The sequence below is a fragment of the Aythya marila genome, assembly GCF_965140915.1.
Source record: "Aythya marila genome assembly, chromosome: 3".
Classification (NCBI taxonomy): Eukaryota; Metazoa; Chordata; class Aves; order Anseriformes; family Anatidae; genus Aythya; species Aythya marila.
Window position 1 is genome coordinate 51,571,808 of NC_139044.1, and position 59,912 is coordinate 51,631,719.

Consider the following 59,912-nt stretch of genomic DNA (forward strand, 5'->3'; position numbering starts at 1 on the left):
AGAAATAATGATGTGAACTTCATCCCAGTCACTGGGGTAATTAATGTAAAAGCAGCAAGGAGGTTGTGCTTGTGTGGAGGATTAGGGTCGGCATGTGGTAGGCAATACAGATCCTTAGGTTCTTTAAAAATAGGAAATGAAAAAAAAAATAAAAAATGAATGTTTAGTTAGTCCTAAGTGAAAGTTGCTTTTGACAAAGCCACCTGCTGTAGTAACGTTCTCCTTTTTCTGTGGGCACCCAGGAAGAAATCTGGGTTTTTAGGGAGCGAACTCTTTATTGTTATACAATGAAAATGTGACACATTCAGGAGGAGTAACATCTCCTGATAGAGATGCAATTGTTCCATTTTCATATAGAAGAATAGTTGGAAGGCTATAAACTTTTTTTTTTTTTTTTGCCCCACGTTTTCTGTTTGGGTATGGTAAAATGACAGCAGGCAAATGCAAAGCAGTACAGTAAATTGAGCTGCTTTGGGAAAGTGGGGAAGTGTGTCTGAGCCTTCTTGCTCGGATCTGCACAACCAGAAAATAAGGTAAACAGCATGTTCTTGTTCTTTTTTAATGATAAAAAGGATTATAAAATAAAATAACTATATAAAAGCAACCTGTAGTGATCACTGCAAAACGCATTTGGCTGTTCATGGTGGAACAGCAATATCTTTGTGACAGGTTGAATCACTGAAAGGTTAAAATTCAAAGGCCTCTGAATACGGAAGAGGTAACATCTTAAATAAAACATCTCAAATAACCTTCCTTCGAAGGTCAGCTCAATCCCATTCCTCTGGGAACGCTAGGTATCGAGTCACGTAGATGTGTGGAAGTTACCGTACCACCTCCTGACCTGCGTGCAGCCTGGAAGCACACACACAAGGATTAATCTGACAAAGGAATTAATACAGCCTGTATTCTAGGAAATACAATTCAGAAAAAAATACTTGCGTCTGACAAATTTGTACTAACCCACAATCAACTGTGAATCTAGTTCTTGGTGTTGAAGTGAAATATCTTAAACGATGCATGCTAATGTTCAGCCTTTGGTCACTGTTTCATTCAATTTGAGTTCAGCTTTACTTACATCTTCTCACTAAGTTGATCAGTTAAACGAGAGATTAAGAGCTCAACTGTATCCAAATTCTCGTCTCTGGGCACAGCGTGACAAGCTAGCCTAGCTTGGAAGAGGTGACAAAGCTGAGACCTGGCAACAGCTTTTTGGGGAGAACCACTTCAGGAGGTGCAAGGCTGCGGGGACCAAGGCGGCCGGGAGCGGGGCGCCCGTTCCACGGGAGGGGTTGCGGTGGTCGAGGTGCTCGGGCAGAGGAGCACCCAGGAGCAGCGTTTAGGCATCGGGGAACCAAGACCCCTCCGTGACGGAGCAGTGGTTCTGAAGGGAAGCTTCTTGGAGGACAAGTGGACATGCGGAAGATTTGAAGAGCTTGAATAAATGCTGTGTGAACTGTCTGAATTGCTACTTTGCCAAATAAAACAAATTGAGAGGAAGCTGTATTTAGGTGTCTGAATATTTATTACTATTTTTTTTTGCCTTTACAGATCTTAACATGTCCGAAAAGCAAGCAAGCATGTATAAAAAAAAAAAAATCTGAATGACCAGAAACGTTTGTCCATTTTCTGTTAATTAACGTACTGCAGGATATTACAGCAATTACCAAGCCTGGTAATGCTGTTTGGGATGTAAGTGGAATTTCACCGTGATCTTTAGAATTTCCTCTGGTGGATGTTGGCGTGTTTTGGGGAGTGGCCTGAATGAGTCCTGTGTGTGTGTGGTGTTAGTTCTGCCTGTCCTCGGGGCCTCAGTACAGCTAGCTGGGCCTGCCGGTTGTAGGGGTAAAGGCCTTTTTTTTTTCCTTTTTCCTTTTCCAGACCTTCCAGAGATGCAGGGATGCCTCACTAGATTGGTTTTGGTTACAGGTGGTTTTAAGGACTGGGGAGGGAGAACAGTTTGGCTGGGGTGCTGGCAGTGCCGGATCCAGGTATTACCAGTGGAAAGCCTCCAGAGGCCGAGCAGGGAAACCAAGGGCCATATGGTTTCCAGTCAAACCAGCTGGCTAACTAGGGAACAGAAACCACTGCATGATTTTTGGAGGGAAGCTAATGCATGCAGGGTGCAGGTTGGCCCTGCTGGCAGAGGCCCCCTGGGTGGTTCCTGAGGCGTTTTGTGGTCAGCGAGCTCCAAGCAGGCAATAACGCGATGGTCGACAGCCACGGGCTCCCTGTGGCAGGCCCTGGAGCAAGCTGGCGGCAGTTCCTGTGACAGGGTGGCAAGCTCCAGGGGTTTTGACGCCTGTAAGGCCCTCTCACACCCTTTGCCTTTTCTGTCACTGAGATGTACTTGTGTGCCCTGAGTGCTTCCAGAAAGTTCTGGGCTTTTGTGCCTCAGCTGGCTCTGAGGAAATCAGCTTGGGGTAAAACTTGGCCCTACACAGCTGGAAATGCTATAAACTTTCCTCCCTGCCCTGTTTGCCTCCTGTACTTCATCCCTGCCAGGTGGAAGCTGTGTGTGCAGCACCACGGCCTAACGCTGCAGCTCCTGTGCTCCTGCCCTCTTGGCAGGGTGTTACTGAGGCTGCTGAGACACCCCTCAGACCATGCTCAGGAGTTACAAACCCCATTTCTTTAAGTTAATGAAATTAAAGGACATGGCTACTGCTGAAATGTGGGTGTAGGACCTCCAGCTACCCATTGAAAACTGCCTGAAAGCTTCTGTGGCGGGCAATGGAGGGAGCTCCCTTGTCTCATCGCACCAAACGTGGAAACGTGAATGCCTTAATCCCCTGCCTTTTAAACAGCTCTGTGGTGGGAACAGATTAGTTTCATGAAGATTGTTGGCTGTTTCTCTGAGATCTCACTTTCATCTTTTAATGTGTCTTTGTAGTCCAGCCATGTTCACCCCGCGCTTCCGAGGAACTGACCTGCTGCCTGTTCTTGAAAGCATTCCCTGAAGTTTCCGAGAAGCTGAAGTCCCATTTTCAGCCGTGTTTAGGCATATGTTTGCATCTTACTTCTTTATTATGAACAGATTAAGTGTCTTGTGTAGTGTGTTCTGCCAAATCCACTTTTTTTTTTTTTTCTCTGTAGTGAAGGAAGGACATCTGAGGTGAATCAGTAACTTTTGTTTCAGATGCCTTTTGGACCAAAAGGGCGGTCTCAAAGGCCTCTGTTTAGGGAAATGTGTGGTACATGAAGCATCTGCTTCATGACTGTAATTCCCTGATAGAGCTCAGGAGAAACTCATCACCCTAGCCATGGCATCACCCAAAGGACAGTAGTTTCTTGGGCATGAAATTAGCCTTTAGGGATGTTTTCCTCACGGTCCCTACCTCTCACTGTACTGCTTACTTCCCAGTTCTTTCCAGTCCTATGCAGAGTCAAGTCTCCTGCTCCCCCTTTATATCTCTGTTGTTCAGTCATTTGTTTTGAATTTAAATACCATAAATGTATCTTTTTTTGTGTGTTAGGGAAGGGTAGTTGTGAAGAACTATGGTAAAAGTTCTTGTTCTGTCATCTTTAGGATAGGATTGTATGTTTTAAACCATATAAAAGCTCATTTCTGCTTTTTTTTCTGTAGATTCAGTTCAGTGCTCCCAGTGTTTGTGTTTCAGGGGTCCAGCATTCAGTGCTCTGCAAGTGGTTCTGTTGTATTGCACGTGTGCTTGTAGCCTTGCATTCTTGCTTCCCAATTTAAGTAACTACTAGTTGAAAAATATTTAGCAAAGGTACTTCTACACATTACATATTCCCCCACCTCAGTTAAGCTAATTGCTTTGTGACTTTTTTTTTGGTCCGTATGTCCATCAGCTCTTTGAATCCTTTTTTTTTTTTTTTTTCCCCTGTGCTTTTACTCTTTTAGCTTTTGCCAGCAGAGACTGAAAAATCGTGTTCCTGATGCTCGTGACAGCAGCAGCAAGCTCAGACCTTTGTGCTGTGTGGCTGTCAGCCCGCTGAGCCTGCTGGAAAGGCTCCGCTTTGTTCGGGCAGCATGTTTGTGCTGCTGCTGGTCGCTGCCTCTGACTCGCTCTGCAGTTTGGGACTGGAGCCTTTATGCTTTATTTAGGATTTAAAACAGTAAATGGAGCATCACGTTGACCTATCTCAGCCTTTCTGTTTTCCAAATGTGCTTCTGGAACTGCCGTGATCCTGCAGGGCTATGGAAAGGCAACGGGGGTGTTCAGGCTAAGACCCCTGCAAAATCGGGCAGGTGCCTTATGGAAAAAAAGCATTTGAACTGAAGTACCTACCTTGATCAACATGAAAACACACTGACTAAACAGTCTGTAATGGGCTCTCCTAATACACAGAGTGATGCCCACAGGTGTGTGCTATCAAAGCAACCGGTATTGTCCTCTGGCTAAGGACACTGGTAATTAAAAACAAGTGGATGGAGCACGTTACAGACTCAGCCCTGGGAGCTGCTGGGGAAGGGCTACGGAGTGGTGCTGGCAGCAGGCAAGGGCTGGGAGCAGCCCCAGGAGAGGGGCAGCACCCCCAGCACCTTGGCAGTGGTGTCGTGGCACGGCTTTTTCTGCTGGTGCTTGGGCGTGCTCCAGCCCAGGAGTTCAGCATTACTCATTTGAAGTCTCACAGCTTGTAGAAAGTGAAATGTTATTGAGATGCTAGCAGCTGCTGAGGCAATCTCATACTCTGCCAACTTTGTCTTGCTCTGAATCGAGCTGTGGATGCCCACGCTTCCTGGTGAGGTGCGACCCTTTTGTAAACTTCAGTCTAGCTGCGGAGTTTCCAGTTGCTTTAGCGTGGTGGTCTGCATGGCAGCAAATGTCACCACATAGAAAGAAAGGTCTCTGGGAAGACTGGCACCTGCAGCATACTGGTAGCTTTGTCCTGTGCTATGCTTGCTGTCAGGGATTTTGGTAATAGGAGCGGTACGTGCACGGTGAGAAAAAAAGCTGCTATGGGGAGATGGTGAAGGATTAGCTGCTTAAACCCAAATAAAGCAAAAGCAATGATTTTTCAATATAATAGGGGATATATCCCTAGCAGATGGGCAGCGCATCTTTCCTAGAAGGCTGGATTTATCAAGTAGCCTTTTGGGGCTTGTGCTACGCGCCACGCCTGCTGTAGGCTGTGCCCCCAAGTTGGAAGCGGAGAGCACCAGCAGAAAGGCCCTGGCAAGCAGCACTGCCAACCCAATTCACTCCTGCTTGATGCACAGCTTGAGTCCTGCTCTTGAGACAGGTGATGATGGGTGAAGATGGGAGATATGGCCCTCTTCTCGGTCCTCCTGCAACAAAACGTCTCTACACCTCCCCCCACCGTGCACATCCCACCTTCTTCTAAGGCCCTTCTGTGGTGCCTATTTTATATGCTCCTATCTATCTGTTGGGAGGAATGTTACCCAGAATTTATCTGGTAGCTGAAGATAAATGCAATGCAGGAGATGTAAGAATAAAACAGGTTTATTAGAGCTATTTTACATAAATTAAACGAGACCAAGCAACTCAAAGAGCTATCTGTTTATCATGGCAAGGTTCTTGTAGACTTGGAGTTACTGAAGTACAAAAGACAACATACAAAAAGATGCATGCCTCACCTGCCTCTGCTTTTATTGGGACCCATGATGAATGCGACATCCTCGGACGGTCAAACGAGATAGACGGCATGGTGTCGGTACGTAGGTATATATAACATGTACTGTACATGATTTACTGTTAACACACCTGAAGTTCACTCACACATATCAATTACTTGCTCTAATTCTAGGAGAATTTTGCTGGGGTGGGGACACGTCGCTGAAGCTTTCAAGCTTAGCAGGGAGCTAGGAGTTCACCAGCACAGCCCCCAGGCTCCGGGGAAGAAGGGGTGGGGTTCAGCCGCTCTGCTGGAGGCGGCAGTCACGCTGACCGTGCCTGGTTGGCTACCACTAACTTTGGTTTTCACCCCGAAGGAACTCCCAACACCACAAACCCGGCTACTGCTAGCAAAGCTGGGGCTGGTGTCAGAGCAGAGCTGCAGCCCGCTGCTCTTTTGCAAGGTGGAGTGCGTGGAGCTGGGGTGGAGAAGGCTCAACAAGCCACGAGCTCCGGGGAGATGCAGCTCCGGGATCGCACCCAACAGCTGTTGGACACTGCCAAGTCCAAACTGCTTCTCTACTCATGTTTTCACTTTAGTGAGCGTGGCTCTGTTAGCTGCAGAGAGGTTTAAACTACGAATGAAAAATACAATCTGTTCCTTAAATCCCAAATTTCGTTACAAAAGCTGGTGCTTAGATGGCGATTGCTTTTAATTAACAAAGCAAAACAAAATTCTTTCATGAAACCGCTCCCTGTGAGTCAGGTAAGCGCGTCCCCGTACCCAGTGTGGAGCAGCAGGGCAGGGACGAGCTGCCCTCTACGCCCCGGGCAGCGCCACGGGGACCTGCTGCCTTGGCTGCCCCAGCACAGGGCCCTGGGGCCCGGCTGCTGCGGGGAGGGTGAGGGCACCCCCATGGCCCCGGGGGGGTCTCCACCTGGCGGCGTCTTCTACAGAGTCTGCCGGAGCCTGAAGGCTTCTGAGCTTCTGACCGTGGGCATCCACCCACATCTTTACTTCTTCAAAGGGGGAGAACGCGTTCCTCACCTTGGAGGCTTCTACATTTGAAACTTAACTAAAGACTTTGGTCCTTTTTTAGAGGCAGAGGTACATGGACACAGGAGAAAGGGGAGAAAACGACAGACCTAGATCTGATTTTCAGAGATACATCCCGTTGATGAGGTAATCAGACTCTTCAGATGTAATGGGTCGAGCTTTTTTAAGCTTCTGTCTCACTAAACGCAGTCTGCAAGCAACCATAAGCAGCAGTAACGCCGTGATGGCCAAGCCTAAGGCCAAAGGCAGTACAGCACCTGCAGAGAGATTAAGACAGATTATGCTTTATTTAATGCAGTGGGAAAACAGTAGAGAAAACCTCAAAATTCTCTTTAAAAACACAGCTGCTCTATCAGCTGGGTGCTAATATTTGGAGAAACTCACACTGAGAAATTAAACTGTGTGATCACGTGCTGAGAGTGGGTCAGAACATGGAAGCACGCTGCTCAGTCCCTGACAGCAGCATCTGGGTCTGTGTCACCTGACTGAAAAACTCCAACGTAACTCAAAATGAATTCACGCAGTCAGTCTTACCTGTTTCTGGGACTGGGTGACCACCTCCAAGCTGATCTCTCTTTGGCACAGTTATGCCATTTTCATCTTTATCATCTGTTTTTTTCCCTGAGGAACTGTTATCTGCAGAAAACGAAGCAAGACAAATGAATATTGCAGTTGAGCAACTCAGGAAGTCTTATCCACAGGATACTAAAATCAAATAACATGAAAGCATTTGAATTTAGAAAAAAAAAAAAAGAAAAAAAAACAGTTTAAAAACTGCTGATTCTTATCATGTAATTTATTTATTTTTTTTAAATAATGTGAAACTCATACTAAAATATAAATTCATTTTTTTCATCACAAACCGCAGTGCATCTCAACCAAACCCATGTGGGGTCACTTTCCACTGAAAAAAAAAGATATAATTTCTCTCTTAAAGCTTTCCTAACAGGCTATACACCAATATGAGCTAAAGCATTACTGAAGCAGTTACATATAGCTGAAAATGAGGCCATTTCAAGTCATGTTATCTCCATCCTTATGGTTTGTAAAGCAGGAGGTGCATGGTTTGACTGCTCAAGCTCCCTTAATTTTGCCTAATATCTGACACATACAAAAGCAGAACCTAGTACTTGGAAGACATGAAAATACGTGGGGAAAATGTTTGAAAAACGGTAACTTAGGCACTTCAGCTGTGTGTGGTAGAGGAGGAGCAACAGAGCACTGTTTGTAACGACACAAGAGGAGAGCGCACACGCTTTGCTGTCCAGAAGTGTTCACCCTGGGAGTGCAGACCACTGCAGTTTTACTTCACAAGAGCAAAGAGTAATGCAGCTGGGACTCCTTCCTCCTGCCCTCACACCGGAGTCCTGCACTGATAGCTATGGGACCACTTAATGCAAGACTGACAGCTAAATGCAATGCCTTCACGATAATCAGTTCACCCCACTGGTGCTGCTTTGACTCGGAGTACTAAGCTCGCCGGCGAGATTTTGTCAGGTAACTCTAGAGAGGTGGAGAAAAGAGATTTTTTTTCCCTGAGGTGATGTAACTTTGATAAATTTGGGCTTCTTGCCTGCCTAGTAATAATTTTAACAATATTAGACTAAAGCGTGTTATGTGGGCTTGGTTTTATTTTGACTCTCTCTTCATTTTCTATTCTGTGCCTAGGAATTGGAATTTATAGCCCTTTCTGGTTACCCTACATCTCAGCTCTGAGCAGTAGCTACTGCTGGGGATGCCTCCACAGTGAGAACATGACTAAGGCTTGGGCACTCAGTCAAACGTTGTAATCCCATCCCCGAGCAGTGCTGCCGAACAGCTGGTGCGGCACAGACCCTGTGCCAGGGCAATGCAAAGCTGTTACGGTGATTTGTCCGTTCCAGTTTGCTGCGCCGGGAGGTGAAAGCCTTCTGACTGCTTAGGAATGCCACCTGGCTACAGCACTGTGGCTCCTCAGATGGCTACTGGTGCTTAGGAACTAGCCCATCGCTCACCCCGGTGTGCTCTGCTGCCACTGTGTTTTTGTTGTATTCATCCGCAAGTGCAGCAGTGCCAGAGTATGCATTTTGGCTGGAGAACACCCCTGGAAATGATGCCAGGGCATACTGGAGGCAGGCAGGCAGAAGTGCTGCGCTGGCCTTTGCAGGAGATGCAGTCTGGGTTACCTCGCTCTGCCGTTATGTCTGCAAGGGGAAAGGACTCCTTCACTGACACTGAGTTCCTCCTCCTGCACCCACTCCCAGCTACAGAAGAAAACATTTCATCTTCTAGCTTGGACAGAAGGAAATCACGAGGCTGTTACAAAAGACTCCGTGCACTGAGCCCCCAGGGTGGTCTGTAAGCCGGACCTGGTGCTCCCCTTGGGTCACGCTGCTGTAGAGAAACCCCACTGCAAAGGCAGAACAAAGCTCACCCACTGTCCACAATTACTTTTTTATTTTATTTTACTGTTAACAGATTCCCTGTTAGGCCAGGTAGAAGTTTCCAACAGCCTGCACCTTGAATGAGCACATTTTCACATTTTTATATTTAAGCATAAATCCGTAAAAAGCCTGTATCAAATCAAAGCCAAATTCGAGAGGCTACTGGAGTAAAGAAACAGGCTCAGGGAAATTGGGAACAGATAATTATTATAATTATTAGGAGAATATGGGGTTCTGGGATAGATTTCCCTTGGTATTACCCTCACAGATGTATTGTAGCCCTGCTGCAAAGAGCTATCCAACAGCCCGAATGCCACAGCCCATCCCAGCTCGTTTTACAAATGAGAAAAGACAAACATGGCATGCCTTGACACAGAGATCCGTTTACTGGGTATCTTCATTCTTACAGACAAAAGGTGGAAGGGTCTTTACTGGTGTTGTAACCAGCACTGTAATTCAAACAGATGTAGGAAAAGAAGCAAATGCCAACGAAGTAAGAGAGATGTAGGCCTGAAATGAGCTCCCCCCAGTGGAGGGAGTGCTGGAACCTGTGCTGGCCCTGCAAAGCCACATCCCTTAACATGCATCTTAACTAGACAGCTTCTCACCTCTGACATTACAAGCACTAAAGCTCATTTATGAGTCTGATTTACAACAGTCTATCATCAGCCTAGATGCTTGTAAAGTCAGCTCTAAGCCAACAAGCAATACGACTGTCCTGTCCACCAAGACCTTTACAACGTGACTTGGAGGCTCAGGATCTGCCTCGGTACCAGCGCAGGGTCTGGCATCTGTCTCAGGAAAGCACAGATCCCGGGACAGGATTTCAGCCACTGCAATGGCTGAATCTCTGAGGCTGCTGCTGTCATTTCTGTTCAGTGCTGCTTACCTCCCCTCGGCATTTGCGCAGCAGTCCCTGCTCTCCTGAACACTTTTCCAGGTGTGCTGCTCAGAGCTGCTCGTTTCTGTCTCCCCTAACAAAGTCATTCTCTTTCCAGCAGTGGGTCTGGCAACGCTACCAAGTGAGGCAGGGGAACCTAAGAGTGTGTGTGAGCACAGTGACTGCCTTACTGGATTGTCGTACTGGAACTGGAGGAAGGACCAGCAGTCAGGATGCCCAGGGGAGTGCTCTCACCCCTAAGAAAGGATTTTGTCCTCTTCTTTCTCCTCGCATTGCTCTAAACCAAGTCAATCATCCTAGCAGGGAGCTGGCAAGTCCCATCTACTTCTCCCTTTGTCTGGAGCAGTTATCCAAGATAAAGCACGTGCACACAGAGTAAAAGTCATCGCATTTTTGTAGCACCTAATTATTAAATTTGGTCTGTGATCTCCTTGAGATGACAGTGATGGACAGAAACTTAATTCACTGCATCAGGGTGCATTTTTAGGAATGGGTTAGATGTCTGCCAGCTCAGGTCCCTAGTGGCTGTGATGCCTGCCAGTGGGGCAGGACTTGAACTTCTTTGGATCTCTGTGTATCATTAATGTACCTCCATGGATTTTAAATCTCTCCATAAGGAAACAGAAACTCATGCAGATTTGGGCAGCTGCCCTTCAGGCCCAGGTACCTAGTGCCTCTGATGTCCCACCACATGCACCCTCTTTGGAACTGATCCGTAGGCTATTTAAAAACTTGCTGAACTGTTTGCTGCTTTTCTGGTTAAAACTATTGCGTTACTGGCTCCTTCTTTTCTACAAGTAAATCCTTACGTATCATTCAACTGAAATTAAATTCAGGCTGAGCCTTGTCAAAAGCATTAAAGACAGACACGGTCAGCTGGAAATCTTGCTTGTTTAAAACAACAGATTTTGGTATTTTGGTTCTGGTACTATACTTATCACCGAAGCCCCATCATTTTTTTAAAGTTTCATAATATTTTTTTCTTTTGCTGTTTACCTGCTGGGTAAAAGCCTACTTTAAGAGCAAAAACTGTGCAAGCAAGTCACCATGCAGGAGGGTAAACACTGAAAGTAACTACACAGAGGAGCCACTCTTCCACACACTTCCAATTATAATTGATTATAGGTGGCCAAGCTTGGTGACCTCAATTCTGGTTTTACTTCTGGATTCACAAGCCCAATGGCTTTTAAGACACAGCAGCTGACTTTCCACTGGAGTTTGCAATGGCCTTTGGCAACCTGATCTGTAGTTTGGGTAGCCCTGTATCAGGTGTTGCTCAGAACTATGATGCCAAATGGGTTTGGGGCAGACTGCAGAGTTTTAACTCATTCCGATAAGGAGCACCGAGTTCTTTTACACTGACAGAAAAGGGGGAAACATGTGAGACAAGATTTTGCTGCAAGTTTCTACTTATTCACCGAGGGAGTGAAATTCTTGAAGATCATTGTTTCACTCCCTTTGCGGCCTCCACAATTGAAATACAAGAATCTGAAGTGTGAACTAGGGAAGTATTCTTTACGAGAGTCAATAGCAGAGGGCACTGAGCACAGCTTTGTTGTAAGAAGAAAACAAAACTGTGTTTATAATTAGCTGCATCCTGGGGAGCAAGAATCAGTCTGAACTCTTAAGAAACAGAAGTGGGAGGTCTTGCACTCATTTTAGGCTCTGTGACGTTTTGCTTTCATTCAGCTGCCATTTGCCATTTCAGGTCATTTTAATTCAGCAGCAGGAACCACCTTTGGCTGCCTTAAAAGGCACACCAATTTCACTGCAGCTTCTGGAGTTCTACCAAGGCAATGTTTGGTGACTGCTGCCTGTAACATCCCTACACACTGACTCACAACAGGCTTGCAGCCAGTACAGAGAATACGACAGGGACTTGGGATTGTTTGTTACTAAAGACTGAGCCTACTCTATAGCAATGAAAGACTTCTCCTGCTCTGAATATACAAGTCAGAAAAAAGTGCCCATAATAACCAAGATACTACTTCAGGGAAGAAAAAAAGTCATCAATTAGCACTAGAAGATATGCAATTGGTTTCAGTCAATTTGAACAGCACGTTATGTTCTACTGAAGGTAAAACCCTGCAAATCTAAAGATTCCCATCTATCAGCTTACACAGATGAACCTGTTTCTATTTAGCTCACTGCATGCTTTGTTCCTTAGACTGCATTTTTTTCCTAGTGCTTCTACATGTTAACTTTCTCTTTGCAGCTGCTACAAACCAGACTTGACAATTACTAATTGTAACTTACCTATTGCAGGCTTCTTTTGCATTTTTCTTACATTTGCAAAAGTTTACTTTTAGCCAGGCACCAAAAGACAGTTTAAGGTGAAAGACCTGTCTTCCTCGAGACAGGATGATTTATTGAAACTGATGCTTTTCAGCTCTTACCTGGCACAAATCCACTGTTTTGTTTCTTTGGTCCCTGAGAAAGCGATTGGTTAGACATGTCTGCATCCAGTGGAAGGAGCGGCTGATTTCTGGCAGTGGCTTTCAGGGTGTTTTCTGCAGAGCTTTCATCTGTATTTTCAGTCAGTCCTACAGTCCTTTGCTGGGTAGTGCCAAAGGCTGCATGAGTCACTGTCTTCCGGCCTTGGCTGACTATGTTAACAGAAACAAAAATCAATTTTTATATAGGAAAGGAACGGGAATATTCTGATAGAAAACCCTGCAACATGAGCCTTCAGGTAGACTAACCAAGTTTGCCTGACTCAGACATACGATGAAATGTGAGTTCCACATACATTGCAAGCTACCGATCGCCCACTGCTCAGCTGCTGAGCTAGAGCATACCTAAAGTGAAACCCAGCAACTGAAATGTTAATGGGAGAGTGATTAGCCACTATGCCAATTCACCCTCTGATCATTTTTGTACACTTTGCTGAGTGTGGGCATATGTTGAGGGTAAATAATGAAAACTAAGAGTGCACTGGTGAATCAGCTGGTTGCTCTATACATCCAGATTTCCAGTGTTTCAGATTCAGGTAAGGTGCAGAGCTGCACTTTGAAGTGCACCTCTGAGCTGCCCTTTTAGATAAATACAGGAGTTCTTGTCTCCAGAATCACTACACAGGTAAAGAACTGATCTCGTAAATGTTGAGATCTGTAACTCAAAATCTGCTATTCAGGGACTTTTGATAGTTTTGATACACTTTGAAAAAAATTGAATAGATTTCTGAGCATCTCCTCAATGCTGATATGAAACATTCCCACATACCAACTAATGGTTCTACGCTGGGAGCAAGCTGCTTGTTGGCAGGAGAAGCCACAGAGGGGGGCATCATTTCCCTCTGGCTGCACAGTCTGCAGTTACTGTCACAATCTATGCTGTCCCACGGGGCACTTACGGTTCTGGCAGAAAGTCTCGTCGGAGCCGTCAGGGCACTGCTTCACGCCATCGCAAGCAAATGTGATGTCGATGCAGCAGCCGTCATCACAGATGAACTGGTAGCGAGAGCAAACCCCGACACAGGCTATAGAGAAACAATTCCCGAATTACCAAAAAAGAAATAGGAACAGTAAATACTGAGTCAATGACTAAAATCTGCAGCAGCCAGGAAAATGCCAAACCACACTATGACAAGAAGGACCATGGACAAAGCTGAAGAAAGGCCAGGCCCAGCTACATGACATTATGTTGACAGAGAAGCTAATACAGCTAATCATTGTTCCTTGCACCCTTATTGCTCTTCTGGAAACCTCTTTACTTCAAAACCACTCAACCTGGAAGCCCTACAGGCCATGCAGCACCCCTATAGTGCTTTAATCTCCACCAGCCTATGCTGAAAAGAGATCTTTGCAGGGTTAGAAGACCTAGGACAATCCTGAAGAATATTTACATGAGATCTCTGTAGTTAGAGCTGTCTTTCTCCAGCATGTAATTCCTACTACATACTCATTCCGTGTTTCTGACAGTAAGTTATCTTACAGACACACCTATGGACTACATGGAATCTCTTATGGCATGTTTTCTGTAACCAAATTAAAATACTAAAAGAGTACTTGCCATTTATCCGCATGAACAACCCATCCATCCTGCCAGAGCAGGGCTGAGCACAAGGTCTTACAAGTGACCTTCACCAGAGAGAACTGCCTGCTGCCTGCTTTAGTACTGAGATTCCTCTGGAAATGGAGGATATCCCTGGATGTTTCACAACTGCAATTATATTCTAAAAGCTTTCCTGAAACCCATTCTGACCTTGTAATTACCAAGTGTTTACATACGTGCTTTCCTCCTCCCACCAGCAGTGTATTTCACTGCTTGTAAAGCGCTATCAAATTCGCTGTTTGGGCACAGTTGTAAAAGCAAATCAATTTGCATAAGCAAATCACAGCCTTTGGTTGTCACCCTGTGAAGCACCAGAACAACAGTTTTTAAAGCTGAACAACACTAATGAAAGTATGGCAGGAACACAAGCGTATGCTTAAGCCCCCCAAAACTGTAGTTTGAAAATATATCTCATTAACTTCAGTCCTACTAATAGCACAGGTGCTGCAAGCATTAAGGCTCTGTGCTCTCGTTTAACCATGGCAGTAGCACTCGAACTGCAAACATACTTGGGGAGTGAGAAGAAGAAAAAAGGCAGCAAATCCTCTGCATGCTCCACCCAAGAGATACCACAGATGCCCACAGCAACAAATAAACAAACCTCTCTGTCTGCTTTAGCTGAATTAAACACTAATGAATACAATTCTACCATCTATTACTAGAACACAGCTATTATTAACAGACTCGTAAGTGGATTTATATAATGTCCATTTACTGCCACTGGGACAAACCTTTCACGTAGTGATATTGGACTGCTGCAGAGCAAGTTTTCACTGGGTCTGCTGAACACAGTAATTATGCCAGTTTACCCTTAACTTTGTGCCAAAACAGCAGATCTACATTAGCAGCTTGCTAATTACAGCATAATTACAGCCACAGACTTCTATCTTCCTTCCTACCTTTTATGCTTTTTCCGTGTTTCTTAAGCTCAGAGTTAAAAAATGATGGGTCAATTCCAGTTTTGGTTGCTACAGTAACGTAAGGTTTCACTGGTTAACAAACATTACACAGAAAGGCTTAAATGCATGAAAACCAGAAACCTTGCAGACTACAGATGCAGGCAATAATTTTATTAGTCTGTGAGTCATACATACTATTTACTGCTTTTACTTGGGTCTTCCCTGTACCACAATCTCTGTCCTGTTCCATGAGCCACCTGGCTACACAATGAACAATAATGGTGTCTGATACATACGGCAGTATTTTATTTCTCCAACCTTGCCTGCTTATTCACCACATGGGGATGAACATTTAAAAACTTTAGGTATTATTGCTCTAACAAATGTGGTATTTGCTTCCTCAAATTGGAACAGCAACTCAAAACTGAACGAGATTTTGTTATACAATGAAGATGGGAGAGATAATATGATGGAAACGGGAGTAAGACTTCTCTCTCCATCAAGCCCCTTGCTCTGAGCAGCGTACCCTGGGCATGACATGGCCACCGACTGCACTCAGCTTCTCACCTACTGCAGAATGAGCCATAGGGAGAACGGTCACAGAGACGTTATCCGAGCTCCGCTGACCAGCAGTGTCTGTCACGGTTAGCTGGAAAATATACGTGCCTTCCTGGAAGTGAGACAGCTTCAGTGTTCCTGGCTGTGGTACCTGATAGAAGACAAACAGAGAAAAAAGTCAGGCTGGTATAAAGGATCTGTCCGTAATGTCTAGGACTAAGTAGATCATTTCTGCACGATGCCTTTCATACAGATTAGATGCTTCTCTTAAGAGAACTGGAATTTTCAATAAATATGTCAGTAGAGTCCTAGACCTAGCTTTATTACTAAATGTATTGATAAATTAATTTTTTCCTAACCTGAAATTTCTTTCCTTTTGTATTCTTCTTCCCGTGCATTTATCCAAATGCAGTGTTACCTAATCATTCTGTTGATTACCTCCTGATGATGAATGTGACACTTCAGAATTTTATTCTTTATTGTATCGCAGAACTAAATATGATCTCAGAAACATCTGCTGTTCTTCACCATGGCTACTGGGAGAGCAAATATGTAATTTAGAACTCATGAACCACAGAGTCCAACTCTCTTCTCAGTGCACATCCAGAGAAGCACCGCTGACTTCAGAATACACTGCTCTTCCTGACAACCTCTGTGTTTTTCTCTTTCTCTCTCTTCTGCCCTTAAGGATCCCTTAGTGTGCCTCCTTTGTTCCAAACTTTGGCTCGGACTAGACAGTAACTTTCCAGATAATCAACATTAAAAAAACAAACAAACAAACCAGACCAACAATTGCCTACAACTGCCAGAGCTTTGCAGCTACAGCATGTGGATAGAAATCTGAGAAGCAAATTATCCTTAAGCTAATCAGTCACAATAGAAAAAAAAATTTCCACTGGCTTCCCTCTATGATATGATAAGACATCTTTATAGCAGTCTCTGCCCTCCTGTGCCTTCTGTTTATTTTTGATACGTACGTGCAATGCAACAGCTGCCTTTTATCTTAAATAAACACCATCTCATTTTCCCTTGCAGCTAAGGACTCATGTACAGTTTATTAAGAATAGATTACAAGAAATCCACTAACTTCAGGATAGCAACAAAAGCACTAAGGATAGCAAGTGCAGACTGTACAAATAATCACAATTATTAACTCTACTAAAAGTTAAACTACCATGGAAAACCATCAGTGTACATATCTGTGGGAGAAATCCCTGCTCATCTGAACACAATAAAAAGCATGAACCTGTGTCAGAATTGTTTTCATTTATCAAATATAAAGAAATCACCAACACAAATGTGAATTTTGCAGGTTTAAATAAAGAACTGGTCTCAAACTTATCGAGTGAATCTGAGTGAAAATAAACATCTGAACTTTAACAGTATCTAGCAACCACTCTTAAAGCACCACTCAAGACATTTCTATGCATTACACTGTCTGGACTCCTTATGTACTCCTGTACTCCCTTGACCTTTTAATTTTCAAGCGGATAAAATACTAAATGAACAAACTCACAGTGGTCTTTGATATAACAGTGTCAAATTGCAATGCAACCTCAAGTAATTCAGAGTTGGCTGACTGTAGTTTGAGTCCCCAGTGTTCCCGTAATACCATGGACTATGAACAGACTGTCAGTAGACTCTATGGGTTTGAGACATTCTTCCTTTCCATTTCTGCTGCTCTTACAGCAGTCACAAAGAAGGGTATGATGGAGAATCCCTCTTTTGATGGTCAATTTTAAATCACAGAATCACAGAATTGTAGGGGTTGGAAGGGAACTCGAAAGATCATCGGGTCCAACCTCCCTGCCAAAGCAGGTTCCTTAGAGCACGCTGCCCAGGGAGGCATCCAGACAGGTCTTAAATATCTCCAGTTCGAAGTACCTTCATTTCAACAGCTGAGTCGCCTTGGAGCAACGTCCATTCATACTGCACAATTCCATGGTCATCCGAACTTTCTCTACCATCCAAAAGCACCCAGTCGACAGGTGACTGCAGCACAACATCCTGTCCTGCCTTGCACAGGGGAGGCTCATCATATTCTTCTTCTTCAATAAAAAAAAAAAAAGAGAGGCTCAGTTATTTATCAGGGGGAATTGGGTGGTTATTTATATCAAGCAGATTTTTCTTGGTTAAGTTATTGATTCACAGCCGTGCGACTTCCTGAAAAAGAGAACAAACACTACTCAGCACTCAGTAGCTATATTCTTCAGTCTCAGGTAGGGACCATTCAGTTAACCACTTTAGCATGTCTGTAGCTGTTAGCTGAATGGGCTGTCAGATGCTGCTGGGATGCTGCTGCAGCCCAAACTCACACCATGTGATGAAAAACAAAAGCTCCTCAAAACTTAAGCTTCCACTAGGCAAAAGAACTTGTGTTACAAACTACAAGATTAATGGAGATAAGAATATATTATTTCTGTTTGTTTGAAGGCTTAAAAATGCCAGAAGCACCATGTTCAATAGTGCATGATTTAAATGAAGTAATATCTATCTACCTATGTTTTAACTCAGTTAACTGTTCAGTATTCAGAGCTGTCTCCAGGAAATAACCGCTACATTGCAAGCCTACTGCACAGGAAACCTCTCTGTGTACATGGATGTTTCTCTAATACAACACGACTGCTAGCATCAGTGTTGTGTTGTTTTATTTTACTATGAGTTAAGGAAATTTGATGTAAATATAAATTACATATACATTCATATGGCAGTCCCTGCACACCTTTTGCAGCACTCTGCCTAACTTCACACTCTTGGTCTCTTGTAATACACCCTTACGGGAGTGAAAACCTTATTTAATGTAAGCTGAAGTCCTGGTGAAGTTGTGCTCAAGAACATCATGATATAAATGATCAGAAATGAGCACCAAGTTTTTAAGTACCATTTTAAGTACCTAATTGAAGACATCCAAAACTTTTTTTTTTTAATGTTCATAAGATTTGTGGCATTTTCTTTTATTCCAAACACAGTTGTTACTGAATAATGTTGTGAGTATTAAGTACTGTTGCCAATCAGAGCAGAAGTTTTTCAGGTGAGGCTAACAAAATGCATGGTACCTCAAGTGAAATGACCTGTGAGAAGTGATCTGCCCGGCATCATTCAGGAAATGCAGTGGACAGAGACAGATAAAATCCAGTTCTGCAAGTGAGCATTTGACAGCTTTACCCACAAGAACGTATCTTTTTGTAGTTCCCTGCCCAGGTATCATTCATTCTCTGGGCATGGCACATCCCTGGCACTCTGAAGTGGCAGGGTGCTTTCTGCTCCTTGACCTCTGCTCTCCTTCTGCCCCCCTGCAAACATGCCACACAGCTCACTTCTTCTCCAAAGTGTACTGAGATGTACTGAAAATACAGGTTTGGTGCCTCAGTATTTGCAGGAGACATCTTCCTTCCTTCTTCACACAGCGGTCAGGGCATGCAGCGGGCTGAATGAAGAAGGTAGGTGCACAGAGCATTGATATGCAGCTCTGAAAAGCATCTCCTGAGCCTGTAACTTCCCTTGGTGTGGGTAGAGCTGCACAAGGTGCTTCCTGCCAGTGTCGGGAGCCTTCCTTTCATACACTCCCATCCCATTTCCAGAGCCTGCCGGAGGGCACAGAAGCCAACAGAGCAGTGGCACAGTTTCCAGCAGTGACTGCAGGACAGACCTGCTCTTTGCTGCTTTGCTCTAAGACACTCCTATGAAAGCGTCAGGGAAAGACAGATGAAACCAGACACAGCACATTCCAACACAAACGCCTTCACGTAGGGGAACGTACAAATAACTGAAAAAAGCATCTAATAATAGAAAGTATGAAACTGTTCCCACTGCTCCAGCTGGCACAGGAAGCTTTGCCGAGTGTGTGTACACAGAGTTCTCAAAGCCCAGGGTGTTTAAAAAGCACCATTTAGGTGCAAAAAAATACTGTTAATAAACACCATCATTGTGGTGCCAGGACAACTCTTATGGGGTAGGTAGGAACTATGTGCAGTCTTTACGTGGCTATTTACTTTACCCATCACTGCCAAAAAGAGGATAATGAGCTCGACTGACCAGGGTCTGAAACAGCACAGCCCGTTCTCTCCCTCTCAGCTCAGAAAGTGGTTGCACATCACCCATCTGCTTGAAACGACTTGACCAATTCCCTGCAGAAACTCCAGGGTAGAGGCGAGCCCCAGTTCCCCCGGACCATAAGCAATAAAGATGCTTTCTCCTCCTGGACTAACGTTACGCTGCAGCGGCCCGAGCTGTCCTGGCAGGAGCTGTGCTGGGACAACGCAAAGGTTCCTTCCTGCCAAAACGCAGGATGAAGGCACAATGCCTTTGTAAGCTACCAGAACATTTTTGGAAAGGTAAATCGATGGCAAATCAACTAGTCTCTTACACTTGTAAAGAAAAACATGACCTGAGAGAGACATCTGGCATGGGAAGAGTCAGCCTCACGAGCTGAAGACTTTTTCCACGGCAAAGTTTTGAACAAGGGGATGTATTATCTTTACAGGGTGAAATAGCCCCACACATGGTCAGTACATGCTTCTAAGAAGTCAGTGTAAAAAAGAAAGGAAGCATACTTGGGGGTAATCTACAGCCACAGGGATAAAGGGCTGTCAGCCCCAGGTTAGTAGAAAAATCAAGCTCGTAAAGCATCTTTTAACTTCTGTTCCTAGCTTTTATTCAGATTGAATGTATGTAATATGAAACTGATACATCAGGACAACACTGAGATGCTGGGGCTGGCTGCTCTCTACAACATGGGCTATAACTTTATAAGCAACCCCTTTTTCTGAAGTGGGGACAACATGACAGGCTGCATTTGTTCTACTTCCTCCTCCATACAGGCTTGGCCCACCAGCAATGAAGCTGCCAGCTAGTTGTCTGAATGAGGGCTTTGTTATAAAAGGTTATTTCACTACCAATGCCTCATTTTCTTCGGTATCGGTTTACCTTGACGTTGAATGGTCACTGCTCACCAGCAGCGCGCATCACAGATGGGATGTTACACATCTCTCGTGAGGCATTCAAAGCCTTTCTATGTCAGGAATTTTGGATTTGCTGCACAAAGGCAAAAAGGATTTACCTCTTCTTTCAGTACAGCCACATGGGTTTCCACTGTTAAAGCTACACGAACTGCCTGAACGTGCTATGTGAATCAACAATTGAGCCAGCAAAAATCGGGTGTAAAAAGAAAATAAAATCAGGGCTCTGATTTACCATGGAAAGGCCAGCTTCAAAAATTCACCACTCCACTGACTTTTCCAGTACACAGAGATGTACATGATCTGAAGGATACATCTCCCTCATTACCTGCTTCTAGAGCCAGATATGCAATTGTTTTTGGCTTACTGAAGATCCTTAACATAAACACAAACAGAATGCCCTAGAGATCACTGTTTACTAATGCTCAGAAGTATTTTGGAATTACAAGGACACCATCTTTATGGGTAGATGTTGGTGTAGGATTATCAAAGAGTAAACAACAGAAGACACAACACCACAGTACTCTGAAAGAAAAGAACAGGTAAAAGGTGATGCCCTCATATCATAAAATCTTGAAATGCAAAGCTATTTCCTAAACTTCCCAGATTTGATCATGTGGTGACATAAGGGACAAAGGGTCTATCCTCACTGCCCTATTACCCATTGTTGTCCAGATTAATTTTTCAATAAAATTCAAGAATGCAGAGGTAACATGACATCAGATGGCAAAATAATCTAATCTGATTTATCTTTCCTGGTTTATGTCACAGCTGACAGATGTTTGAATAAAAGTTCATTCTCCTTTGTGGCTCTGCTTCATCTCCAGCTTAATTGCATTAAGAAGTCATAATCTCCTGTTCCTGATACCACCCTCACCCACGAGGCAGACTTTTAAATAAACCCATCAGGACACAGAGCAATTTGCAGATTAGAAACCTAAATTGCCTTGCTAACCCCGTGCTGATAGTCATGAAAGCTGCCAAAAAGGCAAAGCTTTGGAATTCAAGATTTCCAATAGGTGGATTATCACTTCAACGAGTGTGACCTTTATCGTGTCTGACTGCACTCTACACTAGGGTCAGATTTTAAGATTTTAATGGAACCGAGGCGGTTCAAAACGATGAAGGCCATCCAGAGATGTTTTCAAAGGTTTTCAGAGATGCCTAATTCTCTGTGACTTTGATTTAAAAGCTAGTCTTATGCCTTCTATCTTGCAAGTGCACACATTGAGGGACATAAAACAGAATTACCCAGAAGTTGCTACATAAACAATACCACAGACCTAACAGTTGCCTGGCTGTAAACGCTGAGGTCCTACCTTGGGTTTCTGAGGCATTTTAGGCTTCCCTCATCTTCAATTCTACAAATTCCTTCTTCTAACTTTCTAGTTCATCTACCCAGGCACTTTGCAGTAGTTACACACCTAAACTCTTCTACAAAGTGACCCCCTTGTACCCCCAGCAGCTCCCCACAGGCACTGCCATAACCTCAGCAGCGCTGGGGGGGGGGCTCAGCGTTGATGTCCCCCCAACCGAGGGCACAAAGCAGAGGCCGCCCGGACACCCTGTTCCCAGCCACCCCGCACCTTGTGCTGCCGGGTGGTTCACGAATAAAGAGCCACGAGGCGCTGCAGACAGGCGGTGAGGATACATGCCCAGCAGCAGCGATGCAGCCGAGCCCTGAACCAGGACCCCCCCCCCCGGCCGCGGCGGGGCAGCAAATGGCGGCCGCCCCCCCTCCCCCCCCCCCCCGGAGCCATCTTACCGGCGCGCCGCCGGCTGTAGGTGCTGTAGCCGCGGTGCGGGGCGAAGCGGCAGACGGGCCGGCCGCGGTGGGTGCAGTTGAAGAGGTAGCAGCCCAGATCCGCTCCTCCTCCTCCTCCTCCTGCTGCTGCTGCTGCTGCTGCCGCTGCCCGCGGCCGCCCCGGCGCCTGCACCACGGCCAGCGTGCAGCGCGGCTCGGCGCAGCAGGCGTCCAGGCACTGCCGCCAGCCCGCCGCCCCGCCGGGCGCCCGCAGGAAGGTGGCGCCGGCCGCGATGGAGTCCTTGGTGCGGATGATGGAGTCGGGCCTGGCGGAGAAGCCGAAGCCGCCGCCGCCGCCGCAGCGCTCGCCCCCGGCCACCGCCGAGCCGGCGGCCGGCGGCGGGCCCGGCTCGTCCTGCTGCAGCTGCCGGCGGAACTCCTCCAGCAGCGACTCCACGCCCGAGAGCTGCGAGCGCAGCTCGGCCAGCGGCGCCGCGCAGCGCCCGCCCGGCAGCACGGCCCGGCCGCCCAGCGCCGCCAGCAGCAGCAGCACCAGCGCCGACATGGCCCCGCCGGCGGCCCACCAGGGCCCGGCTCCCCCCGCCGGCCCCGCCCGGCTGCCAGGCAGGCGCGGAGCCGCCGCGCTCAGCACCCGGCCGCACGAACAGCTCCGCCGGGAGGGGCCGCGGTGCGCGGCTCGGAGCACGGCCCGCCCACACAGCAGCAGCCACGGCTGCCGCCCCAACCAGTCCACCCGAGCACCCTGCTGCTCAGGGCCCTCAGGGGGTGCCCAGGACATTCAGAACCGTCTGGGTTGGAGGAGAGCTCCACCATCACCCGCTCCAACCCCTGACCTAACGCTAACAGTCCTCCACCAAACCATATCGCCAAGCTCTACATCGAAACGTCTTTTACAGACCGCCAGGGATGGGGACTCCACCACTTCCCTGGGCAGCCCGTTCCAATGCCTCACAACCCTCTCAGTAAAGAAGTTCTTCCCAATATCCAACCATTTTTTTCTCCTTGATTTCCTATCAGATTTAGTTGAAACTGGTCAATGCATCCAAAAGTTATAAGGGAAGGAGGATGGAGCAGCTAGACAACAAGATAACATAATCCATAGCATCTGCCAACATAAAGATAAAATAATCATTTCATCTGAAAATCAAGCTAAAATTTTATTTATTTATTTATTTATTTATTTATTTTGCATGGGAAAATTCTGGAGAGGTGATTAATCTGTTCACAGCAGAGATACTGACTGTGACACACCAGTTTGCCATCTGTGGCACTGTTTTCCAACTGCTCTGTCCGTATACTCTCTGATACTACTTGTGCTGCCAGAGCGTAAAGCATAATTAGAGCTCCCACAACTAATATGGTGCCTGTAGTTGGCAGAAGTAACCAAATGCGCAAGGTTGTAATTGCTTGTCCCATCCTCATAGTCACCCAAGGGCTCCTCTGTTGGAGCAGAAGCTCCTGGCTCTCAGCTGGCACACAACTGGTGCTGATTAGTGGGGACCTGTTTACAGGGCAGAGAGGGTGGCTCATGCCACCACCCTTAGCATGTCCAGTTGTGCCAAAAAGATAGTTTCCAGCTGTCAGTGATGGCAGCAATTCTGAAGTGGCTGGTTGTCTTCTGCAGAGGGGTCAGAGCTCCCTTCTTGCAGAAGACACTGAGGGAAATGCTTGCTTTCAATCACTTCATAACGAGGAAGCCATGGTTGGAAGGTGTCTGTAAGGAGCAAGTGGACTCTTCTAGTAGCTGGGTTAAGGACGACATGCTCAAATTTGTACTTAGAAGTGTTGAGGCCAAGCTCAGAGTAGAACCTTGAACAAGCACGTGCAAGTGCAGCAGGTTTTCCGTGGGTATGTTACAACAGAACTTGTTTTGTTGCCTGATTTCCTTGGATCAGAATGTGTGGCTGATACTACTTTTGCCTTGTGAGAAAGATGACATTCATAGTTATTCCGTGCTTTGTTCAGAAGGTGGCAGCAGCTTATTGCTTATATAAACCAGGTTGCTTCTAGACCTTAATGTCTGCCTAAGTGTAAATAAATAAATACATTTAATTTCATATTTCTATACTGGTTCATTGTTGTGAGTGCCTTAGATTTTCATTAGGCTGTGGGGTTGCAAATCTAAATTAATTTTTAGTGTATTTAGTAGTACTTAAGGTATTTTATTCCTGCCTACCACAGAAGGGAAATTTTGGGGTGGTTTGGTTTTCAAGCAGAGGGCATTAGAGATTTATGAGGATGTTTGTTGGGTTTTATTTCTTTTTCCCTTTCCAAAGGATACACACCTGAACCACAGTTTATTGTCCATGCACATAATAAGAACACGGGATAAGTAAAGCGAATGCTAGCTTTGTTTTCCAAAAGTGGTGATTAGACAGCACGTATATTGTTTACATCTGAACAATACCTGATAGAGTAATACAGGATTTCAGAATTCATGAATATTCATGCTTCCAAACCATCTGTTGATTAGTTTTAATCTCTATTCATATTCAGAATTCATAAATCACTGGAACTATGTGAGTAAGATATGAGTGCATCTCTCTTTTTCTTCCTTTAGATGTATTTTTTCCAAAGTAAGAGAAGAACAGGGAGGAAGAAAAGTCAGGGGACAGAAAGGTAATGGAGTAGGATAGAAAGAAATGGAGAAAGTAGAGAGGGTGCAAAAAGAAAAGGCAAAATTTCATCCAGGCTTCCCCATCTGAATTGCTTTTTTTATGGACTGGCGGTTTCCTTTTTGTTGGAATATGTGCTCAAAAAAAAAAGAAAAATATGTCTTCATTTTTATGTGATGTCTTCCAGATGCGCCGTAAACAATAAACACTTAATGCAAATATTATCTGCAGAAAATGTGTCATCAGCATGATGCTGCCATTAAACACATTTTCTCTATTTCAGCTTGCTTGTGAGAATCTGTCAAGTAAACATCCATGATAGATACAAATCTGCTTGGATGCTGGAGTGGACTGCTGACTGACAGCTGAATTTGAACAATTTGCCCACGAATGAATTGAAGTGATAACCTTTTCTTTGCAGTGTGGAGGTTCAGGTTTCTGACTGTGTGAGTGAGAGCTGAGGCGTTCAGCAGAAATTACAGAGGGTAGGGTGGTAAATGTTAGCAGTGGGAGCAGTGGAATTACAGGTATATAACTCATCTTCTGTGTTTTGTCATTTTTAATCTTTCCCATTCCTCACAAGCAAAATCATGTAATGCTGAGTACTGGTGTTATGAAAACAGTAGGAGGAATCATTTTTCAAACTCCTAAATTGAAAAATTAATGTAATCATGAAAATGTTTCATACCGTATTGATTATATGTATATCCCATGGTGATGCAAGTTAAAAAGACAAGTCCAGTTACAGCTAAGCTGATTTTAGTCTGGGTATGGTAAATAATCTTCTTTACCTTCTTTAAGAACCGAAAAGTACCCACCCCAATCCTGGCCGTGTGTGTGAGTGTCTATAATTTTGCTTGTTCTTTTACTGCTATATTAAATATCAGTGCACAAAAAGTGAGAGCTCTACTAGTTGGTAAAGTGGAGTAGCACTAGCAAAAACCTCTCCTTTCTGTATGCCTGACTGTAATTGTACCTAACATAAAGCAACTATTTTGCTAAAACAGGGAAGGAGACAGAGAAAGAAAAAGGGCTCAAGACTTATTTTAGAGAACCTTTCCCGGTAGCAGCAGTGGTAAGCGTTAGGCTAAGAAAGAGACATCAGGTGATTTGTTTAACATTACATTCTTGTGTGCTGTGCTTGCTTCTCTGCCCAGATACTGCATAATTGACTGCACGGCATTAGCCAGGCACCACGTGGTATAAGAACACATACTCTGACGAAAAAGCACCAGGGCTCTGGTACTGAAATCGATCTTTTTTTTTTTTTTTTTTTTTTTTTTTTTAAATATTAAAAAAACCCACTTCCTTGTAAAGAAGGGGGGGGGGGGGGGGGGAGGGGGGGGGGAGAAAGGAGAAGCCATTTCTGTAAAGTGAATTTATTAACTGTATTTATTACCTGTTTTAAGGTGAAATTCACTGTGGGAGGAGAGGTCACATAAAGATCATTCTCATCACTGTTGAGGTATGGGCACTACTGGAGTTAAAGGACTGTTTCAACAAAATCAAGCATGCAGGTGAGGAGTAAAAAAAGGGGCAGAGTAAAGCCCAGAAAGAAAATCCTGATATTGGTGATAGAACAGCACCATAGAATCATAGGATATCCTGAGCTGGAAGGGACCCACCAGGATCATTGAGTCCAACTCCTGGCTCCACACAGGACCACCCAAAAATCAGGCTATATATCTGACAGCATTGTCCTAACGCTTCTTGAACTCCGTCAGGCTTGGTGCTGTGACCACTGCCCTGGGGAGCCTGTCCCAGTACCCGACCGCCCTCTGGGTGCAGACCCTTTCCCTAACCCCCAGCCTGACCCTCCCCTGTCCCAGCTCCATGCCGGTCCTGTCACTGTCCCCAGAGAGCAGAGCTCAGCACCTGCCCCTCCGCTCCCCTCGTGAGGGAGCTGCAGGCTGCCATGAGGCCTCCCCTCAGCCTCCTCTGCTCTGGGCTGAACAAGGTGACCTTGGCTGCTCCTTATATGTCTTCTTTCCAGACCCTTCACCATCTTTGTAGCTCTCCTTTGGACTCTATCTAATAGTTTCACGTCCTTCTTGTATTGTGGTGCCCAAAACTGTAAACAGTGCTTGGAGGTGAGGCCACGCCAGCGCAGAGCAGGGCAGGGCAGTCACTTCCCTCAGCCAGCTAGGAATGCCATGTCTGATGCACCCCAGGACATGGTTGGCCCTTTTGGCTGCTAGGACACACTACTGGCTCACGTTCAACTTACCATTGACAAAAACCATCAGATCCCTTTCCACAGGGGACCTCTTGTTCCCCACTCTGTACCTACATCCAGGGTTGCCTTGTCCCACATGCAGAATCCAGCACTTGCTCTTGTTAAGCTTCATATTGCTGGTCATTTCCCAGCCCTTTAACTTGTCAAGATCTATTGGTAAGGCTTCTCTACCCTTGAGGGAGTCGACATCTCCTAATTTAGTATCACCTACAAACTTTCTTAGTGTATCTTCTAGTCCTGCATCCAAGTCATTTATGAAAACATTAAAGAGAACTGGCCCTGAAGTGGAGCCCTTGGAGACCCCACTAGTGTCTGCCCACCAGCCTGATATAACCTATTTACTATAATCCTTTGTGCCCAACCCTTCAGCCAATTGTTCACTTACAGTGTTAAGTATTTATCTAGCTGTATTCTGGACATTTTGTCCAGAAGGATATTGTGAGAAACTGTATCAAAAGCTTTGCTGAAATCCAAAAAGATTACATTAGCTGGCTTTCCTTGGTCAACAAGGGGGGTGACCTTATCGTAAAAGGGAATTAAGTTCATTAAACAGGACTTTCCCCTTGTGAACCTGTGTTGGCTGCGACCTATGACTGCGTTGTCTTTCAGGTATTTTTCAGTAACTCCCAGAATAATCTTCTCCCTAATATCACCAGGCACTGAAGTGAGACTGACATGTCTGTAATTACCAGGGTCTACTTTCATACCCTTCTCGGAAACTGGGACAACATTTGCAAGCTTCTAGTCAACTGGGAACTGCTTTTACCACATTTTTTGGTTGGATCTTGGAAAAAATGCAATATTTCTTTCCAACTTGGAATCTGCCAAATATTCATTTAGAAACCTTATGGTCAGTGCAATGGTACTGACAACTGCTTCTTTGGGCAAGAAGGCTTTAAAATTGTAGTCTGAGAGGTGAAGGACAGTTGTGATTCTATTAAAAAAAATGTTTGAAATATTTCTGTGGGAAAGGTGAGATGTGAGCAGTAGGTCTGTAGCTGGAATTTCAGCTGCTTCTGCAGAGATAAGTTACCACTGATTTACAAACAGTAAAAACCTAATTTAACATCCAGAGCCCAGGTTAAGCTGTGAGTAGAAAAAGCCATTTTGCTTGTAAACAGCACCATCAATATGGGAATGGCTGAGAGAATGAAGATGGGTCAAATACTATGCATTTTTATGGTCAGCGTATTTTAACCTCTGAAGACACAGACTGCCTATATTTGTGCTGAAGCAAAACAACTTGTACTCCTAGATGTTAGCTAAGCACAGATTTGTATAATGTGTCCAACAGTCAATGCAAAATTTCCCAGTGCTCACTGAAAACATGGAAACTTTTTAATATAGGGGCTGAACATACAGAACTGACAGCCTACATCCTTTATGCACGGATTTTTTTTGAAATATATGAAGCTTTGATATTGTGCACAAAACTACAAAGGATCACTTCCCAGAAGGAAAATGCCTAGCTGAAAAATTGACTCATTGCTATTTCAGCCATGCGTTCCTGTGCAGTATGGTATGTTGATAAAAATCAATTGGGTAATAAGCTCATGAATAGTGAGTCAATGGAAGCCGGTGGCAGCTCTGACGTTGATCAATAATGACAAGATTTTCTAACCATTTACAAAACAATAGCAGGCTCTGCAGATGTTGCTGAAATAGCAAATAAACTGGACATGACCACCAACACCCCTCTTTCTGCTTGTTACCGCCTGTGATTTTTCACACAATGGGAAAAAAGAAGCCAATTAGTTGGTCTATGTTGACAGATTTATGAAGAGTTTTTCATTTATACTCTGAATTTAGCATGCTGTCTTCAGAGAATCATAGAACCACAGAGTGGTTGAGGTTGGAAGGGACCTCTGGAGGTCACCTGGTTTAAGCAGGGACACCCTGAGCAGGTTGCCCACCTTCATGTCTAGGTGGCTTTTGAAGATCTCCAAGGAGGGAGATGTCCACTCTGGGCAACCTGTGCCAGTGCTTGGAGAGGTGCCCCAGTCCTCTAATCATCTTAGTAGCCCTCCGTTGGACTCTCCCTGGTATGTCCATCTCTCTCTTGTACTGGGAAGCCCAGAACTGGTCACAATACTCTGCAGCCTCAGCAAAGTCGCGTAGAACAGTGAACAGTTTTAAACTTAGCCCTTCTTGTTTATTTTTGTCTGTTTCCAAGCTCTTCAGAAAATAAAGGGCTTCAGGGCTGTTTGTAAGGTCAGTAGACCCTTCACATCTTTATTGATACTACAGAAAGCCAGAAATATAGTTACAATAGTATTTAACTTACTAGCAGCAGTAGAAGTACTAAGCAGACTGGACAGCTTGATCTATTTGTGGAACAGGGCAGTGTTTTTGGCTCCATTAAGGCTTCCTTTTAAGCTCCATCACAAAATACAATCCCCATTTTTAAATCCCAATCTACTTCACTTTTCTTCCCAGACACTTCTGTTCTTTTTTTTTTTTTTTCTTTTTTTCTTTCATTTTTTTTTTCCCCTGTGGATGTTAAACAATAGAAATGAGTGTAGCAACCATTATTTATAATTTTAACCCACTGTGTTGCAGCTGATAGCTTTCCCAGTAATTTTTCTCAAGCAATTTCTTGGAAAAGCTTATTCTCTTAGTGCTGAGAATGCATCAGCTAGGATTTAATAAGTTATCTAGCATGGCAAAAATGTAAACAGTTTGGTTCCACAGCCTAAGTTGCTGCTTTCATGTTATCCTACTGTCTTAAGGGAGTGCAGCCATGATTAGATGGTAAGACAATCAAATTCAGGTAAAGGATTGTTTTAATTTTGAACCTTAATATTCACAAATAGGCAAAGACCCTTCTCAGGTCTTCTGATTTTTAATAATAAAAGTGATAGCTTGTGGCCTTGCCATATCTATTCACCTGGCCATTATTTTGTTAAAGAAATAGGCCTGTATTTTTCTGTTATAGGCATAAAACGTGAGCTCATGGAAGCTGGAAGGACAACATGTTTTTCTTAGTCTGAAGTCAGGAGATCTTCTCTCTCTGTTGCAAGGCAGATCACACAGCTTGCCCTCCCAGCTCTGAGCAGACTTCTGCTGACTTCAGTAGGCTCCAGGCCAGATTCATAATCTGCATCTCTTATTTACAAATTGGAAATATTAATAAGTATCTACAAAAGGAGAGCTGCAGTCGAAAAACTAATTCATGTTAATAACACGCTTTGAGGTCATTGCAATTGAATAACTAAAGGATACAATTAAAAAATATTCATTTCTGGTTGTTTTTTTTTTTTTTTTTTTTTTTTTTTACTCAGTAGAATCCAATTCTTCTGAATATTGAGCTGACTGTGTTTACCCTCTATTACTATATTTGTGTTTGGCTTTTTTTTTTTTTTTTTTTTTTTTTTTCCCCAAGCTTTCTGACTATGATTCTAGCAGTTCCCTTGTATTTCTGACCGCTGTCATGTTAGAACTGCTGTCACTATTCACTTTGCATTGTAGGTCACACACACAAATCTCTCCAGGTGAAGTCAGTGGCATCACTGAGTAATGTTCCTGCTTCGGTAATGGTAGAGAAATGGATTTTAGTTGTGTTGTAACTGGTCTCTTAATTGGAGCTTTTATATGAGTTTTATCCCAAGCATTTCACTTCTGTCCTCATTAAAAGTCTTCCTGGACTTCAAAGCAGGAGGGCTGTTAAATTAACTTCGATGGATGAGAGAGTGGGATTTTCTTTAAATTGGGCTGCAAATCACACATTTTGTAGTGAAGCTAGAGGCAAAATGACTTGAATGCAGATAATCTTCCAGTGTTCTTCCCAATGTTCTCCCATATGTGTCCTGGGGGAATGCATATGTTTCATTACAGGTGACTAACTTAGCTAAAAAAAAAACACCATAGAGGGTGTCAGCATGAAAAAAATAAAAACAGCCATTGCGTCTCAGTCACCTACAATTTAAATACTGGCACAGAGTGTACACTGTGGGAGATACTTGAATTTTGGTTAGACTCCGATACAGATTGCCCAGGGTAACTGTGCAATGAAGATGCACTGGTCTCATTGACCAAAAAGAGGTCCTAAACTTGATACAGACACAGAGTGTAATTTTCCAACTTTTCCCAACACTCTGGGTTGCGTTACCATTTAGTAAGTACCCAGAGCTTGAATACGCATCTGTACTATTTGCCTATTCTGAATTTTCAGAACTGGCTGGTAATATTTTTGAAGAATTCATTTAGAAGAGAATTACTGCTTTTTTTTTTTTTTTTTTTTTTTTTTTTTTTCTTCAACTGTGGCCTAGAAATACTGTGATAATGACCATTTTCCTGGTGTTTCTGCACTTCTTACCTGGGCCTATCTGGAAGCCAGCAGTGAAAAATACATTATTTCAGATCCTCAGAATAAACTGAAGCTCGGTCCTCAAAAGAGGTGACGATTACAGCAAGATCATATTTTCGTAGAACAGCTTGTCCCTTCTTGCATTACTTGAGAGAGAGAAAAAGGAAATACTTGGATCTGAGTAACATTGACCTTTTGTATATGTTTGATCAGGATACTATATTCCCACTTAAACAGGCTGTGCTTCAGTCAGTACATGGATTGTGAATGAATGCAGTTTATATGCATTATGCAATCTACTTCTAATTCAGGAGGTTTTCTTGTTGTTACTATTGCATGGAAGTAATTTATCTGCGAAATTTGGAAACTGTGACTAGAAGTAGTCTTTCCCTGCCTGATCAAGATAGAGTGTAGTACCGCACGCTTGGCCACTCTGGAGCTAAAAGTTATCTCCAGCAGCTACAGAAAAGCCAAAGGACTAATCCCAAAACCATATCACTGGTGCAATAATCTGAGTAAAATGTGTATGGCTGATCACTTCATAGCTCATTTTGATGAAACTACTGAATTTGTTCTTCTAATCTAATCAGGTCATGTAGAAGAGGTCTTGCTGGATCTCTTTGAGCAGGGCCAGACTTCAACCTCTTGCTCTCTGTCGATGTGCAGTGTACAAGTTTAGGTTCTCTATACTTAAGTAATTACTTAGATGCATGCTTTTCTTTTCTTTTCTTTTCTTTTCTTTTCTTTTCTTTTCTTTTCTTTTCTTTTCTTTTCTTTTCTTTTCTTTTCTTTTCTTTTTTTTTTTTTAATTTTATTTTCTTTCCACTTTCATTCTCTCAATAAAAACTGAATGTCTTCTTTGAGGGTCAAGAGATTTAGCTATGCTTGGGACAAATGTCTAAATGTATTGCTTAATTAGATCGACCTCATGAGTCGATACTGTTATGCGCATCCAGGCTGGAATCAGAGGAATTTTCTCAGCTTCTGTGTGAACTTCCTGCCAGATGGTATGGAAAGTTTGGATAGTGTGTGGGATTGGCAGTTGAGAGGTAGATTAAAGTGATAATGCTATGTACTGTTGGGTTTTCTGGTGTCTTTGAGTAGCTCTCAGTAAAGCCGATGTGCCTTGTTTAAAATTAAGAAAGTCTGTCCTCTCATTCCTCAGATGTTTTGTTTCTGCCAGTAACTTTTTTAATCCAGAGGAGGAAAGAATGTGTCTTTCCTCTGTTTTTTTTTTTTTTTTTTTTTTTTTTTTTTTTTTTTTTTTTTTTTTCCCCCAGGAAAAGGGGCATGAGAATCACGTAATATAAAGCTGATATGAATTAATATTTTATATATATTATAAAAACATTTTATTTATACAACTGTTACTCAGTTCCTATTATCAGGAAGAAAATCTGCACAATGCTTTCAGGTAGTTTCCGTATTTGGCAAAAAGTCCTCTCACTTCCTGTAGCCAAAGCGTCCTCCTCTTAATGGAAATGCCATCTTAATGAGTGGATATCATCCTGAAAAAAATCTATATTAATGTTTTTTCAAGAACCATGCTATTAAGGATTTCATATGTTAGTTAGAGCATGCATATGCCCCGACTACACCTTAGAAATGACAAAGAGGGAAGGACTTTGCTGTTGTTTTGTTAGCTGTGGTATTAATAGGGCATTTCAGCTTTGCTTATTCACTCTTCATGAGCTGTTGCTGAAATTTCAAGTCTGGGGATCATTTGGCTAGCATTATTTGCTATTCAGTATCACCTGAGGTGGGATATTGTCTCAAGGTAAAGACTTTAAAATCCTGTATTTGTTTCCGTGATATTTGGGTCTTCCACAGTCTTCTGTGAACTTTTAGGTAGTTGCCCTTTGTCTCTCCTGTGGTCTGTCACGTAAGGAATGGCAGATGTATCATAAATTTAAGTATTGCTTAAACATCTGTAAGCTGCTCAGTGAAAATAACACACCTCTTCACAGGCTGGCATTGCATTTGGTCAAGTTACCACTTAGTTACACCCCTATTCTTAATGGAGTTTGGGATCCTGCCATACCTTGCATCATTCATTTCTTGGTTTCAGCAAATTTATTTTCATTTTCCTTTAAGCTAATTTCAGTTATTTATTAATCTGTGTATTGCTCTGAACAGCTTAGCAAGAGCCTGCATGATGGATCCAGTATAATTCTCTCCTGTAACAAAGCCACCACATCCTTGCAATAGGTTGCCCAACTATCACCCTGTAGGGCCCCAGCTCGCTTACGGCCTTTCAACATCCATGCAGCCACACTAATCTAGGTTGCCTTTCCAAACCACAAGACACCATGAACACAACTGACCAACCCTTTCACTTCAGAATTTGAGAAATAGCATTTTTTTTGTTGTTGTTTATCTATCCGATTTATTTTTCTCTGCAGCTACAGGGTTTTGCATGTATTAGGCAGCAAACATAAAGGAAACATCTGCTTAACTGAGTCCCACGTTCAGCAGTGCATTGGCATGACTTTTTCTCTAAGTGAATTCCTGGCTGCCTCACAAATCTTGAGGCACATCCTCAGCACAGTTGCTGCAATATTCTCCTAGGACATCCCGGTTCCAGATCAGGAGCCTGGTCAGTTGGAAGAATCTGGCCCTGCACTTTGAAACGTGGCTTTTAATTTGTGCTAGAAATAAATTCGCAATCCTCTTGCCCCAAATCCACACGTTGCACAATCCTTGTGCTCTTCTACCCCTCCCTAGCTGCACACCCTGTCCCTCTTAAACAGAACACAGCCCTTCTGCATCTTCTCTCCTTCCCTGCCCCACGCAATATCACACCTCACCTCTCACAAGCAGGACACAACCATTTTATTCCCTTTTCATCCTGCCCTTCTTTCTGCTCTCCCCCACAGCATGACCCAGCTCTCCCAGATAGGACAGAGCCCCTGCACCCCTTTTCCTCTGCCTTCCCCTGTACATTTGCACCACCTCTCCCAAGCAGACCATCGTGCTTGTATGCCTCTGCACACGCCTTCAAGCCCATACCTTTCTCCCAGGCACGTCGTCTTGGTTCAACTCCAATTTAAAAGAAAAACAAAAACTTGACCAATTTCTTCTGGTTATGCAAAGAGAGGAGAGAGACTTTCTGAATGTAAAGCCTTTATTATACACAGTGCAGTGCTAGGTAGGGCAGTGCCTCTTCATACTCACCAAAGTCATGAAAAGGCTGTTCTTAGCTTCATTTCCCTCCAAGGTCCCAGGAGATTTGCACTATTTCTTGTTAGCTAAGGCAAGTTCCTATGTCTTTCTGAACTTTAATTACATTAAAATACTGGGATAAGAAGCTGTAGCAGCCATACAGGTCTTGAATCTCCCCCTTGTGCTCCACATTTACTTTTTTTTTTCACCAGCCCATTTACACCACACAGGCAACTCCAGCTCTGCCCCTTAGCTTACACAAACCAGTCCCCTACAAAAGTGCCTGATGTTCACCTTGTATTGGGTTTATGTGGCAAGGTTTTGGTAGAGGGGGACTGCAGGGGTGGCCTCTGTGAGAAGAGTCCAGCAGCTGCCCCATGTTAGATAAGGGCCAGTTTCTGCCGGCTCCAAAGGGACCCGCTGCTGCCCAGAGCTGAGCCAGTAAGAGATGTTGTTTGTACCTCTGTGAGAGGAGATTTAAGAAAGGGGAAAAAAAAAAAACAAAAACTGCTGTGCAACAGCAGCTGGGAGAATGAGGAGTGAGAAGCAGCCCTGCAGCCCCCCAGGTGAGTGCAGCAGGAGGGCAGGAGGTGCTCCAGGCAGGCAGCAGCAGTTCCCCTGTGGGCTGTGCAGAGGCCCCTGGAGGAGCAGGCTGTCCCCCTGCAGCCCATGGGTCCCACATGGAGCAGATCATCAGGGACAGACGGCAGCCCCCATTCTGTGTTCCTCTGTGCTGCTCAGATGGAAGAGGGTGGATGGGGGAAAGGTGTTTTGGGAGAGGGTCAAGCACCTCATAATTGTTACTCCAGAGCATGGTTGCCTCTTGCCTGCAGGCAGCCTGCAAGTCTGATTGCCAGCTTTGCCAGCCTTGTCCTTCGTACAAGGGTGTCCTCTCCCACAGCCGGTAGTTCTGGCACATGGAGCATGCTCCATTATGCTCAATGTGGCTTTTCATTTTACTTTCTTTGCAGTAATATCCAAGCCCAAGCCAAGTATAGGAAGCGATGGATCTGCTGTTTGCCATTAGCAGCTCATCCTCATCACTCTCTTGGGGGATATTATGTATTTGGAGTAATGCTTTGTTTTAATAGGGTTTTGTTTTTCCTTTAATAGTCTCTCTTGGTTTTGTTTTATATTTATATAAAATAAACATACATTTTTTTTTCAGAGAAGGCAAGGCTCAAAATGAATGTCTTGGAGGACGGTACTGTTAAAGGTGATTCGTGGTGGCTGTGAGAGTTCATCCTTTAGCCTCAGGCTCTGCTCTGAAAAGTACATAAGCCGGTGGGCTTTATCCTTGCAGTGGAAGTTGTCACCTTGTCTCAGGAATAGTGCTGTTAACCACAGTATTTGTGTCATGTACAAATGCACGAGAAACTACGGTAACCCTCCCCACTGCTGTTAAAGAACAACAAAATAATTGAAGTTTGTGTTAAAAAGTCTGGGCCCTTGATAACCATCATCATCTGGGTGCTAGCAGTGGTCAAAAAGTTATCAGCTAGCTCCATTGCTAGTCTGACTTCTGACTTCAGCATTGGTTGAGTTCCTAAAAAATAAAATAGAGCGAGTTTGTATATGAGGCGTAAGCTACCTGATAGCAAGGAAAGGTTGCTGCAGTGTTTTAGAAGGATTGTTTCCTGCCTGCCCACAGACATTGTAATTAACCTGTATGAAGCCAGAGCAATGTCCATAACTGAGTGGAAAGCATCCAACCTATTTGTGGACCTATCTATTTAGCAAGCAGCTGTGCAGCACCTGGTGCAGCATTTCCAAGTGCAGACTTTAAAGCCCTTCCTTTTAAACAATGGTTGTGAGGTCAGTAATTGTTATGTGCTGCTTTAAACTATCTTTGCCATGCCCTCTATTGCCTTTGTGACTGCTCATTCCTCAGCGGGCTCAGAAAGAATAATTCGGACCAGTTTCCTTTACTGTTGCTTCACACTTCTTCACGGCAGTAATCTGCCTTGTTACCAGGTTAACAAGTGCTCCCTGCTCCTGTCTTGTGTGAAAAGACTGCACAGGTCCTAGAAAGCACCTTCCAAAATGTATAGTAGGCCCCATTTCTGCAGCATTATTTATGTGCCCTATTTATTCCCAATTTCTCTCTGTCAGGCTCTAGCTTTACAATCACACTCAGACCTTTTCACAACTCCTGGCGTGGGCACAGCTTTCCATCCTTTCCCTCTGGGAGTTACACTGTGTGCATATGGTTCTGTGATGCAGATATGTACAGGTGGCACTTCATCTTCACTGGAGATGGGGATGAAGATCTGACCCAGACTGTGTGCACAAACCATAATGTTGAAATTGCTTATCAGTATCTGCAAAGGGAAGCATGAAACTGCAGGATTCCTAATCTGTATTATGCTGGAGGAACATATAAAGTGGGCATAAGAATAATCAGCAATGACCAGTAGGGGGTTTTCCTTTATATTTAGGAATTATATTTTAGAAATATACTTTCAGGTAATCTACTGTGTATACTATGTTTTGGACAAGTAAATGAATATTAAATGGCAGTGTCTACATCTCTGAGGTTCTAGAGAGAAATGATACGCAGAAAGCTCTGCTAACTTGGTGAAGTTTTACCATTGCCTAGATACTCAGCCTTGATAGGAACTAAGACACAATCTGGTGTGTAAGAAGCACACAGCGTGCCTTTGCCTCATTATTTATCCTTCTGTAGAAGCCCTTTCTCGAAACTACCTTCCTGAACCCCCCAGCTGTACTCACAAGCTCCGCACGAATGTTTTGCCAAAACGTGTGCTCATCCCTTTCTGGTGAGCTCGAGGCAGGGGAGGCTGCAGCCAGAGCCTGCCAGCTAACTCTTAAAATGCCACAGCAGTCATTTTGTAAAAAAACTATTTCAGTGTGCAGCTTTCTTTGGCTCTACCTATCCGGTGCTGTGTGCTAGTGAATATAAAAGGGCTAAAGCCAAGGAGCCAGGTGAAGTTTTGTACAGATTAGGGAGCAGATGAGCTCTGAAGCCTTTCAACGCAGACGGATGAATCTCTTTAGGCCCCCAACATTCTCCATCACCCACACAGCAAAGGAGTGTTTCCTGATGCTCAGAGGGAACCTCCTGTGTTGGATTTAAATGTGTGGCTGTGGTTGTGTGGGACTGGGTGTCACTGTCACTCCAGCCATGGGTCTGTGAAGGGGGAGAGGTCCATGGTGTGCAGAGGGGTGTCTGGCTGTGTGCAGGTGGCAAGGGATCCCGATGGCTTTGGGGATGTTTGTGGGGACAGGCAGGGGCTGTGCAGCCATCTCTGCACCTGCAGCAAGAGGGGCTGCCTTGGGGTGTGCTGTGGCCATGGGGGAGCACAAGGAGCTTATGGGCTTTGAGCCTCCAACACGCTCAGAAGAGAAGCAGAGAGCCTGCCATTAGGGGGTGGCAGTGCTGCTGCATGTGCCAGCACCAAAACTATGCTGGAATAAAACCTGCACAGGAATTATAGACAAAACCTGAAGTAGATCAACCCCACCTCTGTCAGTGTGCCTTGTGTTGCATCTACCACCAGGAGATGGTCAGATTCTGCTGTGCAAACCACCTCAGGCACTTCGTGGCTGGCTCTCAGGGGGACAAGAGGCACCAAGTGCTGTGGGGAGAGCCCCCACCTGCCCCCCAGCTGGGAGTAGACCCTGCACATGGGGTAAAGGGGAGGGATACGTGGGATGGGAGTTTGCAAAAACCACCAGAGGAAACAGCAGAAGAGTCATCATCTTCCACTAGTGGGTCCCAAAGGAAGAGTTAAGCCAAAGTTAAATTAAGATGCCTGAAGTAGATGGGTATGAGCTCACATCTGCTTGGTAAGTGATGCCCTGGATGTGCAGGATGAAGTCAGAGACCCCTCAGTTTTCTCCCCCTGGTTTGTGAAAGTGAGGAGTTTATCACAGAATATCAAGTGGCTGAGTCATATATCATCAGACTTCAACAGCAGATTATATAGCAACAAAAAATAAAAATTAAGCACTTCAAGCCATCTCTCAAACAGGGTTTTTTTACAAAATGGTTGGGAGTCTTCTTTGCTTATGCCGCACAATTAAATATTCAGCATTTCCTGCTAAATTTAGGTTTATTGAAGTAAACAATGATTCATAGGAGCAGAACCGGACAATTCCATTTTTAGGTATTAATAATTCAGAACTATATTTGAAAACAACAGAGGGATATGTACAATACATCATACAGGTTTTTATTATATCCACCCACTGCCTATCCACCCACACAGAGATCTGGGTACTGTTTCTACGTGGAAACAATATTGCGTCCTCGTATCATAGACTTGTTTAAGTACACAGAATACACAGGATACATTTACAAGAATTCAGTGTTTTATGTGCAGCCAGATGAGTCATTCTTTCTTTTCCTGCAACCAAATCAGCCTCTTATTATTTGAAGTTGGTATTGACAAACATTCATGCTTAGGATAACAGAAACTGTGTTTAACAGATTACAGAAAAATAGAGAAAACTGCGTTCTGCAATGTAGAAAACATTATGCTAGGACGAAGCTCAGTCACTGAGCTCTCCATTTAATGTTATGTTTAAAATCTGAGTGCTTTCATTTCGCACATTGTCATCAGTTATCCCGATGTCACTTTAGGGCATGTAGAAGGCTTAGGCTTTTTGCTTGGGGGCTTCCTGGTACTTTCCTTGTGTAACAGTGGGAGATACCTGCATGCTCCATGTCACTGTCCCGCAGGAGCGTCAGGTCCCTGACACCAAGGTGGCCACAGCACAAAAAAACACCTGGGATGGGTGGAAAGTGCGAGAGAAGGAAAGGAGCGATGGTTAATGCATCTGTTAGGGATGTATGTCTACTGCAGTCTGAGGCTGTGATTTTGTTTAAGGGTTGATACAGCTTTCAAAGACGTCTTTTAGCCCAAGTGAAAGAGATTTTAGGGGGTTTTCGTGTGCCCATGGTGCTGAGCAATGTCGAGCAGCCTGCAAGGATGGGTGCATCTCTCCTGCTGTGCTGCCGTGCTACCTGTCTGCCTCAGGACCTCTGCACCCCAGCTGCCTCCCAAGGATGTGCAGGGCCGAGGAGAGCTGTGTGTGGGATTGCTTTCACCTTCCTGTATATCAGTCTGAATGTTGCTCCATAGACGCTGTATGAAGGATTTGACAAGACAGAGTTAATATCATAAGGAGCCAAATTCAGTCTGGAGGAAGGAGATGAATTTCCAGCAAGTACATTCCAGCAAGAAGCCAAATCAGGCAGAGACCTACATTACACCTCAGGTGAAACAGGTAAACAGCTCAGTCCCTTCAATGAAATTGCTTCAGGTTTATCCCGGTGAAGCGAAGAACAGAACTTGCCTGGGGAGAGCTTTCTTTCTTTTGTAGCTATCTAGTTATTTTTTCTGCTGCCCAGACCATCTGTTCCATTGATGGGTATGTCATCTTTCGCACACCCACTGAATGCCAAATTAATCCAAGTCACACAGCTTACACCTCCCTTCTGACTTAGACCAAACTATATTTTATTCCAGCATAAAATAGACATCAGAGCTAAGTTTGCCTCACTTCTGAGAGGAAAGGGTAAGCTTTGGGGTTGGCTCTGATCATCACCGGAATTGTTGTAGTGGGTCCACTGCAGCTCATCAGAAATGGACAACAGTGGATGCCCAGTGGGAAACAGGATGAGTAGGATGTAGGAAGGGAGCAAGGGCATCTCCTACAGGTCTGAGATCTGCATTTTTGGGAAACTGAGTCTTTCTATCCAGTAACCCTCAAATGGGTCCACTTTCCATCAACCTTCTAAGCTCACAAAGACTTTTTGTGCCCTCAGCCTCTTGTGGCAAGCTGAACTGTAGTTGATTGACGAATTATCTCACTTTGCTTTCTTTGAACCTCTCACTATTGATTTCATCTTATATTCCTGTATTGGAAGGTGGTGAGTAGGTATTCGCTGTTTGCATCCTTCTAGCCACCTAAGACTGTCCAGACTTTTATTGTGTCCTCTCTCTGGTATTCTGTTCTCACAAAGGCTCCTGCCCTGGTTAATCATATCTCACATTGAAACAGTTTCAGACTTTTCAGCATCTTCTTTTCTTACCCACATTTTTGAGCTGGGAGCACAGGGACAGAATAGCACACAGTATTCAGATGCAGTCACGCTATGAATCTTTACAGTGGCATCATGATATTTTCTGTTTTGGTCTCCATTTCTTTCCTAACGTTTGATTTGCTTTTTTAAATGCTACCGAGCACTGTGCTGACATTTTCATAGACCTATCTGTAATAACCTCAAGATTGCTTTCCACAGAGGTTGCAGATATTTTGGAGACTATCACTGCATAAGCATAGTTGGGCTTTTTTCTCCCCTGTGCATTGGGCTTTTTTTTTTTTTTTTTTTTTCTCCCTTGTGCATGACTTTACATTTATCAGTATTGAATTCAGCTGCCTTTTTATTTGCAAGTCATTCAGTATTATGACATCCTTCTGCAGCTCTTAGCAGTTGGCTTCAAGTGTACTTCTTTGAATAACAATATTGTCAGCAAACTTTGTTTCTTCATCTTGTCCTGTTTTCCAGGTCACTTAGGACAAGATCAATCAGTATGTATTCCTGTGGGGCTCCATTGGTGATCTTCCTCCGGTGAGCAAATGGACTTTTATCCTCTGTGTCCTATCTTTAAACCTTTTATTTCTCCATGGGAGCATCTTTTTATGCCATCGCAGCTTAGCTTCTTTAGCATCAGTTTGGCTTCAGCCCACTGAAAACGCAGCTTGAGGACTTTGTCAGTGTCTGCACATGCAAGCAACTGAGCAGAATGCTATGGAGATAGGACCCAACAGAGATTGTTGCTGAAAAAAAAAAAAAAAAAAAGCACTGGTAGTCCATCTGTTGTGAGTGAGATGTAGTCCTGGGCATGACTTTGTGAAGAAACTAAATCCTTTTTGTTATAATTCAAAAAATGCTTTCTCTCCCAGTGAACAAGACAGGATGCCTGAGACAAACTGCAGTTGTGCAAGCATGCCCCAGGGATGTCCATTCTCATGCTGAAGATGCACACAGACACCTACAGCAGTGAAGAGTGGAACTGTGTGCAGAGAGCTAGGTGTACTCCACTTTTAATTTGGGAGTCACTGGGACATGCTGGAGCTACCTGACAGCGGAGGAGTGTAATTAGCTGTGCTTTGGGGACTGGATTTATTGATCTGAGTTGATGTTGAGTGAGAAAGACTGTGGCCTGTAGAGGGGAGGTCACCTCAATGTGAGTCTGGGAGACAACTCTGCGTGTCACTGGCGAACCTGAGAGAAAAACACTAACAGCTGCCCTGGGAAGGAAGGGCAGGGGAGGCAATTACAGAGTGAGACAAAGCACAAGGCAGCTCTGCGCTGAACGTCAGAGAAGCAGTGATTTAATGTTGGGGCGGTCAAACTAATATCAACAGAAGATATTTTAAAACACTGGATTGTGAAACCAAAGGGTAAGCGTGTAACTGTCACCCAGGACTCATTGCTGTAAGTGATTGCTGGGACTACGGCTTCATCAGAGCTCAGAGGCAGTGTGACTAAATGAGCTTGCCCGGTGACAGGTCTGTCGTTACAGCGCTGCTACTGACGGGGAGAAATGACTTTCTCTAGTGATCGCTCCTTTCTGACCCCGGCGTCTCCCTGCCTGTTCACTATATCCTTTTTGATACAGCTGTTCATTTGGTCAAGTCTATATCCCTTTCCTGCTGCTTTTTTCCTTTTCTTGAAAAAAAAAAAAACACATCAGAAACCAAACCAGTTCTAGATAAGTTTTCATCTTCTACTTGAAAATCCGTGGAGCGTTGTGAGCATTCAGTCCTCTGAGGTGCTCGGTTCCACTGACTTCACCTCCCTGCTACCTTGGTTCACCAAAGCTTGCCTTTTTGCAGCCAAAAACCTTAGTTCCAGCCCTCTTTCACCTATCTTAAAGTTGGCCGCTAGGTCCAGGTTTGCTCAAAATATCGACACGATTAAAATGAAATGTCACCGGAGCACAACAGGACTGAACTCTCTGACCTGGGGTATGAATCAGCGAGTATGTCAGGGGAGTCTAACCCATTGCTCGCCAGTGGTGGGCGTCTGGCAAAGAGCCCTTTTCACCTCTGGTAGAAAGCTGTGCATAAAGCTGGGCTGCTGGAGGGTGCAGCCTCGAGTGGGGAGGCTCCAGTGCTGCCAGTGCTGGGGCCAGCACGGGAGCAACCAGAGCTGAGACTATGGAGGTGAACATGGAAATGGCCCCGTGGGTTCAGCTTTAGGAGACAGGGACATGACTCCTGCTGAGCCCAGGGAAAGGGGATTTTTGGGTCAGGGAAGCTGTGGTGACGGGGGATTTAGTCAGAGGAAGCCTGGAAACCCAGGTGGGGAGGGGCAGGGAATCCCTGTGAGTAACTGAAGGTGGGCATGACTCAGTGCAGCCTCTGACTGCCACACGGCACCTCCCAAGGCAGGACAGGATAGCTTTGAAATAAGGGAGCAAAATATGCAAAGAGAAAATTGTCACCAGGGCCCCGGGGACACCGCCAGCCCTGCCTGTCCCTGCTTGCCCCCAGGACCCCACGTCAGCCCAGGGCCACCAGCCACATCAGGGCCAGGCTCCAGCTCCCCACAGCCCGGCCCCACCGCAGGCCCATGTCCCAGCCTGGTTTCAGCCCAAACCCAGGGATCAGGGTGCTGGGGCTGCCCCAGTGCCCCTAGTACTTGTAATGGGGCGGTGGGACAGGTTGGGCTGCTGGGCCCTTCCCTGATGGACCCACAGGCAGCCCTATGGGGCTGGGCAGGGTGTTGTGAAGCAGCTGCTAGGGCACCTCGAGTAACACCTTCTCTTCCTGGAGAAGAAAGCAGCATGGGTGGTGAATATCTCTAGCGTGAACTGTGCGATTTGAGAGAGGAATTTTGTAGGAGAACTGCATGCAAGAAGGGGTCAAGGCTGTGTTGTGCTCAGTGTTGCAACCTGAGCATTAGGCATTAGGCAGCTGCTGCAGGGAGCTGATCCACAGTACTTTAGTCTGTGTCTCCTTGAGAAAAACACATTTGTGTATCAGGGATCACTTGGGGGGGAGAATTCCTGTGGACAGAGAACTCCAAGCCAAGGGTCCTCAAAGTTTTATGAAAGAAAGGCCCTTAATGGCCAGGGCATCTGGCAACTGGCCCCATAAAAATAGTGTATATGGGATATGCTACCCTTACGTTCAGTAGATGTAGCACTGAAAATGGGCCTTGGGAAGAAAGTTTGCATGTAAAAACTCCCAGGGGTGTATGGTCCCAAGAATTAATCCAGACTGTTTATTGCTCAATAATGTTTACATGCTTCAAAATGAGTAACTGTGGGTTTCATCCTAAATGATGCTATACCATGAACCCCAGAGAAAGCAAGGCTGTCTTTTGCAAGTCTTGCATTATCAGCACTCTTGTTCTTTTGGATGGACCAAAAATGAAAAGAGAATTGCATTACTTTTTTTTTTTTTTTTTAATTAAATAAAAGTGTCAGGGATATGCAAGCTGGCTCTCAGTGGGTAGAAGAAGGTAGCAGTGCAGAAAATTATCTCTTCTTGGTAAACTGAACAAATGTAAATGTGGAAGTGGAATATAAAGGGTTTCTAGGAAATGCAGTACCTCTGCTAGAAATGGCAGTACAGCAGAGCAGAGCTAAACTGCATCCACACAGGTGTGCTGCCCCTGATAGAAGTCCAGTACAGCAAATTTGTCTGTAGAAAGCAAACAGAATAGCTTTCCATCCCTGCCGTCCTCAGTCTGTGTGTGGGCTAATAAGACTCGAGGGGGAATTGTGCTATTCAGGCACAATATGGAGCTGCCTGACAGATTGCAGACAGATGTAAGCTCGCTTTGCCCATGCTCTGCGCTGACTGAAGCTCAGCTAATGTATTCTGCTTCTCTGTCAGGCTTATTGCATCAAGCTCAGCGTTGTGCTGATAATGCAGTCACGTGTCTCCTGCATCCCAACTGGCTCGCTTCCTACCAGCGTGAAGCAATCTTGCATCTGCCTTCGAAATAAGATGTAGGCTTAGCCATGTAATAGGCCAGCACTTCTCAGCCTGTGTGACATGGAGCTGGGGCACGCTGAAAGCGGGAGGGAGAGGATCAGAGGTTGTCTCAAATTCTTTGAAGTAGAAGGGATTTGAAGATACGTTGTAGTACACAGGCAACCTGGAAGGGGTTACAGGGAGTGAGAGCAGATGGTAGCTTGACTGACAAGTGGATATGCTGAGTATCTAAGTATACTAAACTAACTGGGTCCCTGGCAGCTGAAAATTGAACAGTATGTATTTCATACAGGCTTGTTACTATGGCTGTTCCCTGGCTAGTAGACTATGTCTGTGTGAGCTACTGTCCCTCTTTTATTCTGCAGTGTGTCCTCTACTGTGTGATATAGAGCAACCAAGCAATTTGATTACTGCCATGCTAATGCAGATGCTTCAAGATCTCTCATTTGGACACAAAATGTCATTTTGTCATAAAAATGGCAATATTGATTGCTTCATAAACTACACTGATTATAAGTCAGAGCATAGCAGAGACCAGTGAGATGGCTGGAGGATGTCAGAGAGAATGCACCTACTTATGTCTGAGCAGGAAAATATTTAACTGTTTTATTTGCAATATTAGTCACTGTTCTTATACAAACACAAGGGTTAAGAGGTAACCCACAGTTAACTCTTAAGCGCATTTTGCCTTAAATTTGAAACTTCATTTTGGAACTCTTTGCTTTATACCTTATTTTTTAAATCTGAAATAGAGGATGAGATTTTAATGCTCTTCCATGATCTAAGTGCCCTGTTCCAATACAAGCCCAATTTGTTTTGTGTTTGGAAGAACTACCCATACAGCGCAGTTACCATAAAACCAAAAATATTGGGCACACTCAGAATTCCCCTTTTTCCTAAACAAAACACACTGTTGTTATAAAATGCAAACAGAATTTTCCACATTAGTCCTACATAAATAATTATTGTTTCCTGTACAATGGGGATGCCTTACTAAGCTTAAGCAGATTTTATTCAGTGTCAGAATGGGTATGTCTGCCACTTCCAGCTAATTTTGTGGAGAAAAGAATGCAACAAGCACGGACATTTATAATCCTATCAATTGCTGGAAACAAAAACAACAATTCTTGCTAGAAGATGTGTGTGTGTAGGAGCCTAACCACCCAGGAGGATATTAAATTCCTCACTGAAATCTGCATAGTAACAAAAATGGACATAATTTAGCGATAATTTTATACTGTGTTTTAAATAAAATGTTGCAAATGTAGCTATTTATGAGATCTTATATTTAATTTTGCTTCTGGTTTGCCATTTACTGTTTAAAATGAGTATCTTCCATCCTTCATAAAGCTTGCACACAATTAGGCTTTCTCTGGGACCTTGACTGAAAACATTCCCCCTGATTCCCACTGCGGCAAGGCTGGGGCCTGTGCCATTTGCTATTCTGAGAATTCTCACATGGAAAAGCTGGACGTTTTTACATCTAGGCAACACTTGCAACCTAAGGTCTTGCTTAAACTAAAGGAGCTTCTCAAAGAATAAAAGGCCATGGTGTATCAGACTTCATGCACCTGTCAAGTTGACGCAGGTGGTTTGGGACCAAGGAGAGAGTACAGGTAGTGTAGCTCTTGGGTAGGTACATCATGGTGCTCTGCCAGCTCCCTCATCACATTAGACTTTTTTCTCATTTCAATTTTTATGAAACACTTGAAGATGAAGATCTAGCTTGAGATAACTTCTATGAAAAACCTAAAGAACTTCTGAAGGCTCTGATGATTTTTGTGTGTGATTTATAAAGCAAAATCACGCTTTTCATTTTTGTTTTAATTTCCTCAAGTCTCTGTTGTGGTGTCTCAGGCATAGCAGTGCAATTTTATGGTTTCAAGACTTCAAAACCACACCATAATTAGCAGTGTTTGCTAACCAGCTGAACAAGTTACTTGCCACCTCAGTACTGCAATGACTGTTTTTCCACTGAAGGGAAAGTGCAAGGGGTCCACGGTTTTGTTGCACAGAATTTATCAGCAACCAGTACATGACAAGAAAGCCCCGTGAGTGGCAGCAAAGCAGGCTGCAGCAGCAACACTTTGCTGCTGAAGATATTCTTCTGCTTCTCCCTTGGAAGTTGCTATCTGCAGCCAGTTGCCTTTTTGAGTGGCAAGAGATGGATGTTTTGGAGAAACACATTTAAACCTGCAATAATCTTATGTCAAGACCACTGCAAAAGCAATGGATCTATCCCCTATTACATCAGTTAAGTACTCCACTCCCTCCCCAGTGGATGCTGCAGTGTTTAACTACCATTAACCATTAGAAAGGTTTTCCTAAAGGGCATCTTAAATCTCTCCTGCTGTGGCACAAACCCATTATTCCCACTCCTGCTCCCCATCCTCAGTCACATGGAAATGAATTCATTCAGATAATTTTGCAATAACTTTTTTACATATTGAAAGGCTTCTCACATCCTTCTTTCTATCTAACCAACTCCGTTTTCTCATTTTTCTTATAACTCCACCTCTTCCTCTAGACTTACTCCATCTTTCCTGAAGTGTGTGATATCCACAGCTGCATACAGTACTCAGCTGAAGTGCTTATATACACTACCCCTGTCTCTATCAGACTGTCTTTATGTCTGAGATGCTCAGATCTGAAGCTGAATCATCATTAAAATACATAACTACATAGCATAATATAGAACATAAAACAAAATATGCAGGTGGTAAAGTAACTTTTATTTTTTTATGTGATTTTTTTAAGGGAGTGTAGATACACAACTGAGATCTCTCAACTAAACAAAAATGTCAGGAACTGATGAGATGTATGGGAATGGATGAGATGTACAGAAAAGGTGAGAGCTACAAACAGGCTTTGGTAGAGAGCAAAAGGTGGCAGTGTGTGGGAAGAGTTAAAAAGCATTTAGGAACTAGAATTTGATGTGGAAGCTGAAAGGAAAATAATTAAAGGACTTGGAGAATTAATATACCTACCTATTTAGTGCTGTACCCTTTCAGAGCACTTCTGGTGATTACACTCTACAGCGTGAAGAAATAAATCCTTTACTCCAATTCTGAACAAAACTAAGCCAGATATTAGTGCATTGGTTGTGTTTTCAGTCCCTTCCTCAAAGCAGGAATACCTAAAGACACAAGAGCACCACCTTGGTTTCTGGAAAATAGCCAAGTTCAAGCACAGAGAACTTGGCAAGTCTTACATTGCCTTGCAGCAAGTACGTACTCCTTGGCTCCTTGATTTAGAAAAAGAGGATGAAATGCTTCCTTGCACTTCATTTGGATGCATGCTGAGAGGTCCAACAGTCAAGCTTTCCCGAGTCCAAGCCAGGAAGGCAGATTCCTGTTTCTGTCCCTGAACACTTGAAAGGAACCAGTAAATCACAGGCACTTCTCTTCTTAGCCAAGGGAGTGAAATTTGAGGAATGAAAGACATGACTAGAGAAGGAAAGTGATGAGTGCACTCAGAGAGGGAAGAATAGCGTTAAAAGCAAGATGTAGTCATTTTGCTTTCCCTGATTTCTTTAAAGCAAACCTATCTGTGGGATTGGGAAGCACAGTCTATGGGGATCAACTCTGCCGCAGCGACAGTTTGACTGAAAGGAATCCACTGCTTGCTTTCCCCCGCTCCCATCACTCACACTTCCCTGACAGTTCACAGCTCACTGCCACGAGAAATGGGTCAGCCCAGCAGCACGGTAGCGTACACACCAGATCAGAGAGGACCCAGGCATCTGAGCACACTCTGGGTACCAAGAAGCATCTGGCTTTTCACCCAGCATGGCTTGGTACCCATGGCTTTGGGGACAGAGATGGTTAGGGTGGCTGTTGCTGAAGAGATTAATCCCTCCCTGCATTTAAATGTCTCACAGATTGGGAACTGTGTCTGATTTCCCCATCCCCAACCTGGCTGTACTCCCCTTTGAGTCACATTTGAGTGAGTAGACCTTTTCACCTCCTCGGGATGGAAGCGTTAATTGTCCTTTTGTTATATCTCCTTGTGGTTACCAATGTGTAAGTAGATGGCCCCAGGCACAAGTGGGGTCCTACACGAAATTGGCACAGTTACTGGCCGCTGGGCTACTGACTCGCTGCTTCCAATCTCTTGCACGCACTCCCCAAACTGAACAATGATCTAAGTGGGGTTGTGTTTTAAGTTTATGCCAAAGCAAAGTGTGCAGACTTCTATTTACTGCCCTATAATATTGTTCTTTATTGCACGCATCCAGTAGATGTGTAGCACAGCAGCCATTAAATGTAATGTTCAATACATATGGCCAAAGGAGGTGTGTTTAGAAAGCATGGCTAATAGTGTAGGGACAAATTCCATTTTGTTTCCCACAGATATTAAGGCTGACAGACTGTTAGTTGCATGATCATTAGCTAAAGTGAGCTCCACAGCGATGCTTGAGGCAAAATAGTAGTAATATGGTGGCAGATGCAGCAGGAACAGCACAAGTCAGCAGCACCAGCTCGCAGTGCCTTTGATTACTCGCAGAACATTCAGATTGCAGCCAAAATCCTTAGGTTGTTTGTTCTGCTTTTTTTTCTGTTCTTCTGAATCCTTCCTATCTTCAGGTCTTACTCCTCTGTTGACATCATTTTTTCAAAGCAATACCCAGGGACTATAAATTCCATTTTCTTTGAACAAGCATATGGGTAAGAGAACTTTTTTATGGCCGAGGACAGGCTGTTTGTTTTCTAAAATCATGCAGTGTTCAGGTTTTTAATCACTGCTGCGTTTTAAAAATAATTTATGCATACTTTATTATCAGTACTCCAAAATTAAGATGTGTAAATCCGTGTCCTGGTGCCTGTCTTTAGGATAAGAACTCAAAATGGCACCAAACACATGCCTGTAAATGTAAATCACTCTGCTCTTTATCATCTTCCTCCTTGATAGCCTAAAAAGAAAGGAGGGCAATAATAAGGAATTTTATACATCCTTCATGATCTGTATTGCTTACACAGACTATGGCATCAGTAATAGATTTTATAGGTTTGCTCAAAGTCAACCAAATGTGAAACAATCCATGTAGAGCTGCGTTTGGACCCCGAGGGACACATCCATGAAGAACCATGAATCATATTTCCTATGGCATATCTGAGAGGCATGGCTCAGCCTTCAAAGTTCACAGAGATGACAAGTTATTGGAGCTTAATTCTATTTTTGCTTCAGTTCCCAAGTGGAATCAGCGGCTTCTCCACATTATTTTACATTTCTACAGACACTGGCTGTTTTCCTGCTCAGCAACAGCACTGTGCCCAGCTCAGCGTTGTGCTGCACTGGGAGGGACTCAGACACCCTCCAGAATACATGTATGGTTGGAATAGGACTAGAGAGCACAGAAGTGTGTTCCAGGAGACAAGAATATGCAATTAAGTCATATTTTCCCTTCAATAACTAAGCGAAGCATTAGGAGTTACCCAGCTTTATACTATTACATAGGGCGCATGGATGTTGAGGAATTTTCTCCACTTTTCTCTTTTAAGAACAGGTCAGAACTCCTTTATCTTCTGGTCTTAACCAGGGTTCCTGCAGTCTGGTCTATAAGGGCTTGCTCTCATGAAAAAAAGAACGACACAAAACCATAAGTGCTAGGCTGGTCTGATTTTAGAGTGATGTTCATCAGAAATGATGAACTAATTGATGCTCCTTAATTATAGGACAACTTCAAGCGTTTGTGAGTTCTATCAAGATGTATTATTAGAAATTTTTCAACCACTCATGCTTATTTTAAAGTTTCTGGGTAACCAGCAGGGTGTCAGCTATTTAAGGTTACTAGTTGGTAAGTCATACTGTTCCCAGTCCCCACCTCCCCCAGTCTCCTTCCAGCTTCAGCTCTGGCGCCTGCATGTCAATAGATGAATTTAGAAATGGGCCTGAAGGAAGTCTTTGGGAGATAAGCGCATGTTACAATACTGTCCAGAGTAAGGATGGGTCTTGGTGGACACCTTCGTGCTCTCCTAAACTCAGACATGTGCAAGTGTTCCTAGGAAGAGTGACAGCTATTGCTAATGCAAAACTCATTTACCATGAATTACCTCCATATGCAGCTGCATAAGAAATGAAGTGTAAACACTGCTGTCAATCAACATTTTAATTGCACTAATGTTAGTGGAATTCAATTTCAAGATGATATGAACATGTTAGAGCGAATTTCATCCTGAAATTCTGGCACTTGGTTGTGCAAGTATTTGCAGTGCTGACCCATCTCCACCTGGATTCTTTTAAGACGCTCTGGAGCTTTATTGCTACTAGGATTTATTTTTTTTTATTTTTTTTTCTGATTCTAAAATTGCTCTTGTAATAATAGAAACATGAAATTCGCTGACAGATTCCCCAGTGCGCTAGGATGAGCTGAAGCTGCTATTTTAAGCACCCTTGTGAGAAAAGTGATTGGTAGTATATGCACTGAGCCCTGATTCAGCAAGAATTGGTGCAGGATCCCTGCTTCATGTTCAAGCCATGAAAAGCATCGGAGAGGACCCCTACATAAAAGAATGGACAGAAACACTGCAAGGTGCTTGGGCAAGCTCACTTGTTGGTCATAGAGAGATTACTCGGAAGAGTCCAGCTCCAGTCAGAGCCTCAGCTGGTGGAAGTGGGCAGGAATTCAATGAATTCAACAAAAAGGTCAAAATGATTTTACACTTACACAGGCTTTGATCTGACATCTGAGTATGAATTTATTTTAATCACAACTATGTGAATTCATTTTAATCACAAAGTAATCACAACTGCTCTCAGTTGAATGTCCCTATATACAGCTGTTCTGCAACAGCCATAAAACTGAGCCCAAGATAGCCATGTTTAGACAGTCTAAACCTGTGGTAGGTGAGAGACCTCTGAATTTTATTTTATTTTTTAATTTAATGAGTCAACTGCACATGGAAGGTGAAGTTTTGAGGGTCATCATCCAGATTAGCTTCCTAAAATGGCCCAGAAAAGGAGGAGTTTAAAAAGTACGGCTGGTAGTTGTAGCAGTTGTGCCACTGATATCTAAAATACACTGAGCTGAATTAGCTCCATTTTTCCTTCCAGATGAGGCTGGATTTAACTGCACATTATCTCCTGGCACAACATGAAGCTAAATGTGATTCAGAGAGACGTTCTCTACAATACCTTCAGTGGTTTTTGCGCTTACTTAATTTTCTTTTGTAAAAATCAAATTAAGCCAATTGTAGCCCATTAGGAAGGTGTGTGCGCGCGGTGAGCCTGGGGATGCAGAAGGGGGAGTGAGCCTTCGGACGGCGTGGATGCCAGCCCCGACAGCTTCCCTGCTCTCCTCCCAGGCAGATGGAAAGAATGATGTAGCATAACAGATTGTATCTGCCTATGATACTTAATGCTATTATTAGGGAATTTCAGGGTGTGGAGTTAACCCTCAAAAGTCTGCGCAAGTAGCTGCATATGTCACGTAACATATGCCATGTAAAAACACATGCAGCGTTCCCTGGGAAGGCTTTATCTTTGTCCTCTCCTTTAATTGCCTTGATCCGCCAGTGCTCTCCCCTGTGCTATCGCAAATGGAGAAGTTTAATCTCTCTCCCCATTCCCAGGCTTTTCCCTGGCACTGAGAAGCTGTGACCAATGGGAGTCCCCAGCTGTCCTTCAGCATCTTCCTGCTGCTCTTGTCCTGGGATGTTCCTGGCTACATGCTATTTCTTCCCCTATCCCGACTTATATCCACAGCAGCTCTACACCACCTACTCCAGAGGAGTGCTTTTTGGTTCTGGGTTAATAGAGAACATGAGTAATCTGTGATAAAAGAGTTCAGAATGAACAACATCCAGCCCAGCACAGGACTTGTCTTTTTTTTTTGGCTTAAAACTTCTGTCTTTGACACCCTGAGTTACTTCCCAGCAATAAAGGCTCCTGAGGTAAACAAACAAACAAATGAAAAAAACACAGTGTGTGGGCTTTAGGATAAAATAAATGAGTGTAGCCTGAAAGGATGTTTGGAGAGAAGAGGAAGAGGCAGAGTTTAGTGCTTTATCTCACTGAGTTTTTCTTGCAGTAAAACTGCCTTTCCCAATCTTTCCTGCAAATTTATCACACATCTATTATGTGCTCCAAAGAAAAGAAAACTTTTTTTTTTTTTTTTTTTTCTCCTTGGGAAGTGTGAAAAACAAAGCCTTAGCCTGCCTTTCCAAGCCTGCCTTCCTTTCTGGGCAGCCTGCCCGCAGCTCAGGATCCGTGTTTAACCCCAGGCGGGCAGAGGAGTGCAGAAGCCTTTTCTAACATCTGTGGCTGCCCAGGCGTCGGAGGCCAGGCTGTGCCTGAGCAAGGGGTTGGTGGGCACCTCCTGCGGCTAGTAGAGGGGTCCCCAAATAGCTGCAGAGGGAGGAAGCCACACCAGGAATGGAGAAAATTGGGGAGCAGGGCCCATCACTGTAAAACAGCCCTGGTGGGGAAGGACGTGGCGTGTCTTCCCCTCGGCAGCTCAGCAGCATCCCTGCGGCCACCTCGGGAGCCATCCCTGCCTGGGCTGTGCTGGGCGGTCTGAGTCCTCCGAAGGCTGTGGCTTACCATCTTCGCCGTCCCCTAACTATATGTTTGACTCCGCATGTTGTCTTGCCTGCCAGAATGTGAAAATCGGACTTCCATGTCTCTGCGGCTTACTCCTGGTTTTTTATTTTTGATCTCAGGAAACTGTAGCCCCGACCCGCCTTTTCAGTAATTGCAAGGATCGTTTTTGTGATGCCGAACATGAATCACAGAGGAATGGGAGGAAAGCGAAAATAGAGAGGGAAGTGCATAATTATTGAACAGGAAGAACAAAATCAAAACATCCATATCTAATTTTCTAAGACTCTGGAAAACAACAGCACACTTTGGGGGGAAAAAAAAAAAAAAAAAAAAAAAAAAAGTAGAAAGAGAAAGCTGCCAAAAAAGTACATAAAAGCAAGTCAAAACTGCACAAAAAGGCATGGTATGGCTTTAAAAAGCAACATGTCATCACCAGGGTACCTGCCTAGCTGGTGCATAACGTGTTTGTCTAAGCATAGTAACTCTCCCTCTGTGAGGAGCGCTGTGCACCGAGCCGAGCAAGCACATACATGCTTTGGAAATACTTCTTCAGGCTCACGATGCTGATTCCGTGAGTCAATCCAGCACCCTTTGCACTGGCACAAGGCTGTTGAGTCTCAAAGGAAACAGTCACAGCAAATACAGAGTGAAACCAGAGAATTTAATTGTAGAAAATTAAAAATTTGCAGAGAAGATAAGTCTTTGGGCAGGACTGGCTCCACTCCAAACCCACTCCCAAAAGGAGCAAAGTTTCCACTCCCTTTCTGAAAAAAATTTGAATGCATTGTTGGCAGGGCCTTAAATATTGAGGAACCATCAAGATTTTTTTTCCCATGCTCTGATTGTTTGCTGGTGCCCAGTAGATGTAAGAAAAGCCCCCACATGTGCGTGGTTCCCAACTAAATAAATGGGAAAAAAAATCTGAAATGGACAATAGATAAAGACCCAATACATCTTGCTGGCAGAAGGGAAGGACCTAAAGCTGAAAAGGCCAAATTTGCTCCTAATCAAATCTGTTCTGTTATTAAAGAGATCAGATGAAGTGGACCTAAGGAGTGGAAAAGCGTTATGAAAATCCAAACTTCTGTTTCCACTGGTTGTCAGAGATTGTGGTGCGAGTGGCTGACTGAGCATGTGGATGGTTTTGATGCTTTCTTTGGCTGAGACACATGTTGATATATTTAGATGCTTTTGTTTTTTGGAATTGCCTCCCTTGACAGTGTTTTTCCTGTTGTGGAATCACAGAAAAGTTGATAAGGGAAGGCTGCAGGGAGGAGGCACCTGGTCTGTGTTTGTCCCAGTCTTATGTAGCCACAAAGGGAGACGTCCCGCTTCCTTGGGGCAATCTCTTTGAGTGCCTCATCACCCTTATGAATTACTTGTGAATTTTGTATGTAAATGCTGGAACTGCTGCTGTGCTGGCTAATGATACACCACGGCCTGATCTGTAACCACATTTTGGTGAGGACCAGCATTGTGCTCTGAGAATGCACACTTAGCTATCTGAGTACATGACCTAACCATCGATTTAAGCTGACTGAAGCACTGGATGCTTCCAAAATGGGCTATCCCACCTTCTCCTGCCTCCTCCCCAAATATTTGTACTTTGCCAGCTGCTGGATATTCATGCACAGGCGTTAGGGCTGGGACACTGCTTTCAGAAAGACACCAGGTGAACTTCATCTGGCATTTTCCTATATTGGAGGGGTACATCACCTCAGTGTGGCAATTAATGACAGTTAAGTATAAATTGGGAATGAACACCTGCCAACTTGAAATTATGTAGATCTAGCAGATATTTTAGGCAGATTCCTGTAGAAATCATTATTTTGCATTTATACCATGTCAACTTTGTCAGCCAGTGTGTAACCTGTGTATCTTGTTTTTCAAATTAAAGGAAAGCTTGGCATTGCATCAGAGAAGAGGCACAGCATCTGCAACAGAAATGCCAAAATCCTGGAAGCTACCCCACAAGCATGAGTACTGCGTGCAAAGCAGATGGTAGGAAACTAAGCACAGAAAAATACAAAAGAGGCATGTTTGGTGTAACTGTTGCTATATTCTATTTAAGGTAAGTTTTGTTTTTTTTTTTAATGAATACAATATACTGTAATACATACTAAAGTGCTGGCAAAGCTTAATAGAACAGGTGTCATTCTCAGCCTTTGTGAAATGACATAAAGCCAGCTTCAGAAAGAGAGAGGAGATAGTTGTGAATCATAAGGATGATCTGGAAAGAGCATGGAAATGCTGCAAGTTCAGCAGCCAAGAAAAGCTCCAGCCACTTCACGGGATGCAGTTTCCAATCTTCATCCTGTGTAATGAAGTGAGCCCAGTGACACATGTGACCAAACACTTATTTAATAAATACTGCCATGGATTTTCCAAGTGCATTAGTAATCCAATAAAGTAATTCCCATGCTTCAATTAGATATGTGTGTATTTTCCCATATCTAATCAGGACAAGCTGAATTACATCAGATGGGGCCATCATGCCTCCTTAGGCACAGACTGTCAGTTGTGAGATACCGGAGCGCTGCTTCGCTCTGCAGGCAGCAGGCATTGCCATTGCAGGCAGAGGATTATAACCTGTCAAGTCAAAGTCTTAATCTCTTCTCAGTCATGAGTCAGTGATGAAATGGCCTTCAGAGCATGCACGGGCAGCAGGAGAAAGATTTGTCACGGCTAATAGGAATGCTAATGGAGAAAGCACTTCAGTTGACTTTACTGATGATATAGTGGACCCCAGTTATGAGGAACAAGCTTTAATGACAGTACTCACAGGAAAATTGGAAATAAACAACCTTGCCATGCTGTGAGCAGAGGGACTTATTTAATACCTTCTGTTAATTTTGATCAAAATACTGTAAATGCTTTCACACGAAAAGAAACTCTCATTCTCTAATACCATATTAATCTGTGAACGTAGAGGATTCACAAATTCAATATCCAATATAGGAAAGATGGAGATCAGCTGTATAAAAGCACTATTAAACAAACATCTGCTTATTGCTGAGTTACTTTAAGGTAAAAGATTCATTGCCATTAATATCCAGTTATAATAATAATATTTTATATTTTAATATATTAATGCAAATGTGGTGCAATATAGAGTGCTATCAGTTCAGAATAAATTCAGAATGAATTTCTCTACCTCCTTTCAGCTTTTTTTGAAGGCACTTTCCTGCTTTCTTTTGAATGATGCAGGGAAGTGCTTTTGCTACCAGGTACGTCAGACTGGGGATGAAGTCACGCATGCATCTTTTGAAGGAAGTGTTATTTGTTTCACCACCAGACCATATGGTTGGAGACACTGTCTCCGACCACGAAAGAATGCAATACTTTTATTCACTTAAAAGTCTGTAGGAAGGCTATATGTTAACATTTTTCAAGACAATTGCTGGCAGATGCCCGAGAGACTAACTGCTAAGGAGATGTAATGAGACAATTTTTGTTTATGCCACGTAAATAGCACCTCACAGTTGGAAGATTCACTTAGAAAACAGGAGAGGTTTGTTCTAGGATCATTTCAGAGTCACCCTAAAAAATGCCTCCTCCCAGGAGAGTGTTTGCTAACCCAGCCTCCGCAGCCCCTGCTGAAGTCCCGGTGTGAGAAGCAGAATGAATAAACCCAAACTGAGTGCAGCAATAACACTACTATGCTCTTTCTAACACTTGCTCAGGCTCAGCCCAGGCGACAGTGCGGCACTGCGTTATCACAGGATCGCAGAATGGTCGAGGTAGGGATGGACCTCTGGAGGCCAGCCGGTCCACCCAAACCTCTGCTGGAGCAGTGGGTTATGCTGCAAAGGCTCACCACGTCCCTCTCATTTCTGCCATTGTCTGCAACTGAGTTTTTTTGGATTGCTCTTCTGAGGTGCCTGCAGCACTTTGTAGAAAATGCAGCTCCCTAACTATGGGCTTGGGATGCAGCTCTGAATGGAGAAAGCAGTCAAATGAGATTTATTAACTCTACCTATAATTGCCTCATTTCCTAGTGTTATACAGCTGCATTATGTATCGTTTCGGGAATTATATAAATGGATGAATATAAACACACTGTTGCTAGGAAAAATGAGAGTGCAAAGTGCATTTATATAGCAAAAAATAGGGATAGACAGGTAGTGGGCCTAATTTGAAGGACCCTTTCATGTAGCACCAAGCTTTGGTTTAATCATTTCCATGAGACCTCTCTCTGTTTTTTTTCAGTCACCTTACATTTTCTAGATCAGCTGCTTTAGATTCGGCCTCATCATCAGAAAGCACATAATTTAGCAGGAAGCCGTATCAAATTCAATTTCTGCAGTTTTTCGTTGATTCATTAAGCTCCTTCTCCCATTCTCAAGATGATCCATGGCAGATTGCAATCTTTTCTCATTTACAACATACCAGGGACATTTCATTGTCTGTTCTTTAAAGACGAATTACTAATGTACTTACACACAGAAGCTAGCATGTGTCTAGATTTGATTTCTTCAAATGCCAAGGCTTCTTTCTGAAGTGAATTTAGTGAGTTTTTGAAACTCAGTACAGAGAGGTTTAGGATCATACAGTAGGAATCATTAGAAATGCCCTAGAAAACCCCAATCAGAACAGTTAATTTGTTTTGTAGGATGCCGTATTTGAAACGAGTAACACGGTACTGCTAGTTTTTAATTGTACAGTATTATAAACATACCTCAATACCACGCTTTTCACACCACATGGGATATATAAATAGAATTGATGCTTTTCTTTTTCCATAACTCACCTTTTTACGTAGTAGTGCGTGATGGAGGGGCATTTGCAGTTTGTGGGACAGATGAAGATCAGCTATGCGACAAAATTCATGTATAGATTACTAATGGTACCCTATCTAAAGCTAATATATTGATTACCCCTCCTGTGAACAGCAAACAGGTCAGTGCACTAAGAGGTTACTAACTAGCTCATGCCTGTGGTGCTCTTCTTAGGGTGATTTGAAAGCAATAGAAACTAACACTGGTGTAGATGGTATTGTCACTACTGCAGGAAATATGTGGGACCATTTTGCAGCACTTCTCTGAATGTTGCTTTAGGAAACAGTTTTATGAAGTGCAGATATGCAAAGTCGCAGTGGTGCTTTGAAAAGTTCAAGGCCAGAAGGCCAGAACTTGAACTTGAACTTGACTACAGCTTGAAAAAGAATAATTTGTGTTTGTAGAACCAGACAGTGTTTCTCTTCTCCCATTACAATGAGAAATACAAATATAGTTCAAATCTGTAGGTAAAAGCTCTTAAATCATCTCCATAGTACCCAGTTCTTTGAGACTTCATAAATGGAATCAACCTAGACATGCATTTAATAGATTAACCAATGTGTATATTTGTACAAGAAGATCCAATTCTGAAGCAGTCATACCATGTTGTAAACCTTACTGAGCTAAACCTCCTGAAAACTGACTTAAAAGTAAGTGGGGGAGGAAATGCTAAATTGTGCCTCATGCTGAAAATGGCTACAGACAATCTCATTTTTACTCTTTAAGAAAAATCTCTTTTGCAACCAAACGGCTTACACGATCGCGTCTTTCCACGCGCCGCTCAGTTGTCTCAGATCACGCTGTGCAATGTCTGGGGCAGGGACGGCCTCACGCTGCTGATTTGTAAAAAATACTGAGGATAATGGGACTTTCATCTTGGTAATACTGCCATGAATTATTGTAACTATTTTGTAGTTATGAACATCCTCTGCTTACACGTGGAATATTTCTTTTCATATGTTATTTATATGGAGCTGCTAAGTGCAGCAAAATTGCGTGAATGGCCCAGAGCTGGATGGTTCTTGTACACATAAAAGCTTATTCATTTAAATTGCACGTGTTTTGAGAGAGCTTTTGGATTCTCCTTGTTAAAAATAGCTTGGTACAGAAATACCCACAGAAATTAGGACCGGTGGGCACTTTCAGGCTACGTCTATGCAAGCAACAGGGCCACGGCCTGTGCTTTGGCCCTGAGGGCCAGTACGATGGTGTGGTTGGATGTTTTTTCCCCTGAATGTGATGGCCTTTTCCACAGGGGCTGCTGGGGACAAACTCTGGAGCTCTGGTCCCCTGGACAGTGCCCAGGATGTGGCTGAGGACACCACTGGCAGCTTGGGCAGTGTCTGGGTACCAGTGCTTGAGCCTGCTCCTGGCCCTGCAGAGCTTGTGAGGAGAGGAGTAACCTGAAAGGCTCCTGGTTCATCTCCTTGCTGCTGGGCTGGATAAACTCACCCTGTAGAGAAACAATGAAACAACAAATACTTGCCTTTTTCTTCACGAAAAAAAAAACTCTGAAAATGTGGATTCTGCAGCCTCCCTAGGCAGCATGTTTTGTCGTTTCTTTATCACTGCTGTTGGAAAATTGTTCATCAGGTATAATCAAAATCTCTTTTGCTTCAGTTTAAACTCATTATTCCCTGTGCTCACCCCATAAGATCAAGAGCACAGTATTTCCCTTGTCTTTATTGACATTTCTGCATTCTTTAAACTATGTATTTTTCGTTCTGTTAGTTTTTCCCCGTAGGTTATTAAAGAAAGGACATATGGTTTAGACATCTTATTGTTCCAGATGAGTTTCTCCAATTTCTGCCACATTGGTCCAATCTCACCTGGAGTCTAACACTCCTTAACAGAGGCCTTACCAACAGAATCTAGCGCAGTGAAGTTACTTCATGGCTCATATAAAGTACATTTCTCTTTATACATCCTGATGTGATGTAGATTTTTTTCACCACAGTGTGTTTCTAACTCATGTTCAGTCTGTGATCCAGATCCCCTTGGTCCTTGTTGGTAGAAGTGCTGTCAAATTTGCCTTTTCCAATCATGTACTTCCACAGCTGATTACTCCAGACAAATGTGGAGTGTTTGGATTTCTTTTATTGAATTGCATCCTCTTGTACGCTATATACTGCCAGA

General features: G+C 43.9%; 1 protein-coding gene across 1 annotated transcript; it reads right to left on the reverse strand.

Moving 5' to 3' along the window:
- Positions 1–5,457: 5,457 nt before the first annotated feature.
- On the reverse strand, positions 5,458–22,749 carry LRP11 (LDL receptor related protein 11). Its single transcript, XM_082755917.1, has 7 exons — positions 22,155–22,749; positions 17,316–17,479; positions 15,441–15,582; positions 13,274–13,399; positions 12,318–12,527; positions 7,132–7,233; positions 5,458–6,854 (listed from the first exon to the last, which is right to left on the reverse strand). Exons 1-7 carry the CDS (start codon positions 22,696–22,698, stop codon positions 6,700–6,702), a joined length of 1,443 nt encoding a protein of 480 aa, XP_082612043.1. The 5' UTR covers positions 22,699–22,749; the 3' UTR covers positions 5,458–6,699.
- Between the last annotated feature and the right edge of the window lie 37,163 nt (positions 22,750–59,912).

Coding starts and splice junctions, on each gene's coding strand:
- LRP11 (XM_082755917.1), bottom strand. CDS start 22,698: ATGTCGGCGCTGGTGCTGCTGCTGCTGGCGGCGCTGGGCGGCCGGGCC. Junction 15,583..17,315: donor ACTCAGCTGTTGAAATGAAG/GTACTTCGAACT, acceptor GTCTTCTATCAG/GTACCACAGCCAGGAACACT. Junction 6,855..7,131: donor TCACCCAGTCCCAGAAACAG/GTAAGACTGACT, acceptor ATCTCTCTGCAG/GTGCTGTACTGCCTTTGGCC.